The sequence below is a fragment of the Diadema antillarum genome, unplaced genomic scaffold (assembly GCF_040938485.1).
Source record: "Diadema antillarum isolate AM-2024a unplaced genomic scaffold, OU_Dant_1.0 seq00002133_RagTag, whole genome shotgun sequence".
In the NCBI taxonomy this organism is placed as follows: domain Eukaryota; kingdom Metazoa; phylum Echinodermata; class Echinoidea; order Diadematoida; family Diadematidae; genus Diadema; species Diadema antillarum.
Window position 1 is genome coordinate 97668 of NW_027272773.1, and position 62869 is coordinate 160536.

The following is a 62869-nucleotide window of genomic DNA, read 5'->3' on the forward strand; positions in this document are numbered from 1 at the left end:
AGCATTCCAACCTACGCAGTCACAATGATCTGCAATGAATATACCACCGCTCTTTACAACCCGTGGATGGTGTGGTACATCATTCAGTTTCTGTGATCAAATAAACAAACAAACAAAAAGAAAAGAAACCAAAACAACTGCTTGTCATTCATTGTCATACTTCTAGACTCTATTGTGAATCCTCCTGCGGCAGAATAAGAATAATGATTATGAAACATTGCTTTATTAATGGTCTATACACGTTTTATTGTTTCTAAGTGGATTATACAAATTCCAGCTCCAACTTTTTTCAAGTCATTGTATGATCTGCCAGCAAAAATGATTGAAAGCGTTTACTTTTTGAACTTTTTTTTTGTCAGAATAAAACTTAACCCTAGAAACAAAATAATACCTGTACCTCCTGTAACAAGAGTCTTCGTAAGGACTTTCAATCGTTTGTATCTACACACGACAAGAAACTCATGACGGAAGGGGCTGTTTTATAGGTTTTCCCGGTCAATTTCATACTTTTTTTGTCACTCAAATTCATGAATGTGCATTCAAATTCACGCAGCGCACGCGTGCGAAAATATTCGGGCATTCAAATTCAGAATCCGAGAGATCAATTTCATTTATGGGCGTTCTTTTTCATTTTCGTGATATCAAATTCACGATTGGGCATTCAATTTCAAAATGCGAGCACCGACTTTAATACTCATGCATTCAAATTCATGCGATAGTCACGTGATAGTCCCAATGAGCTTGTTTGGAGCGTTCAAATTCATTCTTAGGGGATCAAGTTCCTACTTCGTGCAATCGATTTAACGAGGAAAATGGAGTAGACTTTTAAAAAAGGAAAAAGGGCCAACACAACCTATGAAGGCTTGCATATAGTGTAATCATGATTGTTTACAGGTTCTACATTGTCCTCTGCTCATGTATTCTTTGTTTTTCATCTCAATAAATTTCAAATTGCAATGTCCAATCAGCAGTGCATCCAAACAACACAACGACTAGTAATCTTATTTCTTGATGATACTGTATGCTGACATTGCCCCAACACCAACCACATAATGACAATTCATCAATTTAAAGACAAACTGACACACAATGATCTCACATAGTCCCGCAAAAGTAAATCAATAAGAGAGCAATACACAACAAACAACACGTATAAAATGTTCATGTATCAGTTTCAATAAACATTATAGTCGAAATTGTTTTTATTTTTCCTCGAAAGTGTCAACCAACCCACCGTGTTATGCTCGTCTGTAGGCCTATACAGTACCTAATGTTTGTTTGTTTGTTTGTTTCATTTTCCATCAAAGAAGATGGCTGGATAACCCATATTCAGCTGCAAACGCTGGTCTTCCATATGGGGTCCAGCTGGATGTTCTGCTCTTTGCGATGAATAAATGAAATGGGATCTTTTACGTGCATGAGTTGTGACTCTCTAACACATGGGACCTCCATTTTATGTCCAGTCCGAGGGACATGTGCCTGTATATTCCTATTTGCTAAGCGCGAGTTCAAAATTGTCAATGAACAGGTGGACCTCTACTGCAAAGTAGATAATCATCATAAATCCTAATATATTCAAAGCCAAATGAGAAACATGCACACACGGCCCAAAACTAACTAAATTCAGGACTTCTTTTAAATTGAATGCAGTTATTTGGAACATATGGTTGCCTATTCACGAATTTGAATGACCGACGAGATTCCGTCGCCAGCTTGACATGAATTTGAATGCTCATTGATGAAATGCGTGCTCCTCTCTTAAATTTGAATGCTCCGATAGTGAATTTGAATGTGACGATAGTGAATTGCTCGGATAGTGAATTCGAATGACCGGATTTTGAATTTGATTTGAGTGCTGCGAGCGTGGAATGCGTGAAATCGAATGCTCGGAACAGGAACTTGAATGACAAAAGTATGAAATTGACCGGGAAAACCTATATTAATGCATGGAGAGTGTTGATGGGTAATGTATTTGCTTTACGCCATGCCAAGGTAAAAAAAAAAAGAACAAAAAAAAAACCACACACACACACGATACATTGTACAATGGAACTGGTACAGTCGCATAAATCGCGAACACTTGTAACCAGTTTTCACTTGTAACTGCAGTTTTCACTGAAGGTCAATGATTGTACAAGTACAATCGATATCAAACAATAAATGCCGCGGATGAAAAGAAAAGAGACTTTGCTGACGTAATGTCTTCCGGAAATAATGAGAGGTAAAAACTGAGTCGCCCATCCATCTGTTTCATTTAAACCAATCCACAGACACCGTGTGGATGCAACGCTACGAGTGATCTTCCAAAACATAATACAGTGGACCACAAGGTGAGTTGGAGACTATCCTGCAATTTTTGTCATATCATGTGCAAATTTAAATACACACAAAGACATACGCACACACGCACACAATAATATTGTAAAACCTTTAAAAAATAGAAATCGGTAGTAATCTCTCGCACTATGGAGGAACAAGATTTCAACAAAATGCTATTCATTGAACACCACCGATTAGCTGCTAATTATTTGAATAGTTACACACAAAATAGTTTTTTACATCGATTAGTGAAACGTGGGATAAATTTCTCACTTGTACCCTCTGACAGGATTTATAACATAACTCGTCTCGGAGTCGATCGCCCAGAGTCGATCGTGGTCTGTTGCATTTGAGTAGCTGTTGAATTAGCATTGCCAACAAAATATCCAACTAACGTCAAAAAGAGCCTGTGTTTTTGTTGTTTTTTTTTGTGTGTGCGTGCGTGTGTGTGTGTGTGTGTGTGTGTGTGTTTTGCGCAGCTGTAGGCCTATACGTAATCCGTTTTCCGTTGTGAGTGTTGTATTGATATTTTTAGCCGGGGTAAACGCCATACCAATGCAAAGTGAATATAACGCTTTTCCGTGTCATTTGAATGATCTACTTTTAAAAAAATCAACAGTAACGACAATCTTTCAAATAAAAGGTAAAATTCCAGCATGTCTCTCATGCACTTGCCGTCTCGAACACTGTGGCTTAAGCCATTGTCAGCATTCGCTTGGCCTTGCTACACTACTTGAGTCATGCATTCAGCCGCACGGCCTCGCCGGGTGGTTTGCTGTTCATTTACCATTATTAGGTGGGCGTTTCAAATTAAAAAGATCGATGGCCCTCGCCTTCTATAGTCTTGAATATGCCTTTCCATTGATGGTTTCTAAGTTGGACACTGGTATAGTAGCGTTCTGTGCCACGTTTTCTTTCGAAGATTATCACAACTAGCCTAAATCGAAGTAATTCAACCTCTTCTTCAGTAGCAATGAATGCACTTATATTTGTTTTACCTATAAGACACGCCGTCTGCTGCTATTAGATTGGTCCATTTATTAAGTCAAAACTTCGCCGAATCTTCCCGAATTCATCCGAAATGTTGTCATTACCGCAGACATCGTATGAATTTTCTCTTTGCTATTGAATGAGCCAAAGTCTTACATTTTGTCATTTCCATGATTGTAGCATGGATAGCATAATAAATTGTGGCAAGTTGTAATTGTCTTTGAATTTCTACCTTAAACCAGCTAGTGCACTAATCTTAGTTTTGCCGATTACGATTACTGCTGTATGAAATGTGATGAGTGATTATGATCATTTGAGTTATGATTGTTTGTTTGTTTGTTTATTTATTTACCGTATAAAATCACAAAAATAACAATGATACAATACAACTGAGATATATAACTGAAGGAAAACGGATGGATTGCCCTGCTCAGCTCGGCCTTCCTGGCCGTGCTGGTCTTCCGAGGGGTCCAACTTCACATGAAAAATTACAATAGTCGAAACTCCATACAATAAAACTAATTAGGCCTATACACACACTTACTTACACATAATAATATGATGCGAACAAAACACAAAAATTATACATCAGTGTAAAAAATCAACTAAGAAAACATTACAAAAAAACTTGTGAAAATGATACCCCCCCCCATACCGACTACCAATATACAATGTTCCCTCCCCCACCCGCAGCCCTCCCCATTATGATCATATACATAATACAGAGATACGTGATCATTATCATAAAATCCAGTGTAATACATAATTATTCATAGCTTTCTTAAAGAAATTACATGATGTTGAAGATATTATATCCAAGGGAACAGTATTGTATATTGATGCCCCACGGTACGCGAACATGCGCCTACAATATTCTGTTTTAGGCTTTGACAGCGTCAATCTTCCATAAGATCGTAAAGAATATTGATGAGATACAAAATTAAACCGGTCCAATAAATAAGGAGCGCTGAAATCATTAACAGTTTTAAATACCATTAACAAAATATGCTTTAAACGGCGTGTTTTTAAAGATTCCCAATTTAATGTCTGATGAATAACGTGATTCGAAATATGCATATACGGACTGACTCTCAGGATCATGCTCCCCGCTCTATTCTGTAATTTCTGTAATCGATCAGTATACTTCTTACGGGCAGAATCATAAAGAACATCTGCATAATCAAACAGAGGTTTAATTATATAGAATTATGAATTATCCTCATACTTTGTTCATTTAAATTGAAACGAAGACGACCCAAAAACCTTATCAAATTACCTATCTTCAAACACAATGTTTCTATATGAATATTCCATTTTAATTCTTGATCAATTATAACTCCGAGATATTTCACTGTTTGTTTGGACTAATGTTTTATACGCTTACCGTTTACCTGTACATTTATCGTATTGCATCTTTTTAACATTGCGGGTGATCCTATCAACAAACATTCAGTTTTATCAACATTCAAACCCAACTTATTTAAACACATCCATCTATTGATGCCATTCAAATCAATGTTGACAGCCTGTTCAATTTGATTAATATCAGAATGAGAAAAGTATAAAATAGTGTCATCTGCATAAAGATGAATACTGCACACTTCAATCTGTTTGACAATGTCATCGATGTAGATTGTAAAAAGGACAGGCCCCAAAATGGAACCTTGTAGTACTCCGTAACACACTTCCAGGGGATCTGACATTGCATTACAAAAGTATGTACGTATCTGTCGACCAGACAAGTAATTCTCAAACCAGCGAAGGCTTTCATCGGAAACTCCAATAGAGTGCAGCTTCTTTATCATTGTGCAGCTCCACGGTGTCAAATGCCTTTTTCATGTCAATGAAAACGCCCCAGTGAACTTGCCTCTATCAATGGCGTGTAACCAGTCATCCGTCACTTTTAACAGTGAAGTGGTAGTCGAATGCTTTTCTCTAAAGCCAGACTGGTTTGGTGAAAGTAAACCATTCAATTTTATAAAACTGGATAGTTGCTTATGGACGATTTTTTCAATAATTTTAGAAACAGAACAAAGAATAGAAATGGGACGGTAGTTTTCCGGGAGACGCTTGTCACCAGATTTGAATAGTGGTATAATCTTTGTCTGTTTCCATCGTAACGGAATAATGCCTTCGGACAATGACCTGTTTATCAGATGAGTAAGGGAGTTAACTATAACAGAAGCAGCCATTTTTAACATATACATAGAAATACCTTCAAGTCCTGATGATTTCTTATTTTTCATACCACGAATTACTTTAAACACTTCTTCATAAGTGACAAGTTGCAATGAGATTGATCGCATAACAAATTGTTAGGACAGCATCAAATGGGTATTTAGACTGCTAGTTAACAAAAAAGGACATTGTAAGAAGCCAACTTTGAAATGAATAAGGGCCTACTAGGCATTTTACAAAGCTTGTAAAAGTTTGTATCTGGTGAAGGAAAGTATCTCTGAGATTGTTTAAAAAAAATCAAAGGAGCTAGCAGCTGTGACAAAATGCGTATAGAGGAAGATCATCAGTCTGTATATATATATTTTTTTATTATGGTACATGTAAATGCATTTGTCATATGTCGCTGTCGGTTAATTATTATTGGCCTGCGGACTGCATGCCGGCCAACATCTTACGCTGATCCAAGATCGAACGCAATAGAGGAAGGCCTATCTGTTCTTATTCATCGTGAGGAGTAGTGAAATATCAGAGAATATAGATTCGGGCTTAAGGTTAGGGCTGGAATATATTTTCATTAAAGCCCATCGTCTCATTACACACCCCGGTTTAATGCCGATAATGTGTACTTCACACTAATCTTACCTAAAGTGGGTTCCTCTAAAAATGAACTCAAGCTGATAGACAATCATTGTTTTAGTATAAATATAAACAAATGCTCAAAAAAAAGACGTACATAATTATGAGAAAGGGATGAATGGAAACAATTGATCGGAACAACCTTCCCACGATACGACAATGAAACACTGATGTCACGACAGAAAATATGGTGTGATGTTGACGCTTCAAGTCCTTGGTAACCTATTTACAAGTAGGATGACACCAAATTCATGATTGTAAGAATAGATCGGTATTTCACATAACTCTGTTTGCAAACAGCTGTTTTAAAATATTAGTTGATATATCACTGTTTTCCTTCTAGCCAGTTTTTATTATCAAGTACCAGATGTCATTTAACTGTCCATTGAAACATGACCTTCATGGCTCCCTTTATATGTGAGGAGGTCGAAGTTTGTCGAATCAGTTCATGCAGATGCAAATTAATAATTCGTGTTGTAACGCAGATCTTACAGCTGAGGCAATCACGCAAGATGGAGCGGACCCGGTTTCTCGTTGGGTAAGTGTATTGTAAGACATACCTATATAGCCTCTCTCTTTGTATTGTCAGTTCATTGTCTTATTAAAGTATTTTATCCTTTCGTATGGAGATGAAAACGAGCCGTACAATACTGATGCCATAGTGTTCTTAATAGCCAAAACAGATGTATGTAGGTCGTTCTTCTTTTCGTACCCTTTCTCCCGCTTTCAACCTTGATTATGAAATCACTCACGTATTGTTTAGAACGCCTTTCGGTAAAATACCAATGCCAAGACGATTAAAAAGCAAATGTCTCGACATAAAGTTTCTTTTACCTGTGATACATAGTCATGTGGTTTGGTTCAACGTCTTTCACTCTCAGTCATAGAAAAAAAAAGTCTCTGATTTTCTTTGTGCCTGTATAGAGTTGCTCTAAGCTATTATCTATACATAAGCACCATCCTTCTTGGATTTGTGTTAGTAAAGATGTCAACCACCTCCTTCAGGTTGATCACTTGATTTCTGGTACAGTAATGAATGTGAAGGGGTGCGGGAGACTTAAGTCGCATTCATGGCCGTACGCAGAAATGTTTTCATGGGGATGCAAGATAGCATGGCAAGTATACATGTCCAATATTTGGAAGGACACAAAAGAGAGGGAGGGAGTGTTAGGGGATATCCGCCTCCACTCCTCAGGCGAGAGAGCTTTTGCATTTTCAGAATTGTACGTTGTTTTAACGATCTCGTGCACACTTGGTGGAATATTTGGAAACTGTCATTCAAAAAGAGTAAAAAGATACGGTGATTATTTGCAAGAAAAAGCGCCAAACTAAATTGTTTCATGATTTTTTTTTCTTACACCAATCAAATTATTTCTAAACATGATATATAATCGTAGCAACAGAGGCCAGGGCCAAATATGGGGTCAGTTTTCCCATTTTTATCTTTCTTTTGAAGACGGGACGTTAAATATTCTATAAACTTGAAGGTAGGACTACTGCCAGTGTGACAGAATAATATAGGCCCTACACGTAAACGTCATGCCCTCCTGGAGGTCCCCCGAAGCAAAACTGCGTTTCTATACTGTCACACTGTATTAGGCTGGCTAACTTAGCTATGTATATACCTAATGTGTCTGATTTTAATGGAATAATATTTTGAGCTTGATCGTGATCAATAGAATTAAGATGATCTGTCATTTGATATCTTGATGTCGCAGACAACAGGAAGACAACTAAGCTAGAAAATAAAAACAGAGGAAAAAACATAACAACAAAAGAAAAGGTTGACTTTGGAAATAGATCACACACAAAGGAAGAGGGACACGAGCTTGCTGGTGGACGAAATTATATTTATTTATTACGATCTCCTCATTGGTAGCCTGCTTATTTGTTACAATGAATCGCAGACCATTCTAGGAACAGTTTGGATAGGCATGGAATCCTGGCGGGGGCATCCCACGAGACCGACACCCACGAGTCATACGGTCCACGAGACCGACGTCAATAATAGGTCCATGAGTCATACAGCCCACGAGTTATACGGCTCAGGAGTCATACAGCCCATGAGTTCGACACTACGCACAAAAGGCTCATGAGACCGACACTAAGCAAACATAGCCCACGAGACCGACGCTAAGCAATAAAGGCTCATGAGACCGACACTAAGCAAAGAAAGCCCACGAGACCGACAGTAGGCAAAAAAGGCCCACGAGACCGACACTAAGCTAAAAAGGCTCACGAGACCGACACTAAGCAAAGAAAGCCCACGAGACCGACAGTAGGCAAAGAAGGCCCACGAGACCGACAGGATAAACAGCGCCATCTACATGTCAATCACCTGTACAGGGTGTTCCATGAACGGAAAAATGACATACTGGCGGTTGTAATTTCGTCACGCTATCAATTGAAAGATGGTGACCATCTACATAATTATGACCGACATCAAACATGCATTTCTACATACTTCTGGGGGGGGGGGGCAGTGTGTGAGGGAGCGACATTGTTATCAAGTAGAAAAATAGAATTGTATTCTTCATGCCCCCCGCTCCCCAGCCCCCCCCCCCCCCAAAAAAAAAATAGAAGAATTAGTATTCTTCACCCCCCCCCCAAAAAAAAAAGAGACAATAAAAAAAAAACACACAAATGAATTAAAAAGATGGCAAGAACGATGTATGGATTAATTTTAGAGCTTTGATAATCCCATCGTGCTATTTTAATAGGCTTTCCCAGTATTTAGCTAGAAGATGGACAGGATATAATTTTCATCTCGTCTCTTTCCCGATTCACTAGTTATTCTATTTTAGATATTCTACCCTCCTGCTTGGACGTTTTGCAGTAAGATCTATTAGTAATTTTCTCCGTAACTATAATGTAATGCTACTGATTAAAACGTTTCATATCGCAGGGATTCACCTCAATTTGTGGCTTGTGTTATTCTCCTCCAAACAGCACATTTTTTCGTGAAATACAATAGCTGTTTTCATGGATGCATCTAATTTCTTCCGAATCCCTTACGCTTCCTTAATAGACGATTACGTTTTTTTTTCTTCTAATTATTACTAATTCAACATTCTCGCAGGTTTATTGTGGAAAGATCTGTTACGCACTTTTACTGTACTTTGTTCATTTTTTTTCACAAACAAACACCCATGCAAACACAATTAAAGATCCTGATCATTTGGGGGGGGGGGGGGGGCAACTGATAGGGTTACACCCTGCCGGAGATGGCAACTCTTCTTTTCCATCTCTCATATCTTCCTATGCTATTATCAGGACACCCTATACACTTTATTGGTCTATAGGTGGCGCTGTTTATCCTGTCGATCTCGTGGGTCTTCTTTGCTTAGTGTCGGTCTCGTGAACCTCTTTTGCGTAATGTCGGTCTCGTGAGCCTTGTATGCGTAGCGTCGGTCTCGTGGACCTTTTAAGTGTAGTGTCGGTCTCGTGGGCTTTGTTTGCTTACTGTCGGTCTCATGAGCCTTTTGTGCGTAGTGTCGGTCTCGTGAACCGTATAACTCCTGGGCTTATTTTACTTGATGTCGAACTCGTGGGCTTTATTTACTCAGTGTCGAACTGGTGGGCTGTATAACTGGTGGGCTGTATGACTTGTGAGCTGTATGACTCGTGGGCTGTATGACTTGTGAGCTGTATAATTTGTGGGCTGTATGACTCGTGGGTGTCGGTCTCGTGACGTGCACCCATCCTGGCATGGGGAAACTGCTGTACAACAAGACTTAATTCTTTGTTATTGGTACAGAAAAGAGTCATACGGATAATTAACTTAGCAAAATTTCTGGAACACACTAATGCCTTATTTTTTCCACTAGAACACACAAGATCCAGGATTTGTATTATTTAAATATTGGAGCATTTATGTATCAGTTAAACTCAGGTGGTCTCCCCGACATGTTTTCTTCGATGAATAATGAAGTCCATTCTTACCCTACGAGATAAAAAGATTCCTTTCATCTTTCTTCTGTACGGACCGTATCTACTCTAAAAGCAATAAGTATTACAGGACCTTAATTCTGGAATGATTTGGATAGAGAAATAATCCAATCTCAGTCTCTTAATGTATTTCAGCACAAACTTAAACTAGTTATTCTGAATTCACGCTTCAAGTAGCTAGTTTTTTTTTTTTCAATCCTCCTGGACATTCCTTGTTCATACTTCGTAATTCTGTCATTGTAACTAACATGTGCCTCACTCGAGAGATTTTTTTTCTATCTCTTGGACTTTCTTTATGCATAATTTGTATTTCTGTCATTGTACACTGTATCTGACTTGTGCCTGGCTCGGGTAGTAACGCAACTCTTTGCAGTTTTGAGCCGCGGACATTGTTTTCTTTTTTTTTCTCTCTTTTTCTTCTTTATATTCTTCGACGTTTATATTTCCCTAATTCATGAATTGTCATTCCTTTCAATCGTAAATATCAAATAAGAATTTATCTTATATCAGTATCTGGGAATCTACACCATATACATGATATACAAGCAATGCTTTTATGTAGATTCCTCATATTTCACTTGTTCAATTGTCTTAAAGGCTGTATCTGACAATTCACCCATGCATTTCCTGTTATGTTTATGGTTTATTTGTTTAAACGTGGAATATGGAACAATAAAAACAAACAAAAAAAACCATGCTATTTTAAGGATAAAATTTCCTATTCTGAGTTGCATATCTATACAATGAAAACTAATGATTACAGAATGAGTTTTCAATCGATGCTATTCCGTGTTCTGATCACGTTATGATTATAAGCGATATTTCATCGCTTTTTTAAGAATGCCAGAAAGAAAATAACGGGCGTCTTTCTTCTCAGGTGTTGCCTTATGCTTACGTTATGGGCAGCATTTGCTGAGGGAGGTACAGTTGCTCCACCGTCGGAAGCTTCAAAATGCCCCCACAAGTGTCCCCACGACGAAGGCTTCACAGAAGCTCACCAAGGTTCCCACTACAGCGACCCCTAAGGAGAAAGAGGTATCAGATTCTACCATAACCGAGGCACCAGAGGGACAACAACAAGCAGTTGTGACGGTAGGAGCCACAGATCCTGACGCAAAAAGTGAGTGAACGATACCGGCATTAATATGATTATATATATATATATATATATATAATATATATATATATGTATGTATATATACATATGTAAGTCATCTCTTACGTAGCCACTTACGCCTACCCTGAGGAAGGGGTGAATTACTCCTTGATTTGCAAATTTTATTGAAGTTGGTGAAATATGACAAGATACAGTATCATTCAGTGGCAAGTTAGGAATAAGATAAAGTATGCCTACTGTATAGACGAAGTGTGCAGTTCTTGACGCAACCACCTTATCTCTTGCCCTGAGAAGGTTGCGCAGATTCAGCAAGCAGAGGAAAACATCGTTCACCATATAGGCGAATTTCACTAAGGGAGAGTGTCATATAGTATGAATTGAATTGTACTATTTATTTCTACTGTACCTATCTGTCATATCATCCACTTCATCTGTGTCTATGGAAAAGCATGGTTATTGCCTTATAAAATCCATAAAATCAGATGGACAATTAAAATATCAGCTATTAAATTTGTCATGATGACATTTTCTTCAGTGAAAACTTCCTGCTGCGGTTAGCAAGTATACCGATGAATAGATTACTCCCTTTCATCCCAGAAAATTGAGTTGTATTAATTTTCTTACGGACTATAATGTTTCAATGATGCTTGATTAAAGCAAGATCAGTACGCCTATGTAGGATATCCCTTATACAGGTAAGAATGTAAGATGAAGTAACGTTTGTTCATATCTAACATTTTCTTGTTAAGTTTTCATAATACAGAGAAAGAACATTACTAAAAGGTCATGAATATTAGACACTCAAACGGCTTAAAACGACGTAAGAATGATATATTGGTTTGGATCAGTGACTATATAGGGATATTTTCAACACTCATTATAACACCCAATTTTAACAAAAACTGGCACATTTATGTATGCTGAGATGTTGCTGGTCATGACAACAGCAGTTAAGGTAATGATGATATCCAACGATGCAAAAATGCTCGCTTTTTTAATTACAGGAGGCCCTACGGCCCGCAGAGACCTTCTTGCACGGTTTGGACATTCAACGAACGATGAAACAAAGGCTTTGCAAGCTTTTGAAATTACTCCTGGAACAAGAGAAAATTGCTGGTTTAAAGTAAGCTGTGCCATTTATCCTGCAGATGTTTTCCACGAGAAAACCATATCGTTGCGCAAAATTTTAGTCAGTGAAATAAGCGTGTATTAGCTTTTGCGTCGGAGCCATTTGAAAAGATAAATAAATACAAAGACACTATACATAGATATTCAAGAAAATTTCCCCATGCCTTTTACACAATATTCAAACGTTGATCATGTAAATTATGTGTGATATTTCCTGATCAAATAAAATTGTACCAAATCACCTGCGAATGAGCAATTTATTATAAGTCGAAGTTCATATGACTTTGATATTGAATTATACTTTTTTATTCTCCCTTTAAAAACACAAAATCAAGAAAATTCTGCTACTCATTTACTCTAGTGAAAATGAAATAAAAATCTCCTATTCTCTGCCAATTATTGTAACAAAATGTCCCGTTTATGTTCGAATGTATTAAACAGGGTGCCGCCAGAAGTGCAGCAAGATATCTTCGAGGAATTCCACGTCGCCGAAGGTGCCTGTGACACAGAAGATAACGAATTGTATCGCCGCATAGATGGTGCATGTAACAACAAGGCCAACCCGGAGTGGGGGAAAAGCAGTTGGCCCTTGAGACGGCTTGCCAATAACAGCTATGTAGACAGTACGAATCGCTTTAACTTTTATGACATTGAAATCACATTTTATTTCCAATATCACGCATTTTTGCAGACACAATTACAACAAATCATTGCAATACAAAATTAATGTCTAAACATAAACTATTGAAAGCCGAAAAAAGCGAAACTTAGCCAGTGCATTTGTTCAAGTCATTGTGTTATATTTGGAAAGACAAAAACATCTTTCAAAACATGTTTCAGAAACTAAACTTCTCACATTTAATACTAGTTTGAGTAAGTTTGTCTTTTGTTTGTTGTTTGGTATTTAATAGTTTGTTTGGTATTTAATAGTCTTTTTCTCACACATTAAAAACATTGCTTTAGTCCAATCAGGAAGTGATAACATCTCCCGGGTCAAGTCAAACCTTTTGATTTTGCTTTGGCGGGCGTGCGGCGCTACTGTTAGATCACGACATACATCCCTTGTTCAGAAGAAAGCCAGTTCACTCCAAAACTCGATCAAGAAACGACGTATTGAAAATCATCGTATAGCCGACAGACCGTTCAGACGCTAATCTCGGTCGTTCTTTAAAACGTCGTCTAAATGCGCAGTTTCCCACCGCGCATGTTGTTATGGTAAGATTTGTAGATTTATGGTCATGACGTCGCCTTGACCGAAAGATCGGTCTGTATCTGGTCGTCGGGGATATGTTCCGCGGAGACTGCGTCCGGAGGAGAGCGATAACGTCAAAAAAGAAAAGAAAAGAAAAGAATACTCCGGACAGACGGGTCTGTCTAGACATCGCCGCGAGTGAGAGGAATAGGATCACCCAGAGCCTTGTCGGGCTGGCTCACGTTAAGCCCCGCCCAGTCTACTGTTCTATGGTCGCCATACGTTCAGACGCATAATGAACATAATGGAATGCTGGTTCGTTATCGAGTTATACAGGGTGTTCAGACGCAATAAATAAATAGATAAATAGATGAATAAATAAATAAATAAATAAAAATAGAATAAAATAAAACGGTATATTGCAACTAATTGACAAATTGCTCTACATCGCCGTAAATAAGCACTAAATTGATCAGTGTTTTGAGTAGTAGCCATAATAAAAATCATGGGCGTATATACAGGTATGGTATTACCGGACAGCATGGTAATTCCGGACACGCACATTTTTGCGTATACTAATGACATTCTGTACGCGAGACTTCGTAGATTAGCCTCACAGAACTTTGTGTGGACCGAAATCACACACACACACAAACGCGACATAGAGATGTAAAAACACGAAGAAATTAACATTTTACCTCAAATTTATAGTTGAGTGACCAGCACCTCGTCATAGTAAATATTTATGCATGTCTGAATCACATTTCGTGACTGAAATTCTATGAAATCCCACCCACGTACAGGAAAAATGCTGAAGATTCCAATAGAACCACAAGTGCACTGATCAATATCGGAAATTTGCAGCTATCGTCCTCAAACGCGAACGATGCGGAATAGTTGTGCGCTAAGGAAGGGGCCCGGAACTCGCATGCAGCTCCCATAGACAAAGCACGTAAAATAGAAGTTGTCGATGTCTCACAAGGTTTTATTGCGTGAACTGTTCGAAATGTTCAAGACAGACATTTTACCGTGAAATACGAAATTTGAGCGTCATTTGCCGATTTTTTTCTTTATCGTCCGCTCGGTAAGAATGTGTACGGTGATTCGTGGGATGAATTGTGATTTTGGCACTAACAAAAGGTGCGAAAAACCTCGATTATTCAATTACGAAAATCATGTCCGGAATGACAATGCGATTTTACACCTCGCAAAAAGACAACTTTTTTTGAGAGGGTATATTTGAAGTTTATTTTCCGAAAATCGGAGTGAATAATTTTAATATTTTTGCCGAATTTGTAATTTTCTGGACTTTGTGAATAACTCGTGATATTTTAAGCCGAAATTTCGTCCTCTGAGCACGAAATTCAGAGTCACGAAAAAAAAAAAAAAGCGTCCGGTGATACGATCAACTCTCCTACATACTCGAGCAGGATTCGAACCTACGACCTCCTGATCTCCGGACAGGCGGACAGAATCAGTAGTGTAAATGAGCTGCTTGGCGGAGATCTGCGCTCTCAGAGTGCTTCTCTAGTTTTTTTTTGTTTTTTTTTTTGTTTTGTTTTTTTTTTTGTTGGGGGTATATTCTTTTAAACATGTTTATCAACTCTGAAAAGGTTTTTTCTTCTTCTTCTTCTTCTTCTTCTTCTTCTTCTTCTTCTTCCGAGGCTTTCTTTCTGCACTGCAGGTCAACCAATAACCAGAGATCCTTCCAGATTAGGTCCAGCTTGGAGGCCTGTAGAGCCCACTAATGTCAAAATCGACCAATAACGTCAAAACAACCACTAATGTCATAACACGTCGCCGACAAATGTCAAAATCAGATTAACCACAAATGTCAAAATTTCCATTTTTACTGCAAATGTCACAACACGTCGACGACAAATGTCAAAATCGGATTAACCACAAAATGTCATAACACGTCGACGACAAAAATGTCAAAATTTCCAAATTTACTGCAAATGTCATAACGCGTCACAGGGGCGGATCCAGGAATTCCGTAAAGGAGAGGCGCCTATACAAAATCAAGGGCTGGCGAGACCACCCCCCCCCCCCCATTTTCTTCTTTTTATTTCTGTTGTTTTAACAAAATATAGAGAGGGGGCACCAGAGGGGGATTGCAGCTGAGAGTCTTATAAGGAAGGAATTATTTTCTAGTAAAACATTGGAAATTTGACCCAAATTGGATGAAAATAAAGAAGTTAATTATGGCATTTTGTAGTTTCGTTAATCTTTCTGGAAACAGTTCCTGAATAGTCGATACGAATATGAAAATTTTTACGATTTGGCACATAGGTTGTACATAGATTTTAACATTTCTAGCTATCATGTAAATAAAATGCAATTTCGCCTGGGTCTCAATTCCCGATAAAATGTCTAACTGATCATTATTCAAGTTATTCAACGAGGAATGATATCATATTTTACACTTTGATAACAGACACATTTAATGTTTGTCAGTACTTTTGTACACAAGCATTGAAAACTTGAGAGGTTATAATATCATCACTATATGACTTGCATATAGATATCAACTGTACGAGAACTGGTCTGCAGAAATTAGTGAAACTTCACAATGTCACAATTTTCAAATTTTTTAGATTTTGGTCAAATTTTCACTGTTATACCTGTCAGATTTTAAACTTTCTTATCAAATTAACTTATAACTGGACTTCATATTGACTATCTTTAAAACTCGACTTTTCCACAAATTCTACGAGTTTTCTACCCTTTTGGAAGGACGAGCAGACCTGTAGGCCAGAATGCTTGCGAGCTTGCTCGGCTTGAAATCTAGGCCGAGCTGAGGTCGCTCACTGTCGCTCACGACTTGATTGGGAGCTGCTGCGATCTGATGCAAGCTTTGTTCGCCCACTGTGCGAGTCGCTCCACTCGCTCCAGCTCGCAGGGTCAGGTCGCACAGTAGGCATTTATTGGCTCTAACAATACACTGGTTTTGTAATATTTCATTCAGATTTTGCACATGCTTTGTTCATAAAAGTTGCCCTGCAGCCAAAAAGAATGCGGAGGCTTGGCCTACCTAGCAGCAACTGAGCAAATTCCTGCCTAATATCAAACTGAATGGGAGAGTAGCAGGTGAATAAAATACCTCACTACTAGGCTGTATGAAACAACTTAAATACTATTGCTGCCAAAATGTTGACGCTTGGTCATGCTGCTCGCTTGGCTTGTTGTGATTACGAGTGATGCCTATTTAAACAGAAATGCTGTCGTTTTTTCAAACCAGTTCATTAACACCCGCGATAAAATACATGCTCGAAAAATAACTGCTCGGCTGCACGGAACACGGGTACAGGCGCGCCGGAAGCAGTTTTGGATTGGGAGGGGGGGGGGGGGGGGGAGAGGGGGGCAAATATTGGAGGGGGCTCACGATAGACCATACATATGTGACACAATATACACATACACACACACACCACATACATTGTATACATATATATATATATAATCAGTGGCGTACCGTGGGTCGAGACATGGGGGGGGGGGGCACCTTGTGGAAAAGTGATTTTTGAGGGTGTGTTTATGCTTGTGCGTGTGTGCGTGCGCTGTCAGTCTGCAAACGTAATGGGACTACAATACATTACGGAATGTGATACATTCAACAACGCAGTCATTGAGCAACATTGGAAGTTTTCCTTACATGGATTATGGAATGACGGTGAGAAACGACAAATTACTGTCAGCAACATCAGGAGAATTGCATAACAATAAAATGCGAGCGAGCGGAGCGAGCGAGCTTGAAAATTTTGACATTTTACAGTCCCAAAGCTGCCGTTTGTAGCTTTATCTTTCGCTTTGGAAATTAAGGGGGGGTGGCGCACCGGGCGCAACTGCTGGCAATTACTGGCAGCAACATTAGGAGAACGGCATAACGATTCAATGCGAGCGAGCGAAGCGAGCGAGCTTGAAAATTTTGACATTCTACGCGAGGTCCCAAAACTGCCGTTTGTAGCTATGTTTTTCGCTTAGAAATTAAGGGGGAGGCGCATCGGGCTCAACTGTTAGCAATTACAGGCAGCAAAGTTAGGACAATGGCATAACGATTAAATGCGAGCGAGCAAAGCGAGTGATCTTGAAAATTTTGACATTTTACAGCCCCCAAACTGCCGTTTGTAGCTATATATATATTTTTTCGCTTTGGAAATTAAGGGGGGGGGCAGGCTCAACTGCTGGCAATTACTGGCAGTAACATTCTCTTTTACAATGGCATAACGATTAAATGCGAGCGAGCTTGAAAATTTTGACATTTTACAATATAAAAACTGCCGTTTATAGCTTTACTTTTTTCGCTTTGGATATCAAGGGGGGGGGGGGGGGACGCACCGTGCGCAACTGCTGGCAATTACTGGCAACAACATCAGGAGAATGGCATAGAGATTGAATGCCAGCGAGCGGAGCGAGCGAGCTTGAAAATTTGGACATTTTACAGTCCAAAAACTGCCGTTTGTAGCTATATTTTTTCGCTTTAAATCCGCCAGTGCTTAAAGCTAACATTTTGATATTTACACGATTTTGAATAACCAAAAGCCTCTAAAGCGATATCTGCAACGGTTACCGTTGAATGCGGTTGAGGTAATCTGCTCACACGCAACGAAAAACGAATGTCTAAACATTAAAATGAGAGTTAGAATTACTAGTCTTAGCTAATAAATTTCCCTATTTGTATTGTATATATATATATGTATATATATATATATATATGAGTATATGAATATAAGAACGACCCAAGTCCATGGAAGATCATTTCGAGTAAACTAAAAAAAACTTCATATCTTTTTTATTTGTCCAATAATATTCTATTTAACTGTGATGGGAAGGCAACATTGTATATACAAATTAGAACATATATTATTATGACAATCAACATTTACATTAATTGTGGAGAGGCCATTTTGTGTGGTGGACTTGGGTCGTTCTTTGATTCATATACATGATATTCTGCTATAGAGATGGGAGAAGGATGAGAGAGGGCGCTATTATATGAATGTAAGAATGACCCAAGTCCTTCATTCTTACATTAATATAAGATTTAACTCATTCATTTCAGGCACTTCCGGGGGTAATTAGGATTTATCATTTACACACAAGATGAGTCCATGCATAAGCTACAATTTCCCATGTCAAACTAAATTTGGCCAAAAATCGGACTTGGGTCGTTCTTATATTCATCTACTCATATATATTATTTTATTTATTTATTTATTTCTATTTATTTATTTATTATTATTATCATTTTTTCGGGGGGGCTTTTTGGGGGGCAAAAACGCGTTTTGCCCCCCCCCCCCCCCCCCCACTTCCGGCGCCTATGCATGGGTAGGTAACCCTACAAAGGAGAGACTCTTGTTTCTTCTTTTCTAAGGCTAGGTTCACATAGAAGTATGCGGTATACGGTATACGGTATTCGTTATTCGTTATTCGCTATTCGCTATACGCTATTCGGGCATGGCGGGTCACAAGGTAGCACGCGTGTTTGCGCCGTCAAGTCGACCCAGTACATCACCCGCACCATCAACTCCCTGTCCCATGCAGAGAGGATTTCTTCCTCCTACACAACCAGCCCAACAATCTTATTAACAGTTTCTAAACTGAGATTATATTGGAACGTACCATTTTTGTTACAAGAAAGGTATAAATTGAGTATATGATTAAAAAAAACTGACCCAACTCCACTGGGGGTCATTTTGCTAGGGTAAATCAATACTGATTATTTTTGATTTGTTTAATAACATTATATTTTACCATGGTACACAACACTGATCAGAATATCACTCTACATGCTTATTTTTGCTAAAGGGCAAATCCAGACCAAAAATTGTCATCATTTCATAAACGATAGATGGTATACGCTGCACGAAAATCGAACAAGCACGATTCCCACTATACTACACTATACGCAGTTATACGGCATTTTCGAATAGTGCCCTCTAATGTGACCCGGTATTAGGAAATCCTATCGTTCAATTCCAGCTATTCGCGTGCCCTCGAAAACGTGCACCGTATACCCGAATAGTATACTCCTATGTGAACCCTGCCTACACCGCAATGTTCTATATCTGAAGACCTTAGTTATGTCAGGGAGGTGGAAGAGTTCTTCCACCTCCCTGGTTATGTCATTTCTGCTTCAAACAATGTTTTCACATCCATTTCAGACGTGTATAAGCCGGTCGCGGGCCTCCCGAATCCACGCGAAGTCTCAGTGGAGTTCAGAGCTGTCGAGAACGATTTTCAAGGACCAGATCCGGATCCAAGTGGCACCATGCTACTCGCTATCATGGGCCAGTTCATTGATCATGATATTGCACTTGTGCCGCTCTTCAACGGTGAGTTAAGGGAAATCTTTGTTGCTAAATCGTCATATTACTATGCCTATACTTTCCTTCTTTTTTTTTTGAACCAGAAGTGACAGATCTTACGTATATACTGTAAGAAATCTCGTTTGTGAATGCATTCTTAAGTTTGTTCGTATCAGATCTAGTTCAAACCCCGTTTGGACCCGGGGACCAGAGTGGGAGTCAAGTTTTGGATTTTCATCTTTTTTTTTTTGAAATGCATGGTCAAATTTGCCCCAAAATTTCGCTATGTGATAAAACATAACACAAATAGACTCCACTGCAACTTATTGACAAATTCCTTACATTTACGTTTTTTGGTTTTGGTTTCTTTTCTTTTCTTTTTTTTTTGGGGGGGGGGGGGTTATTTGTTGTTGTTTTTTGACAGATCCAGAGGTGCCCCATTGAGACAGGAATTATAGTTGTGGGTCATTTTTCGCATTATCTTCTCCTTGAAAATGCATAGTCAAACTTTCGACAAATTTGGCATGCATAGATCACTCTAGTGTGATAAGATACTAATAGCAAATAGACACTATGCCGCCACCCCCTTCCCCACCCCCACCCCCGTTTCCATATCCGTAACGTGTGCTGATTTATGAATTATATATTATGTTGCCCTTCTGACGTTACAGTGCCATGAAAGAATAGCCCGGCAGCCCAAAGGGTTTTGATTAGACTATGGACAGACGAACGAGGTACAGTCAAACTTACCTTAGCGGCCACCTGTCTATAGCGGCCACTGAAAAATTCCCCCGAGAGAAAAACCCTGTTAAAGACCCTGCGTATAGCGGCCTCCTGTCTAACACGGCCAGCGGCCACAAATTTTGTTTCCCGCGGACGTAGATCTTAACCTGTCTATAGCGGCCAAAGAGCCGATAATTCAGCGTGTTTTTCTACTTTGTAGCCGTGCCAGTCATTCATGGGCAACGTTTAGTGATCGCCAGTATTATTCGCCATCGCTGCATTCATCACTCATTCAGTAATAATGTATTAGTTAAGCTTTCTTTAACATGCTGATGTGCAATAATTTCATAAACAACGGCATTGTTCAATGCGTGAAACACACGTGTGCATACGTACACACATACATGTACATGTAAGTACTTATAGATGTATACAACGATGATACATGTACACTATGATGTAGGCAATGCACACAAAGTTGGATGACTTGTCTATAGCGGCCACTTTTTTCGTCTCCCTTGGATGGCCGCTAATGACAGGTTTGACTGTATATTATGTACCAATATTTGAATAGTGGGGTTACAGAGGGGGATTTACCATCCGCAAGTATGGACGTCTGCCGTGTCGCTTCTGCTGCATGTAGGCCCTAGGGCCCTCTAAAGTGGCCCAAAAATGGCCTTAGATTAAACATTCTAGGTACCACATCTATCAACCAAGTGGAAACTTAAGAGACCACCCCACTGAGTAATACCGCATGGCCCCTGCCGGACAAAATCTCTGCTGCAAAGGGCCCGCCAGACGCTCCTAAAGGCAGAGCTACCAAGTCTCACGCATTGTGAGTGAGACTCAAGAATTTAGGGTCTGTCTCACGATCTCACGCATGACACCCATACCTCTACGCATTGGGAGCATAGCTTAAAGGATTAAAGTGAGAGTTGCAATCGAAGGCATATTTCCCTTTTGTCTTTCAAAATAAGTAAAAAATAGTCACTTAAGTATGCACCAGCTTGCACCATTAAGAGCTAAAAATTGAAAAAGCTCCCTACCGTGGGAGGGCGGACACCCCCCTCCCACACCCTCCCCTCGCTCCCTCGCTCATGCACATGCCAGTGCGCCGAGATGCTGAGTCGTGAAAATCTTACTCATAAAAATTTTTTGAACTTGGCATCTATGTAAAGGGACCCTACTTTGCAGGCTTTGATGGTAAAGAAGTCTGCGCCAAGACTACTATGCACCACTCGCACCGTAGCCGAAGGGACAGTACAGTGCCAGTTGTGCATGTAGTAGTCTTGGCACAAACTCCTTAACGACCAATAAGGGTTTGTGCCTGCAAACTATGGGGCTCCAAAATGCGCCTTAATCAAACATAGCACGCATACCATTTGAAACCGGTGCCAAATTATTAAATTCACTCTTGAGAGTACTGAATGGCCCCTGCCAGACAAAATTTCTGCTGCAAAAGGCCCGCCAGTCGGCCCAGAGGACCATTATTTTAGAATTAGGCTTAGGCCCTAATGCAATTCAGTTCAATTCAATTCAGTTCAATTGACATTAAATTGAAAATTGACCATATAATTCTACTGCATAGCGCCCGCCAGACGCTCTTAAAGGGCTTCCAGATTTGGCCTCAATCAATATATAGAAGGTACCACTTGTAACCACTCTTAGATTTATATGGTCATCCCACAGAGTAAGGAATAACCTACGCCAGACAAAATTTCTGTTGTAAAGGTCCCACCATACCTCTATAATGGTGGGCCTGGTAAGCCCCACTATTCAGATATTGGTACCTCATTCTTCTAATCAAAACCCTCTAGGCTGCCGGGCTATACGTGGACGGCAAACTTGCGATACTCGGAGGAGTAGACACCTGAGATTCTTGTTTATTGTCAAGTGGCAGAAGCATCGTGAAAGCCTCCACCATAACTTCTCTGTCATCCAGTGGTGGAATCAAGAATGCGTATCTGATGATTTTGACATTGATGTTGGCATTTAACAAAAAAGAAACTATACGATATACGAAACAAAGAATGCCATTAATTATCCATGACCTTCATTACTGCTCTCATGACACTTAGTTGCAATTTCGCCATATACAGTTAAGACCACAGGTTTTGAGCGTAAATTACAGATAAACTTTGTTTTTGATTTGTTTTGTTTTTTGTTGGGTGGATGTTGTTGTTGTCGTCGTCGTCGTTGTTGTTCATGCCTCCTTGTGCTCGTCCCTGTACGAAAAGTCATTTCAAGCTTTCAAATCAATTTCTGGACGACTTCCACAAAATTCGCCAAGATGGATATTATGCAAGAGTGGCATATTTATCCATCAGTAAAATTACAACGTACCTACACCTTGCTTCATCTCCAATCAGAATCCTGCGACAACTGTTCCTCCGACTCAGCTTCGTTTACGTGCTCCCCCATCAAAATCGCCCAGGATGATCCGTTCTACCAAGGCCACGATCTATGTATGGAAGTGCCTCGCTCCCTTGGAGTCCCCGGGTGGTTAGCTGACCGCGACTCTACAGAAGGTTCCCGTGAGCATGTCAATGACATTACCTCATACTTGGATGGGTCTCAGATCTACGGATCAACATACAAGCACGCAAGGGAACTTCGTACGAAGCTCAGTGAATGCACCTGTGAGTAGAAGGAATCACATTGCAATTTATTTGTATGAAATTTGCCTCTACTTTTCTTTTCCTTTTATAAATTCAACTTTCCCTCACTTTCGTTTGATGAGATACTGCAATGAAATAATGCTACTTTGACCACTTTGGCCCGAATTCACGAAGGTGGTACAAATGAAACCATGGTTTAAACTATGGACAAAAACCATGGACCGCCAAGTGTCGCACGGAATATTTCGTTACGAAATTGGTCATTTCGTCGACAAAATGACCGTTTCGTTAACGAAATGTTAATTTAGTTACAAAATGTTGTCATTTCGTTACAAAATGATAATTTTATTTCCTAATATTTTATCAAAGAATGTGCAACAGATCTTTCATTTATAAAAGTTCCCTCACATTATGCAGAGGCGTCGATGGGGGGGGGGGGGTTCTCCCGTAAAAATATTGGGGGCAAACATATATTTCACCAGAGGATGGCTGAATTTCAATTATACAAAATCCCCCTCGCTTGAGAGGGGGATAGACCTATCCCCTCCCATACCCTCCCGTTCGGTCCTTTCTCCTGAATACACTTTTAGATTGACAAATTTCCAAATGTTTCGTCTAAAGTGTACACCAGGTCTGTCACTTCGGTTAAAAGAAATCCAAAAGTTCCATCGGTCCATCCCCTCCCACACCCTTTCACTTCCTCATGTTGGAGGGAGTAACCCTCTCCATAGGGGCGTTGATCCTGGAGGCAGGGGGTAGTCCCCCCCCCCCCAAGATATTGGAGGGGCAAGCACATCGTTTTGCCTCGACTCCCCTCCCCCCCCCCCCGTTCCCCAGAAACGAAATTTTTCTTGCCTTTTTTATAGATAATTTGGCCTTAAAATTTACACTTTTACACTGACAGATCCTCCCCGATACTGGAGGACGGGAGGGGGAGGGGCGAACATATCAGCGTCCTTTATTTCCCAATAATTCCCGGAATGAAGAATTTAAGCTTTTTTGATAGAAAACTGTCCCAACATTTCCAAAGTGTGCACCAGATCGCTGAATTTAAATTCTGAAAATGCAAAATCTCTCTCGCAAGAGAGGGGGATAACCCCCTCCCACACCTTCCCCCATTCGGTCCTTTTCCTATAGACTTAGTACACTTTCAGATTGACAAGGAAATTTCCCTCATTTAGGAAACGTTACTCTAACTCTCCTGGCGTTTACGTCAATTCAAAGATGCATGAATTGCCCTCGTTCTAAGAACTGAACTGAACAAAATGTCTCTAGACTATTAACTCGCTTGTTTTAGGCCATGTTTAGTGGAGTAAGAATCCTTACTGATCCTCCAAAATCTTAGCTTCCTGAATTCCATCCAGGCAGGCCTAGCGCATGACGCTACTCCGCGCCGCGCCGTGCCGTCTACTAGTACTCTCTCACGTATCGTGTGTGTGTGTGTGTACGTGTGTGTGTGTGGTGGGGGGGGGGGGGGGAGGTGAGTGGGAACAGATTATATCGATCCAGACTGCAGTTATCGATAGTAACGTTTGCTCCTTCCATTTACCGACGTGGTCCCACACCCCTATATTGGTGTAATTGTTTGTTTTTCAACCGTAAGAGGGCGACACACATGGAAAAAATATATTCAGTTGACCAGTTGGTCAATATAACGTGCTGGGAAAATATAACATTTGCGATCCTCGCAAACAGCATCAGGTGATGAGCTCTCGACCAATCACATACCAGAAACTGTCTAAGCCATCTAATATAGACTATTATACAACACCTCAGAATGATGTCGAATTGTGATTGGCCAAGAACATGTCACATGACATTCAATAGAAAATACCTATCAAACCCATTGAGAGTGACAGCCATGCAATAGGCCCCTGGCATGGGCCTATTGCACGGCTCGAAGGTACTATAGCACGGCTTCGCGGGGGGCTACTATTGCACGGCCGCTCACTGTGGCTCACACTAGCAAAGCGCCAGCAAACTACGTGCTGGCCGGCTGCGCTGCGCTGCCGGTAAGTCTCACAGACCAGGCGCGGCGCGGCGGAGTACTGCAACGTTAACGTACGTGTACGCGCAGCTACTTTACCTAGCTAGTTGCATGTATTGCGGCCTTACCTACTGCTGTGTTTTTACTTTTGACTCTGATCTGCTACGTGGACCACAGTGATCCCAAAATCAAGACTTCATTTCAAGTTGAGAAACCGTAATTTGATTATTTTTCTGTGTTTTTATACAAAATCATATTCGGAAATAGACAAAGTCTAGACCTACTACTAGATCTACCGACATCGAAGATCGGCCTATAAGTCAGGCCTATTAAACTCGATCTAACGTTAGTGTAGAATGGGTATAGACCCTGCAGAGTTTGTGATTCCTGTGACTGTGTGGTCGAATCATGACGAGTGTTTGAAAGCAGTACACAGGGTGGTTTACAATTCTCAGCCTAATTGTTACATTTATTTTTGGGCCTTCCTGAGTTGGCGGTCACTAATTTAGTACTGTGATTGTGGACAAGGTGTTGTATAAAACGAATAATTTATGATTTTGTTCGTGCATTGGGGCACGTAATATCGCACTCGGCGCGAGATTCGCCACTGGTCTATTCAACGCGGCGCTACGCGCCTTGTTGAATAGACCAGTGGCTTATCTCGCGCCTCGTGCGATATTCGTGCCCTGATGCACTCACAACTCATTGATTATTCGTATACTATTAATCTGTTCATATCATGGCACCAACCATCTCCTCCTCCTCTGACCTTACTGCTACAATCCAAGGCCAATCTTTTCAAAGAGGAATAAGATTAGATTAGATTAGATTAGATTAGATTAGATTAGATTAACCTACCTTCGAGATAACAAAGAGTGGTTATACAAAGTTACACAATTTACCAAACATGAAGGGCACCTCAAGGTCAAAGGTCACAGGCATAGGTCAATGAACTTTAGGGCCCAATGTTAAGTTTTTAGGGCGCGTTTCGTTTATGGCTCGTAACTTTTGATGTATCTGTCTGTTTGTGACCAAACTTAGGGTGCGTTTATAAGATTTTGCGGGCCTAGAATCACTGTTTTGAAACACTGCTTTGAAACACTGTTTCAAATCACACTTTCGTCAGGAGAGCGTTTATAAGATTTTTTCTCCGAGCGTGTTGGGGCTTTCGCTCAGACTGTGGCATTGCGCAACTCACTCTGCGCAGTTTTTCCTCGGCAAAAGGTCAAACAGGGTGCGCGCAAGGCATTGTGACGTCACATAAACAGTGTTTGCGATCGCGGTTGCGTTTATAAGATTTTTGAAACACTGATTCTACAGAAACACTGTTTGTAAACGCACTGTTTGTGCGTTTACAAACAGTGTTTCAAAACACTGTTTCAAATCACGGCGAGCGTTTATAAGAATTTTTTTCGAGCTAGAATCACTGTTTGACCATAAACAGTGTTTCAAAACACTGTTTCTGGCCAGAAGAAAAATCTTATAAACGCACCCCTAGATGGTAGATGTCCCTTGGGAAGTTGAAGGTTGCCACAAGGTCAAAGGTCACAGACAGGGGTCAACGAACTTTTAGGGCCCAGTGTTAAGTTTTTACGGCGCGTTTTGATTATGGCTCATAACTTTTGATCCCTTTGTCCGTTTGTGACCAAACTTGGACGGTAGATGTCCCTTGGGGAGGTGAAGGTCATCACAAGGTCAAAGGTCACAGAAAGGGGTCAACAAACTTTTAGGGCCCAATGTTAAGTTTTTATGGCGCGTTTTGATTATGGCTCGTAACTTTTGATCCCTTTGTCCGTTTGTGACCAAACTTGGATGGTAGATGTCCCTTGGGGAGGTGAAGGTCATCACAAGGTCAAAGGTCACAGAAAGGGGTCAACAAACTTTTAGGGCCCAATGTTAAGTTTTTATGGCGCGTTTCGATTGTGGCTCACAACTTTTGATCCCTAAGTCCGTTTGTGACCAAACTTGGACGGTAGATGTCCCTTGGGGAATTAAAGGTGATCACAAGGTCAAAGGTCATAGGCGGGTCAATGAACTTCTGGGAGTTAGAAAAATATTAATTTCTTGTACGCGAATGGGCGGGACACAATTTGGCACTTGCCTTGTTAAATATGGTTCATGACTGGTAATGAGTGTTTGTGTTTAACACGTCAAGAGAATAATGTAGAAATAGACAAACAAAAATGATGAGGAAATTGCCTAAATTTGGCAAGATTTTTATGCACTATAGAAATGCACATTATCATTAACACACTCTTTCCCGTGTATAGGTCTTGTAACTACCTAGTCTTTTCAAAACGTGTCATTCGTAATAATCATTGGCCTAATATACTGAGTCGCCTCTTAGAATTCTCCGTGTCTTTTGAAAATGCAACCGCAATGATGTGATATCTATTTTATCTCAGATAGTTGATTTGACACCTTCACAGTCCATTAATACTTCCATATATATATATATATATACATATATATATATTTATATACATATATATATATATATATATATACATATATATCATGGGCGTAAATCCCGGGGGGATATATTCCCCCCCCCCCCCCCCCCCCTGAAATGGAGGAGGGGGGATGGCCTGTACAATCATCCCCCCCCTGAAATTTGAGGGAAAAAATGGAGGAAGCAGAAATGTGATTGTATCAATTTTGGCATATTGCATGACGTTCGTACGCCCGCCTCCAGACAGGTAACAGAGCTGAACAGTCTTGTAGGATAATGTATACATAATTTTCTCAAGCGCTCGCTCGCTTCGCTCGTTCGCAAAGACAGTAATATCGACATAAAGGTATGGCCAAGACGTTGACAACGTCAAATAGTATAGGCCTACATGTAAACATGTAAACATACCATTTTATTGAATATATTTGGGCATTATTCAGGGCTATATGCTACGTTTTTAAAGGGGGTGTCAAAATCACCTATCAGTCAAGAAGAAAGGAAATTCAAAAGATAAGAGAAACAACAAAAATTCTTCGTTCTTTCAAGGTCTGATTTTCCGCCAAAAGTCGGCTGACAAGCAAAAGAAAAACAAAAAACAAAATACAAAAAACTCAAACAAACAAAAACAAAAACAAAAAAAAGTCTTCATATTTTTGCTGCCACTTCCCTCATTACTTTATATTTCATGCAAAAGAGTGGTACATTCGATCCCTATTAAGTGTGTGTGTGGGGGGGGGGCGCCAAGCTTCCCCCCCCCCCCCATCCGCTGGTAGAAAAATAATAAAAAACTTTCCAAAATGGTAATTCAAGGGTTAATAAACTGCTTTTGAAATCGACATGAAAGGGGGATCAAGAAATAAGATATTTTTCTAAGATTTCTTTTAACCATAATTAAAGAGGTATATAGCGTGAAACATTGTTCAAAAAGTCCGGAGACGACAAAATATTGCGATTCAGCGTAATTCCTGGTTGGATTCTGAATATGAGCAGGATGTGCGCAATGTACTCATAACATCCGAACGGCAAAAAGAGTCGCTGCAATGTTGCGCAATGTGATGTATAGAATGTACACCTTTGTACCTTTATACGCTTCGTTATATCAAAGCTAGATCCTTAATGATTTTGCAGTGTTGCTTTACGTACTAGTCTATATCAAAATGCCATGCATTGCCAATAATAAGACTTGACCTGGGCTATTTCCTAACTTTTTCATGTATATAAAACACACACACACACACAAACACAAACAATAATGTTAGAGGATGTTCTGAAGTGCAGATTTTGGATATCCTTCCCCCATTTGGTCACTTCGACGCCCCCTCGCTGGTCACACCTCCCCAAATCATGAACATAAACCGACACCCTTGACTACCAGTGGCGGATCCGCCCCCCCCCCCTTAATTTCCAAAGCGAAAAATTATTGCTACAAAAGGCAGTTTTTGGACTGCAAAATGTCAAAATTTTCAAGCTCACTCGCTCCGGTCGATCGCATTTAATCGCTATGCCATTCTCCTGATGTTGCTGCCAGTAATTGCCACCAGTTGCGCCCGGTGCGCCCCCCCCCCCCCCCTTATTCCAAAGTATAGCTACAAACGGCAGTTTTGAGACTGGAAAATGTCAAAATTTTCAAGCTCGCTCACTCCGCTCGCTCGCATTTAATCGTTATGCTATTCTCCTGATGTCACTGCCAGTAGTTGACAGCAGTTGCGCCCGTTGCACCCCCCCCCCCTTAATTTCCAAAGCCAAAAAAGTATAGCTACAAACGGCAGTTTTGGGACTGTAAAATGTCAAAATTTTCAAGCTCACTCGCACTTAATCGCTATGCCATCCTCCTGATGTTGGAACCAGTAATTGCCAGCAGTTGCGCCCGGTGCGCCCCCCCCCCCCTTAATTTCCAAAGTGAAAAAAATACAGCTACACAAACGGCAATTTGGGGACTGTAAAATGTCAAAATTTTCAAGCTCACTCGCTGCGCTCGCTCGCATATGTCATTCTCCTAATGTTGCTGCCAGTAATTGCCAGCAGTTGCACTCGGTGCTCCCCCCCCCCTTAATTTTCAAAGCGAAAAAATATAGCTACAACCGGCAGTTTTGGGTCTGTAAAATGTCAAAATTTTCAAGCTCGCTCGCTTCGCTCGCTCGCATATAATCGTTATCCAACATCTCCTGATGTCGCTGCCAGTAATTGCCAGCAGTTGCGTCCGGTGCGCCTCCCCCCCCCCCCTAATTTCCAAAGCGAAAAAATATAGCTACACAAACGACAGTTTGGGGACAGTAAAATGTCAAAATGTTCATGCTCGCTCGCTTCGCTCGTTCGCATTAATCGTGATGCCATTCTCCTGATGTCGCTGCCAGTAATTGCCAGCAGTTGCGTCTGGTGCGCCTCCCCCCCCCCCCTTATTTCCAAAGCGAAAAAATATAGCTACACAAACGACAGTTTTGGGACAGTAAAATGTCAAAAAGTTCATGCTCGCTCGCTTCGCTCGTTCGCATTAATCGTGATGCCATTCTCCTGATTTTGCTTCCAGTAATTGCCAGCAGTTGCGCCCGGTGCGGCCCCCTTCATTTCCAAAGCGAAAAAATATATCTACAAAAGGCAGTTTTTGGACTGTAAAATGTCAAAATTTTGAAGCTCGCTCGCATTTAATCGTTATTCCATTCTCCTGATGTTACTGCCAGTAATTGTCAGCAGCAGTTGCGCCCGGTGCGTCCCCCCCCCCCCCTTCATTTCCAAAGCGTAAAAATATAGCTACAAACGACAGTTTTGGAATTGTAAAATGTCAAAATTTTCAAGCTCGCTCGATTCGCTCGCTCGCATTTAATCGTTATGCCATTGCTGCCAGTAATTGCCAGCAGTTGCACCCGGTGCGCCCCCTTAATTTCCAAAGCGAAAAAATATAGCTACTAACGGCAGTTTTGGGACTGTGTCTAATGTCAAAATTTTTAAGCTCGCTCGCATATAATCGTTATGTCATTCTCCTGATGTCGCTGGCAGTAATTGCCAGCAGTTGCGTCCGGCGCGCCCCCTTAATTTCCAAAGCGAAAAAATATAGCTACAAACGGCAGTTTGGGGACTGTAAAATGTCAAAATTTTCATTCTCGCTCGCTCCTCTCGCTCGCATTTACTTGTTATGCAATTCTCCTGATGTTGCTGACAGTAATTTGCCGTTTCACACCGTCATTCCATAAACCATAAGGAAAGAATTACTGCGCAGTGGAATGTATCACATTCCGTTATGTATTGCAGTCCCCATTACAGTTTCCAGACTAACAGCACACGCACATACCCGCACACACACATACACACGCACAAGCATGCATACACACCCGTGGCTGCACCCGTCCGGTTATGGGCTTGCAATCGTGGTGATGGTGACTATCGCCGATCATTCCCCCCCCCCCCCCCACTCCTCAACACGGATTTACGCCGTTGATATGTACACTGCAAAAAGTCCGGTGTTAAATAGTGAACACTGAGCTGGTGTTAAATTTTCGGTGCTCATTTATGGTGTTAAATTAACACCTCCGGGTGTCATTTCCAAATATACAATTGTTTTTTGAAGAGTTTCTTAGTAACTGCACTTCTTGTTGATTTTTAATTTAAACAAGACGATCAAGAATTTTACATTAAAATACTAGATTTTTGAAAAAATGTGAAAATAAATTTACACCACAGTAACACCAGCTGGTGTGGTCTCTTATTGAAGCTGGACGGGTGTTAAAGCATTGATATTAACACCAACAAATATCAAATCAACACCATGTGGTGTCATTTTTGAATTAACACCAGTACAGTGTCAAAATATCACCAGGTACAGTGTCAAATTAACACCACGAAGTGTCAGGTGAACACTTTTCAACACCATCACAGTGCATTTTCTACACCTGTGGGTGTGGTCCTCTATTAACACTTGATCGGTGTTAAATTTAACACCCGTGGTGTTAAATCTAACATCGATGTTTTTACAGTGTATATATATATATATATATATATATATATATGCAGTCTTAGAAAACCTGTACATTTGTCTTTGATTGACCGAAGTTATACAATATTTACAATACCTCAGTGCATCATCATTCTGTGATTTCTGTTATCAATGAGCTACAACCCTATAGCGCTTAATAGCGCTTAATTGTACTGGTGATTTCCCAGATTTTGTGTTGATTTAAACAGACATAGGGCGGGACGGGTAACGTCGAAAAGAAAGGGTAACTTTTTCCTGACCTCAAACCATATCTTTCTACCAAGGAAATAACTGCATAACTCACATAATTGCCCAATCTGGGCATTCTTACAAATATATTATTTTGATGTATTGTCAAAAAAAGTTCCATTTTCAAGGAGGAGCAGTCATAAGAGTGTGCTTTATTTGAGAAAGTATTTATTCTCGTATAGCTTATACCTACATCGTCTCTATTCGAAACCCTGCTGTTGCTGACTAAAACGATGTGATATCCTTTCGGGATCTGACAAGCTAATCTCCGACGAAACTCATGAATGGAATAACCACCGCATGCATCTTCGTGTAAGAAATGTCAATAAAACATGAATATTGCTGGACGATCGGTGAAAAAAAAAGGTGTAGTCACAACAGATATCCTGTCATTTAAATGTAGACATTGTAAGTTGTAACTGACTTGTGATGTGATATCTCACTCTAGATTCGGCGAAACTGCGTACGTTTGATCCGTCTACAAATGTCGCTTACAAGGGCCCTGATGGGTTGAAGCCCCAACTGCCACATGACACGCATAACACAATGTGCGCCGACAAGATAGACGGGTTGTGTGACTGCGGCTTGGGAGGCGACGAGCGCGCAGCTGAGCAGCCTGTGCTCACGGCCCTGCACACAATTTTTGTCCGTTTTCACAACGACATAGCCGACCAGTTGGAAAAACTCAATGGTCATGCTTGGACAGAAGAGAAGATTTACAATGAGTCGCGAAAGTATGTATTTCTTTCTATTTTTTTTTTTTTTTTTTTTTTTTGGGGGGGGGGGGGGGTTCCTGTTTCTCTATTTGCATGTTTGACCGTGTAGAGGCTGCAGGGTGGGAGGGTATACAGGAACTTTGTGCCGTTGTTAGACACAGAAGGCAATCGCGGATCCACGCCACTGATCTCCCCTCTAACTGGATGTGCGGAGCGGTCCGTTGATTGGAAGCCGCTGCGTTCTATTGTCCGCCATGTTTGTTCCCCCAAGAAGAGCGGAATCTCGTTGCTGACATACACTGGACTTGTTGTGACGGAGCTGCCTGCAAACTCTCGGAAATCTTCATGGAAAATAAAATATAACAAAGTTGGAAAACATTCAGTCTATCCCTCCCATCTCTTCTCAAATCCATATTTACATATTTACTCTACTTTTCCTTTTATTCTCTGTAGATCTTTTCTGTTTTCTCCCCATCATCGCATTATCTCTATCTCGTGCGGTCGATTGCTCTTTTTTCATGTAAATATACAGTTGGGTTTTTTTTTTTTGTCATCTTCTCACTCTCCATCCGTCTCCCTTTCTTCAGATTAATACATGTATATCCCTTTCAATATTTATCTCTCTCTTCTCTCCTTATTCCATATCACTCCCTCTTCTTCCCCAGCCTCATCGCTCTTTCTTCTCTCTCTCTCGCCTATCCCTCTCTCATCCACTTCAAACTCTTTCTTCCCCATTCAATCTCTACCTTTCTTCCCTCCCACCCAACCCCCACTCTCTTTCTTTCTCTACCTCTCTCTGTCCCTAACCCTCCCTTTCCCAAAACAAACTGTTTACAGTTTCGTTTTAGTCACTCTTTTTTGTAAAAGCATATTGAAACATTCATTTAATCATACAGTGAACACTTCTGGCAAAGACTGACTTTTTTTTTCTTTTTTAATTCAAATTTTGACTGAAACAAAACAATTTTCAATATAAAATTTTGAAACAGATTTTCATTTATGTCGCAATTTCTTATGAATTTTCGCCATCTTCCATAAAACAAACAGAATCTATTTCCAACCGCAACAATGATTTTCAATTAAGGACCTCAGAGAAATAAGTTTGTAAGTACTCAGAGCATTAAAATGTGAATAAGCTCCAAATTGAATTTCTGTGTAATACTATTCACATTTCCACTGAGGTCTTTAATTGAACAGAAGTTTAAAAATCACTTGAATTGCATGTATGTAAAATCAACATAATCATTACACCCCAAAATGGCAAATCCAAGATGATAACATTTCTAACTAACACCTCCCTACCACATGAACTTTCAAAATATGAATGTAAATCCTTAACTCCTCATTGGTACAGTGAATCTAAAGCACCCATGAATTAAGACAATGAAATGCATAAAGGTATAGTCACATTAATCATAGTACAGAACTTCCAAATTGTTCTATTCATTAATGACTAATATCCCTTACTTTTTGAAGGCCCATAGATGTATTATTGCAATTTTACAGGAACCAACCTGCAGGACAATGCATGACAAACATTTCATGCAAGGCAAGATATATGCAGAAGCAAAAAACAGGCATTATTGCGTAAAACTGATGTATTGCATATTTATGTAAAGGATTTACATTGGAAACTAGTGGTAATGACTTGCACTGGTCAAAACTTTGCCTTCTATTGCACCTGTACCCTTACACATATATAGAAATATAGACGGCTATGAGAGTCATGGCTGATTTTATAGGCTCAAGGGGATCTCAGAACCATGCTATGACCCGCGGCGCTTGCGCGCCTTGGGTCATAGCATGGTTCTGAGATCCCCTTGAGCCTATAAAATCAGCCACGACTCGAATATCAAAGCAGTCTATATTTCTTTTATATACCAACCAGCAATTACATTCTAAAACATGGATTTTGATTGAATATGCTATCTGATTGGTTGAAAAGAATGTAAAAGGTAAGATCGCGTTCAACATGTAATTACGCGTATTGAATACATGACTGTAATTAACATTATGGGAATCGCAGCGCACAAAAGAGCAATTAAATATTTAGCCTTCAATTCTTGTCATGCAGCACATTAACATTCTAGCATTATTTACATTAACTTCACATGCTTTTAATAATAATAATGATAATAAACTAGGACACATTAACGGGATATTTTCAATGACTAATTCAAGAACGCACACATATTTGAACATATGGGACTGAGAACAAAAATGGGGCTTTTGAAAAATGTTTATCTGTGAAAAGTAACACCTTTTTCTCTGTTCCTACGGTCATCCCGATTGGTACAACCAAATGCAGCGCATGACGGCATCTTCAACTTCTCATTACATGACACATTCACTTGAAAAATGGAGTAAATGAAGTAAAATTAGGAATTCACGGTACAGATCGGCGTGATTAGCGTGTACTTTTCGCCGTCTCCGGATTCGCTTTTGGGGGAACAGACATGGCGACTGTACAACTTCCGGTGACTTCCGCGCGGAATAGGCCAATCACTGCACGTCCGCACATCCAGTTAGAGGGGAGATCAGTGATTCACGCGGGGACGCACCGAGCGCGCGCCCTCTCTTTATTTTGTCTTAAAACAAAAGAAATACAGAAATGTGGGGGACATGCGCCCCCCTTTAATTATGTAAAGGAACCGCCCCTTTACGGAATTCCTGGATCCGCCCCTTGAAGGAAGTGCTAATAAAGAAAATTGTCTCACTGAATACACAGAGTTTTTTAATAAACTTAACAAATAAAAACTAAAAAAATGATTCTGAATCAAACAACACTTTTAAATTCGAACGTAAAACAGCTCGACTTTTATGATCCAGGTTCATGTTGGTGCAGATATTAGAATATAATTCTAAAAGTATTATGTTCATTAAAAACCTCAAAACAGAAGTTGATTACCAAACTACAATCGATGTTTTGACTGTCAGTATCAGTATCATCATTACTATCATCATTATCAGTAGTAGCACTATATAGGGATTGTAACATATTGTTACGCATGCTGTCCTCACCTGGGCAATTTGAGTAGATGGCAGATTATCATTAGGGGCATATTTTTTCAGTAGTAGTAGATTCGTGTATCAATTATCGTTTTGTCACACTTCGACTTCATAATTATTTCAGGGACTTCCTTATGTGCTTTAAGATGACACTTCGCCATGCCACATGTTAACATTTAATGCCTACTTGAGCGTGTCGAAATCTCTTTCGGAATAATGATTTCCCGGTCTGTTATATTATGCTCCAGTAACAAGGCAGGGATAAAACCTGTCTGTATAGCGGCCACCCAAGGGAAACGACAAAAGGGGCCACTATAGACAGGTCGGTTGCTATTTTGAATTCCAACATTTGCACGTAGTATAATGGCATAAAAGGCAGAATGTTGTTCTTAAAAAAACAGCAAATAAGTTTGCATGAGCAGCTTTTCACTCGAATTTAAAAATTTCGAGCCTGAGGAAACGATTCGTAAAGGTTTTGCATGAATGGGGTTCACGAGCTAGTTCGACGGGATCGAAAATGTGTGAAGCTGAGGTAACAAACAATACCCTTTCAAGTATCCCTATGTCCTCATAGGGATATTTAAAGGGATTTAAATCACTAATTAGTCGGCAAGTTAGTATAATCCTTATAATTATGTTATTAGGAGCTGTCTTTGCCTTTGTAGCATCTATTCAGGACGGCATTACTGAAGCCTAGATATTCAAGTAAGTGGTAGAACGGCGGGGCTTTTCACGGTGAAGAGTTGTCAGTCATGCATATGGTCGTGACTGAGATAGGACGCGGTATAGAAGCCAGCGTATTCAAAGTTGATTAATGGCTCCGCTAAATACAAAATGAGTGGCCACTGGCCGCGATAGGCATGTGAACGCTGGGGTCTACAGTATAATGCAGCAATTTTGTACGGGGTATTTTTCAGCGGCCGCTAAGAAAAGTTTGACTGTATATATTGTTTTTATTTTTCTAAGTGAATTTAAGTCACAGGTAGGCCTTTGAAGAGCAGTTTACAAATCAAAATTGTTAACTTAGGCTCCTGAGCATGTACGCCTAAGTGTCTGTCCACCTAAGTGTCTGTCCACGTCAAGGTGCACTGTGTGAATATAATGATTATGATGATTACCTCCTGCATTCGGCAAAAAAAAAGCAATTGAAAGAAAACAAGATATCTTTAAAATGTCAGAGACGTAAATTCATTTTGATCGTCTATATATTGATTATATTTCTCGTTGGATTAAAAGGTCATTGAAACTGTTTACCTACTCTACTAATATAATATTATTTAGGTGACTAGTTTTGGCTCGAGATTGAACCTTATTAATTGTCTATTCTTTGGCTGACAACTCAGATTACGGTCTTTATGCTTTTTCGATATTAATAGGTATCAAAGCATGTAGATTTTAAATGTGTAGAAATATATGGATAAGATGAAATATAACCCAATGTTTCTTCCACAATTCAAAATAATTGAGACATTTCATGCAATGAACTCTAAAATCCCGATTTCTACATGTTGCAGAATTGCAGTAGGGATCTGGCAGCATATTGTCTACAACGAGTATCTCCCTGCTCTCCTGGGACCCGCAGTGGCCCACTTGAAGCAGTTGGAGATAAAGCCCGCTGGCGTTCCAGTACCGGCATACGACCCAGAACTGGATGCCACTATCTCTAACGTGTTTGCTGCCGCCGCCTTCCGCTTGGGACATAGTCAGGTACTGGAGTAATCTGTCTATTACGGAAAAGTTGAACATGCGGCAGGACAAATCACTACGTGGGGATGCATCTGTTAAGTTCCAGCTCAGTTATTAGGCCAACCTTATACCATATGCAATGACATAATGTGATACTAGTTAAACATCTGAAACAAACCATATGCACCGATTAGCTGTGGGCATGGATGGAACTTCTTCAACTCCCTCACCTTACTTGTCGAATCGAGCTAAAAGAATCAAATCAGGAATATGCATAATAAACCACAATCAAAACCCCAAAGTTTGGACAGCGTATAAAGATCTCATTAATCACATTGACAAGACAACGCCAACTCTCACCACAATTACGGCTATATATCCTTTGCTATGTTCTCTCTCTCTCTCTCTCTCGCCAAATATGTGGCCAATATGTCCTGAAGTCGTTAGCTCATGCTGAAATCACACTCAATTCGTTTTATTCATTATGTGATGAAACGCCATTGTTTGTTGTGCTTAAAGGGACATTCCAGACGATTTTCATACTTTCACATACATAAATCGACAACTCCATGTATAGATTTGTGGAATTTATTGTGGTTCTTGAGCAGAGAAACAATACTTTGAAAAACCTTAAACAAATTACACTGAGCAAGGATAATGACATAGGAGATTCACATATTTCAGAAATGTAGCAGTGTAATTCCATTACAATACTGCTTTCTTGCAAGTTCACCTGTGTATAATCTATGCATGCCTTCTTCTTTTGTACTACTTCCTTGAGTCCCAACTCATGCATTCTTATGGTGACTCTGCCATGTCATCATCCTTGTTCATTGCAATTTGTTATAAATTTTGAAAATATTTTTATTCTTCATCCCAATTATCACAAATTCTGAAACTCTGTCCTCGGTATAACTAATTTATAGTTGTTCAAATGTAAAAATCTGAAAATCATCCGGAGGTCTCCTTTAAGGCTTCTATTCCCTGTTTATGTATTCACACTGACAATAAAGCTGTGAAAGAACTGTAGTCGAAAGCTGCTATTTTATACTCAGCTTACATCATGCAACATCTATTGTCTTCATTGTAACAATAATCCCCATTCATTTATTTGTCGTTATAAGGTAACATAAATGAACAAAAACACGCACTTGGATAACAGGAAAAATGACATGTTTGTAATTCAATGTCTCCCATCAATTTGGAAATGTGTATATTATTCCAGAAACCTTTCTTCTCCGTGATAGATAAAAATATGTTCTTCTCCGTAATATACGGTCTCGTTAACAATGTCGCTGTTTGCGTGAAAGCACATGAAGCCGTGAAGCTCAATTTTCTTGCCTCATTCTGATATCAATTAAAAATCTACTGTTATGTTTTATTTTGTCTGATTTATCAAAGATTTTAGCACAGAGTATCATTTCACATTAAGTATGATTGCCTAATACACTATCTCGAAGAAAAATGTTGTGTTATGGTATTCGATTCATATGCTCATGCAAGCTACTCACCTAACGGATGCCACTTATGCAACTTCTTCAACGTCGTTAGTACTTACACAGTTCCTACGCCTTTATATAAATGGTAGCAACTGAACAATGCTCAGCACAGTCGTTATTTCGCATTTTTAGTAGAAGTTGCTCTGATGCATGGTGTTTCTTTCGTTATCTACTCTTCATGATTTTTTTTTTATTTTCCGAACCAAAGATTCCATCATTGTTAGAGAGACGTGCCAATGACAACTCTCAGCTGGAACCCCTCCCGTTGCACCTTGCTTTCTTCAACGCTTTACCTGTGTATGACCACGCAAAGGTAAGCTGAATTAGCAATTGTCGTGAAAATGTAGATCAGATTATCTCATTGTTGTCCTTGAATTCCGTGTTGATATGAATACGCGATTTGAACAAAGTGCACGAAAAAAAGAATACAAACATGAAGAGCGTTTCGCTTGGAGAATCTATAAGTTTCTATAAGACTTTAATCAGGACATTCACTTGGAATCCTTAGAAGAGCAGATATTGATTATGTATAATAATCAAACTTTAAAAACAAATACTTTACAAAGCTTAACGAAAAGGGAAATCTAATGCACCTAATGAGCCGCAATTACTTTATAACAAATACTAATAACAGAGAGACTCTTGTAAAACGCTCTTTCTACCTAAAAGATACTCACCGCGCTATATTAAAAAAAGGTGGGTTTTGAGGTTCTTTTTAAAAGAATCAATGGAGGTGCTTGTCGTAGAGATATTTGATCAAGCATAAAAATCCGTTCATGGAGTCACTAACGACGAAGAAACTTCCAGCTCCTTATACTGTTCTTAGAAAGAACGAGTGCCGATGCGATTCAGTTCTCGAGTAGGCCCTATAAGGTATCTGATAGGAATGTGGTTGCGTGGCTCTCGTCAACTGAGTAACCTGTTTGATACAATAGTCCTGTGCCGAAAGATGAGTAAGATTTTTGTGTATTTTGTACATCATGATTCGCCTGTCATTTTCTCTGCGCTGTTCCAGAGTGGTCCAATCAAGTTCTTGCAGCATTTTGATGACACTTGAGGTCAAGGGCGTACCGAGGGGGGGTGTTTTGGGTGTTCAAACACCCCCCTTTGCCAAAAGGGGGGTGTTTAAGGTGTTCAAACACCTCCCTTGGGCAAAAGGGAGGTGTTTGTTGAGCTATTCAACACCCCTCTTCAGCAATGTTTAGATGTTGACAAATGAACAAAAACTGTCTTTACCGCTTTTATTTCCGTTTTGAATTCCGCCTTTCCTTTCTTTCGTTCATTTTTTTTCCTCTCTCTCTTCCTTTTTTTAATGTTTGTGTGGATGATGATACATTATGGAGTTACATATCATACGCACTAAAGAACTCGTGTACAGTACGTGTTAATACTACGTTACTGCACCGCGCGCGAAGCTGACGCGCAAACAGTAGACATTCCCGATCCCTGCTTTGCTTTCTGACCGAATCGCGAAGATACATTGCGCATAATGTTCACCGTTTACCGGTATTATACCGTACGCGGTACCGTAAATTGTGTATGATGCATAATATGTGTGTACAATGCATGCTGCGCTGCAGCCTATTATTGGCACATTGCATGCTAAGTTAGTAGTATCAACTACCAACAGTGGCGTATCGGGGGGGGGGGGGGCAAGGGGGCTCGTGATTAAAAAAAAAGCGAGAAAAAAAAAAGAAGAAGAAGAAAAAAAGAAAAAAAACCTCGCCCGGACGGGGGGAAGGAGAATGGGGGGGGGGGCAGAAAACCAAATCAAACAACATAAAAACAAAACATGAATTCCATGTTTTGTAACGCTGAAATATAAAAATTTTCGGCTCGCTCGCTGCGCCCGCTCGCCAAAATTTATCCAAAAAAAAAAAAATAAGAAGAACAAAACGTAATGATGACGTGGAAATATAAAAATTTCGCCTCACTCACTCGTAGTAATTTAGAGTATTTTTCCAAGTCCTTAGTTTGTTGGCATTAATCGTTATCTATGAAGCCGTCACCATATCTTGATTAGAATTGTAAGATTTAATAACCAAAAAATGACAAGAATTCCATGTTTTGTAAAGTGAAATACAAAAATTGTCGGCTCGCTCGCTGCGCTCGCTCGCCAAAATTTATCAAAATTTATCAGATTTTATATCACCCTCAAAAAACCCTTTTAAGTGCTCGAAAAAGCATATCAAGTGGACTTTTTTAAAGTCCCTACCGGGATGGGATTGGGGTTGAACACTGTTGGTATAATCGTTATCTATAAGACCGTCACTATTTTTTATTAGAATTGTCATTCGAAGATTTAATAACCAAAAATGACAAGAATTCCATGTTTTGTAAGCTGAAATACAAAAATTTTCGGCTCGCTCGCTGCACTCGCTCGCCAAAATGCTTCAATATCTATTACATTTAAATCACCCTCAAAAGACCCCTTCTAAGTGCTTGAAAAAGCATATCATGTGGACTTTTTAAAAGTCCCTACCGGGATGGGGTTGGACACTGTTGGTATAAATCGTTATCTATAAGGCCGTCACTATGATTAGAATTGTAATTCGAAGATTTAATAACCAAAAATGACAAAAATTCCATATTATGTATAAAGCTGAAATATAAAAATTTTCGGCTCGCTCGCTGCGCTCGCTCGCCAAAATATATCAACATTTAGGGTTGCCTATTACATTTAAATCACCCTCAAAAGACTCCTCTTAAGTGCTTCAAAAAGCATATCATGAGGACTTTTTTAAAGTCCCTACCGGGATGGGGTTGGGGTTGAACACTTTTTCAGAAATTAGGGGCGCAATTTTCGCGCTTGCCACGGGCGCCGTTTTCCCTAGATACGCCACTGACTACCAAGTACAGTCAGTATAGTAGCCTACTGGAAGCAGCAAGCTCTGGAAGCTCTGGGAGTAGCAAGTTACTTGCTACTCAATGTAATTAATAATAGGACATGGACTTGGTAATCTTTAGTAATAGTAGATATGCATTTTTTCAATGACTGAAAGTTAAAACTGTGTGAGTGTGAGTCTACAAATTGTGGTTGGATGACTTTATTGCGCCTAAAATTCACTAGATATCTAGGTCTAGGAACAGTGGCGTAACTACGGGGGCATGGGGGGGGGGGGGGGCACGTGCCCCACCCCCCAATCCGCTGGTAAAAAAAAAACAAAAGAAAAAAAAACCTACGAAAATGGAAATTCAAGGGTTAGTAAACTGCTTTTGAAATCGACATGAAAGGATGATCAAGAAAAAAAGATATTTTTCTAAGATTTCTTTTAACCATAATAATTAAAGAGGTATAACATTGTTCAAAAAGCCCGGAGACGACAAAAGATTCTGATTCAGCGTGATTCCTGGTTGGCATTTTGAATACAAGCAGGATGTGCGCAGTGTACTCAGAATATCGGAATGGCAAAAAGAGTCGCTGCAATGTTGCGCAATGTTTGATAGGTTGTACACATTTGCTATCAAAGCTTGATCATTGATTTTGCAGTGTTGCTTTACATACTAGTCTATATTAAAATGCCTTGCATTGCCAATATAAGACTTGACCTTGGCTATTTCCTAACTTTTCCATCTATATGAAACACACACACATACAAACACAAACAAATTAGGGGATGCTCTATATAAAGTGCAGATTTTGGACATCCTTCTCCCGCTTGGTCACTTCGACGCCCCCTCGCTGGTCATACCTCCCCCAATCATGAACATAAACCGACACCCTTGACTACCAGTGGCGGATCCAGGGGGCGCACCGGGTGCCCCCTCCTTCCAATGCGAAAAAAAATATACATGTAACTACAAACGACAGTTTTTGGACGGTAAAATGTCAAAATTTTCAGCAGTTGCGCCCGGTGCGCCCCCCCCCCCCCGAATTTCCAAAGCGAAAAAATATAGCTACAAACGGCAGTTTTGGGACTGTAAAATGTCAAAATTTTCAAGCTCGCTCGCTTCGCTCGCTCGCATTTAACCGTTTATGCCATTCTCCTGATGTTACTGCCAGTAATTGCCAGCAGTTGCGCCCGGTGCGCCCCCCCCCCGAATTTCCAAAGCGAAAAAATATAGCTATAAACGGCAGTTTTGGGACTGTAAAATGTCACAATTTTCAAGCTCGCTCGCTTCGCTCGCTCGCATTTAATCGTTATGCAATTCTCCTGATGTTGCTGTCAGTAATTGCCAGCAGTTGCGCCCGGTGCGCCCCCTCCCCTTAATTTCTAAAGCGAAAAAAAATATAGCTACAAACGGCAGTTTTGGGACTGTAAAATGTCAAAATTTTCAAGCTCGCTCGCTTCGCTCGCTCGCATTTAACCGTTTATGCCATTCTCCTGATGTTACTGCCAGTAATTGCCAGCAGTTGCGCCCGGTGCGCCCCCCCCCCCCCCCCCCGAATTTCCAAAGCGAAAAAATATAAACGGCAGTTTTGGGACTGTAAAATGTCACAATTTTCAAGCTCGCTCGCTTCGCTCGCTCGCATTTAATCGTTATGCAATTCTCCTGATGTTGCTGTCAGTAATTACCAGCAGTTGCGCCCGGTGCGCCCCCTCCCCTTAATTTCTAAAGCGAAAAAATATAGCTACAAACGGTAGTTTTGGGACTGTAAAATGTCAAAATTTTCAAGCTCGCTCGCTTCGCTCGCTCGCATTTAACCGTTTATGCCATTCTCCTGATGTTACTGCCAGTAATTGCCAGCAGTTGCGCCCGGTGCGCCCCCCCCCCCCGAATTTCCAAAGCGAAAAAATATAGCTATAAACGGCACTTTTGGGACTGTAAAATGTCACAATTTTCAAGCTCGCTCGCTCGCATTTAATCGTTATGCAATTCTCCCGATGTTGCTGTCAGTAATTGCCAGCAGTTGCGCCCGGTGCGCCCCCTCCCCTTAATTTCTAAAGCGAAAAAATATAGCTACAAACGGCAGTTTGGGGACTGCAAAATGTCAAAATTTTCAAGCTCGCTCGCTTCGCTCGCTCGCATTTAATCGTTATGAAATTCTCCTGATGTTGCTGTCAGTAATTACCAGCAGTTGCGCCCGGTGCGCCCCCTCCCCTTAATTTCTAAAGCGAAAAAATATAGCTACAAACGGTAGTTTTGGGACTGTAAAATGTCAAAATTTTCAAGCTCGCTCTCTTCGCTCGCTTGCATTTAATCGTTATGCAATTATCCTGATGTTGCTGTCAGTAATTACCAGCAGTTGCGCCCGGTGCGCCCCCTCCCCTTAATTTCTAAAGCGAAAAAATATAGCTGCAAACGGCAGTTTTGGGACTGTAAAATGTCAAAATTTTCAAGCTCGCTCGCTTCGCTCGCTCGCATTTAATCGTTATGCCATTCTCCTGATGTGACTGCCAGCAACTGCCAGCAGTAGCACCCGGTGCAATCCCCTTAATTTGCAAAGGAAATATATGTATATATATATATATATATATATATATATATATATACATATATACATATATTATTATATATAGCTTCAAACGGCAGTTTTGGGACTTAAAATGTCAAAATTTTCAAGCTCGCTCGCTCCGCTCGCTCGCATTTAATTGTACAGTTATACAATTCTGATGTTGCTTCCATGAGGTGCGCTTCCCCCCCCCCCCCCAATGTCTTGACCCACGGTACACCACTGAACACCCCCCTCTAAAAAATCCTGGGTACGCCTATGCTTGAGGTGTTACGGTAGCGATTCAAAGTGAATCTCACAGCTCTTCTCTGGACCATTTCCACTTTGTGGATGAGGGTCTTAGAAGATGGGTCCCAAAGATGGTATCTCTCTGAGCCTGAACTCCATCTTGTTGCAGGTAGGGTTCCTGCCGGGGCTCCGACTGCAGAGGCACAATCAGTACCATCACCGGCTATTTATATCGGGCCCCCGTTTCGATGTCCTAGTTTTCTGGGACGTTCTTCCTAATAAACGTCACCATTATGGCCATTTTTGCCGAAGTCATCGCCTTCTTCCACCCTTTAGGTCCACAATAGTTCAAGGCTATCTTAGTCCTTCTATTAAAGAAGATGAATCAATAAATAAATCACTTTAAGAACCCTCATTATGACTATTTACAGATTGTATGAAACATTTCATGTTGAAAATAATACCTGTTTAATTCAAAAGAAAATTGAATATCCTCGATGGCTTTCTCCTCTCCTCGAAGCAAAAAAGAAATAATAATGATAACGATAATAAATCAATAAATCAAATGGAAACAAAAATCATCAGACGGAAAATTTAGATGAAGAGAAAATACTAAGTTTTGTTTTGTTTTTATTCTTGGACTATAGAATGGCGTGAATGGACTGCTGCTTGGTAACATTGCTCAGAGATTGAATAAGATCGACCGCCATTTTGCAAACGCTATCACGGGAAATTTGTTCTTTGAAAGAGAATCCGGGTGAGTAGTTATATCTACATATATATATATATATATATATATATATATATATACATACATATACATATATATGTATATATACTGGAGTATAGGAATATAATAAGTACAGCAGTTGTAATGCGCCATCGATCTAGTGGCCTATTCTGAGGCGCAGAGGGACATATACAGAAGAGGATTACATCCATTGTATAGTTGTACACCTGAAAATTGAAGAACAGTAAGGAAGAGATAGAAATATATACCCTGTAAGCAATTCAGCAAAATCAATCAAAGCAAGATGCGAACATATAAAACTTAAGATGCTTTTTCAATGCTTCAATGGTTTCTGCTGATCGGAATGTGGGCAGGACGGCTGAATGCTAACTTTTTATACTATACTAACAGTCCTTTTTTTCAGTCCTTGGCTATTGATTACGTGAAGATTTGAAGGAAAACTGAAAAGATTTGTTCTGTAACATAACGGTAACCAATGATTTCTACACAAGATTTCATGAAATCAACATTTCATATAAAATACAACTTATTAAAATCAAGAACCTCTTATTTGGTCTTCATATCAAAACTCTATATGGAAGAGCGGCTTGAGCAGGAAACATCAAACCAGTGGAATACTAAGCATCTACTTGTCATGCTATAGAACCTACGCATAAATTTGCACAAATTGAATAGAGATTCCAATCCCTCTTTAACACTTCACTGGTATGATGGGTAAGTGAGGAGTTGTTTAAAGCAAACATAGCGAGTTTCATAAATTTAACTGATTACGCTCTTGCTCAGTAGGATGTTGGCCTACCTTTTTAAGTACTGGAAGGGTTCTTGTTCATTAATTGTGTGATTTGAGTACCAGAAAGCTCAGAAAGGGTTAACCTGGTAAGAGTATTGTACAAGAGCGTTTGTCGGCACTGGTACCATGACCATAGGCCACAAAACAGAACGCCGTAGGCCTATACATAGCCTATACGTAGGCTATGTATAGCCTAGGTATGTATAGGATTATACATAGCCTATACATTGAGGCCGTTGTCTAAGTCAAGCGATTTGCTTATTGATAACGGTCTCCCCCACCTGTACACGTAAAGGTCTGTAATGAAATTCATCTATTATTTCACATGATTATATACTTGTAATGTGAAATCTTGTTTGTATTATCATGACTTGTGAATAATATGTTTGATATTGTTATCCTTATTTTCTGTTGTGTACAAGTGGGGAAGTAAAACTTACTGAAATTGAAACTAAAACATACTCCTGATCATATTGTAACCAACTTATAACTCTCTCATCAACCAGGTCACTTCATGAAATTGGATTTAAATATATATGTTTTGCACGTTCACCCTTTTGAGTTTCTTTCTAATGTTGCTAACTGCTTACGATTACTCATAATAACTTGTTATCCATGTCATTGGATTATTAATGTATAAGGTGGATTCCAGGGGCCTGTTGAATAAGAGTTACAATTATGGTAACTATGCCATCCAATGGTAACTACCATGGCAACAATACTCAACAGCCAATCAAAATCAAGAATTCCATGGAAGTTACCATTGGATGGCAAAGTTACCATAATAGTAACTTTTATGCATCGGGCCCCAGGTGTGAAGAAATGTATCCTTTGTATAGTAACGTCTTCTTCTTTTGTCGCAGTTTTACACATTTCTTAATGAACTTCCGACAAATGCAAAAGTCATCACATATTACATTCTAGATTCGGGCTTGACCTCCTTGCGATCAACATCCAGCGAGCTCGTGAGCATGGTCTTCAGCCGTACGCTGTGTACCGCGAGCTTTGCTCACCGAACGAAACAATCACTTCTTGGGAAGACTTGGCGAAGCTATTTTCTGATAAAAGTGTTTTCGATAAACTCATCAAAATATACGGGCAAGTATATCACAATGCAGATCTGAATATCAGTACATGTATACATTATAGATAAATGAATAGATAGATAATCATGTATACATATGTTATATATAGGCCCTATGATACATAAAGAGAGAAAAAGAGAGAGAGACATAGGTATGTATTATATCCTTAATGCGTAAGAGCAGGACAGGAAAATGCTTCATGATATCCAGCTTGTAATATGTAAGTCCATACTTTGCATTGTCAAATTTTCCGAGTTATTTTCATGCATCCAAACATCCTGCGAAATGAGAAAAAAAAAACACATTTCAGCATGAATGGCCATTGATTGATATTCATATTTCTTTTTGTTTCCGTACGCAGTCCTTTACATCTTGTTGAATATCATTTGAATGATGAGATTGATACTTTCAAGTCAAAATCAACGGTGCTCACTACTTAGCTCGAAACCGCTCTTTTCCTAATGTGCTGTCCTTTTCTAGAACTACACCCTGTCCACTGATGTGCTGCAGATTCCTTTGCTCATCCTGTCCATACGGGCAACTACTATCAGTCTATGTCCAGCCTGCTGTTTGCGATCTCCAGTACTTGCATGTTCCATATGAACTGCTTAACATTTCTCTCTTTCCGCTATGGTCCTACCTCTTCAAAATACTACACTGTTCTGGAAATTTCCCTGGTCGGACATTCTATCGCGTTTGAACGCAACATGGAATCAAGGAAAGGCACAGAATCTCTCATGCGATTGTTTTTATAGTCTCAAACATAAGCAGTTAATGCGCAATACATGTACACATATTTTCAACGTTTACGATATCACCTGTGTCATGGGGAAACATTATGTAACTCCTCAACTACACTTTTGTTTACCAGGAGACTGTCAAATACCAAAAGAAAATGTGGAATCAAATCGAAAATATATATTTCCGTCTTTATAACCAACAGTGTGTCAATATATTTTGATCCTACAGGAAAGACGGATTCCGTGACGTAGATCCATTTGTCGGCTTTATGTCAGAGGAACATGTACCTGGTGGACGGGTTGGTCACACTCTGGCCTGTCTCATTGGCGAGCAGTTCAGAAGGTTTCGCCTCGGCGACCGTTTCTGGTATGAAACTGCCAGCCCAGCCGGATTCACAGAAGGTAAATGACCTTTACCTTTTTTTTTCCGAGATATCCAAAAGAATGTAATGTCTACCATTATTATATTCGTCCTCTTTAGCTTGCCTCAACGAGCCAAAGGCTCAAGTGAGCTAGTGCTATCATTCATCTTCCGGCGTCCGTCTTGTGTCGTGAGTGAAAGTTGGACATTTTCAGCTTATTCTTGAAAAGCCCATGATAGATTATAATCAAACTTGACAGTTGACAATACTAAGGCAGCAGGGTTTCAGTAGATTATTTGAATGGGTACCATGTTCCACTTGGGGGCTCAGGGCGGGAGACAACCCCCCCCCCCCCCCCCCCAATTAAGGAATATTAATATATGTGTATGTATGATATACCGGGTGTCCCCCCCCCCCCAAAAAAAAAAAAAAAAAAAAAAAAAAAGCGGAACGGTGGATTTTCAATACCTTGCGTTCTAAAAGTGATATATTTTTTTGACATCATTAGAAAGAACATCTCCCGCGAAAGACAATGATACCAGAATTATGAAATTTGGTTTAGAAATCTTTATTCTACGCCCAATTCTGTAAATGCGATTTTTGCGACGTATGAGCGAAGAATTTGGGTACGACACGCGTTCCATACGGTGTAATGTGTAAGCCCTATGATCCATGTCAACAAAAGATACAGCTTTCACATTGGGCGCGCGCACACACACACACACGCACACAGACACACACACACACACGCACACACACACACACACACCGTTTTTTCCTGGCCCGCGCCCAATGTATCTTTTGTAGATACAGATATGATAGATATAGGTATATCCGCCACCCATGGGAACCCCATAAACTCGGGAATAGAGAATCTTTGGGGGAAAATACATATAAAGCCAGAAGCGCTCTTAACAAAATACCTAGGTTTGTTTATGACAAATCTACTGATGGGGTCTTGACCTATGACTTTGGGGTCAGTTTTCACATTTTGAGCTTCTTTTGAAAATGCATGGTCAAATTATCTGCAAACTTGGCGGGTATTATCGCCAGTGTGATAGAAAATACAAGTGGACACCGTACCCCTTGGGCGCCCACAAAGCCCCCCCCCCCCCCCCCCACACACACACACACACCAACATTTGAGCCCGGAACCATTCTGGTAAATGATGTTAGGGTTGACGGTTGACAAACGAACAAAAAAGCATATTATGATATATTTGACCCCATAATTTCTACATATTTATTCACACATGAACGCAGAAAATGAAAATCATATCCCCAGAGTTAACTGAAATCAGGAGTATCTGTAGAATTCATAGAATGCCTCCAGACTTCATAAAATTCAAGGGGAATGAAACCCAAGCGGATGCATGTTACTTGACTGAATGCAGCAATATTAGTAGAACACATCCGTGAAGGTTTGAGGAAAATGGGACAATCCGTTCAAAAGTTATGAATTTTTGAAATTTGAGTGACGAGTCCGCTTGATGAGAAGAGTAATAGTTCATAACATTGCTGTGCTCTACGAAATAAAGAAGATATGAAGAAAATTCCACAAAATATGATTTCGTATGAAAATAACACATCCCTGGACTTGTTGCTGGTTACTGACATAATTATGTCAAGAGTAAAATACTAATGATAATATGCAAAATTTATATAGCTCCTAAGACGAAAATGTTTCTAAGCAATGTACAATTAACGAAAAAGAACAAGCATGAAAAAGAGTACACGAATAATTTACAATTACATAATCATGATCATCGGTTCTGCTCTTGAAAAAAAAATGGTAATTTTACCCCTGATTTCTTAAAGAGGTAAAGGTAGTGCTCTTTTCGTATGCTAGAAGAGTAAATGTATATTTTCTAAAAATCGCAGTGCACAGTGATGCTGTGATCTGTAGTAGTGGACTGATCTAGCGGTCTCGTCACCAAAACTTTAAAAACTCATAACTTTTGAACAGATTGTCCGATTTTCCTCAAATTTTCACTGATGTATTCTACTGATATTGCTGCATTTGCTCCATTAACATGTGTTTCGGTGTTTGCTTCTCCTTTAAATCAGGAGTATCGTGAGTTCATGTGTTCAAACAACCCGATCTTTCCATGGTAGGTGGCCGAGTGAGGACTGTAATAATCAGCCAAATAGTTTCTCAGGGTTTTCCCTTCCCTTGAGGCCCGTTGGCCGACCATCTGGTTGGACTCGGTCATCTGCACGTCCCTCCAGGCCCCGGGGACCACGTTGCCATCCTCATCCTCGCGGTCAACATTAAGGTCATGTAGTCCGGACCGGCGCTTTCGCAGCCAATGTGAAGGGTGATCGAGGCAGCCCAATATAACGCGAATCACCTTGCCAGGCTCCAACTGCAGGGTGGTGGGTAGGCACCACCACCGGTGAGCCAATATCCCAAAACCGTTCTCCACAACACGATGGGCTCAAGAGGTCCGGTAGTTCATCACCATCTCTTTGTGGGACTGTATGGCTTAATGAGCCACTTTCGCAGAGGAAGTGTAGAAAGTCTGGACGTGGATGCGGTGCTGGGAATCCAATACCGTTGAGCCCTAGTTCCCCGCGGAGAGTGGACTGGTTAAACACGGCTGGGTCTGAAGAGGAACCGTTGACCCCACCTTGCACCACAAAATCGAATAGTTAGCATCCAACACTGCCAGTTGTACCACAGAAAAGACTCCCTTATGCATGTACTTGTAATAGAGTGATCCACTATTCTTGGGCTTCTTGATGGCGATGTGTTTCCCGTCGATCGCCCCACACCAGTGGTAAAAGTTCAATCGCGGTCTGAACTGGCTGGCGACGGCTTTCCACTCGTCCGGTGTGGAGGGCCTGGTGAAACATCTCCTCCTTATATTCTTCGTAGATGGCTGTGCAGGCTTCCGGCACGAACAGGGATATGCTGTTGTGTGCCATCCGGAAGTCTTAGGCAAGGGACCTGTAGCTGTTCCAACGTCTCCAAGAAGCGACGCGCAATGGCCATCTTCAGGCCAGGCTCCAGGGGGCGGCGACTCCTGAACTCAGAACATAAGATGTATAAGTAGCATTAATATAATAATATTTTGCACGGTCATGGCTTTTATTACAATTTCAACATAACCAATACCTTCATTTTTCTTTATGGTAATGATAATAGTAATACATTACATTTGTGATGCTCTTAATACAACGTTTCTAAGCGTGAAGGGAAAAGATGAAATGAAAAATTAAAAAACGAGAGATAACAAACAAGTCAAAATACAAGTAAGAACAATGTATGACGTACATGCGTATGTACCAGTAAATAAGCACTTACAATAATTGGGTTACTCTCAGTACATTAACTAAAAAAAAAAGAATCAATATGGAAAAAGGTGAGTTTTAAGATGATGAGGCTTGTCGTATATGAATGGGTAGATCATTCCAAAGCTTGGGTGCATGCAACCGCGAATGAGCGTTCTCTAAAGCGTGTCTTGGTGCGAGGTCTGGGCAACAGTTGAAGATGGGCAGTAGCATGGAAGCGCAGACGTCGAGATGCAATAGAAGGTTGATGAGGATCGGAGGGAGATTAGGTTCTGTAGGTATGAAGCTATTCCCCAAAAAGCTGTCCTGCACTTTTTTGCGTATAGTCTGGGCAAGGGAGAGGTGCTTATAGAAGGTTATACCAAGATCTCGGGACACACTCTGACTTCTGCACACATACCCCAGATAGGTCCAGGGGAGGAACATCGTGCAACCGCTGCCTGAATCAAGAAGATATATGCAACATTTCAGTCTTCGCTTTATTGAGCTTTAGGTTGTAGGCTGAGGACCAAGTGTTACCATCACGTAAGCAATCTGTTAGTCTACTAATGGCATCACTTTTGTCGCTGACATCAGCTCTCATAAAGGGTTAGAGCTGGGTATCATCCGCGTATATGGCGTGCTGTACAACATGATGTGAACTGATTACGTAACAAAGAGGACCAGTGTAGAGGGTTAAGAGCAGGGGGCTCACAACTGACCCCTGTGCTACCTCCAACGGAGAGGGAGATTGTGACAGTTATCCTCTCACTGTAACTCTCTGAAGACGACCAGTTAGATAGGACTCTCAAGCGCGGATCCCTTTATGCAGGAGCAGGTTCCGAGGCGATTGAAGAGAGTCGTTGTGGTCCAGGCAATTAAAAAGCAGATGGAAGATATAACGGGACTAGACAGGCTTCAAGTCCATTGTCTACTGCAAGTAGGCCTATATTTATAGAAGGTCATTGGCAACCTTTACCAAGGCTGTCTCAGTTGAGTGATGGTGCCGATATGCTGACTGGTTTACTAGGAATAAGTCGTTGGATTCCGTATGGGACCTTCACTGTATAGAAACGAACCTCTCCAATACCTTGCCAAGAAAAGGAAGGTTGACAATGGATCTATAATTCTTAAAGTCGTACCTGTCAGAGATGACTTCTTCAGTAGGGGTGTGATAAAACAGGAACTTCACCAGACGTTAGGGAGAGGTTAATTGTTGATGTAGTGTTAGGCAGAAGGTCGTCAATGCAAGCCTTTACGAGCCATGATGGTACCGGATCCAGGCTACATAATTTAGGCTATGCGTAAAAAGTTTCATGTTTTGCATTGCCCTTCCAGAAATCGGAGATTATGCCTGTTTAACTTGTTTGTAGGGAAAGGTTATTATCGTCTTACCAACGGAGTCAGGCGATAGTTACAGACCCTATACGTCATTACACTAACACAATTCCGACTATACATGTAACTGAACTTCACCTTTTTGAGGATTTTCCTGACATCTTCCTCACTGCCACTTTGTTGCTATCACCAACTTTTAGATGAGATATTCCAAGCGGCCATTCGATCTACTCATCCTCTTTCTAAATATCGCGTACTTTAAATCTGTCATTAGAATATTCATTTTATTCCATTTCAATTCTTATTTCCATGTCCAAATAGTTCAAAAATATTGCAAAATAACAATGACAGAGACAGTATAGTTATGTTCACGTGCAGTTGCCAAACTTGAAGTTTAGGCCGAAAACTTAACTGTCGATGATTGCCTCCACTCGTGCATTCACAACGCGGGTTCACACGCGAGGTTCACGCTAACTCACAAGTTCGTTGGTTATTGTGTTCAGATGAAACGTGGCTCGGGGACAGAGCGTAAACCCTGTTAAGATCTCTTGTGGTTCTATTCATCGACTAAACTTTAAGATTGCTAACTTTCGAGTGCATCCACACGGCGCTAAACTACAAGCTAACCATAGAGAGTAACGTTTTTCGACCTGAACTTAAAGTTTAGGAACAGCGTGTGAACGTAACTGCTGTTTAATAGGATATGTGTATTATGGAACTTATGCATACCGCATACAACACGATATCGAGAATGTTGGTAAGTTTTTATGTTCAGCTACCGAGATTTCTCAATCAAACAGCGCACCTTTCACGGTCCTCTTTTTTGTTTGTTTGATTGTTTGATTGATTTTTATCTGAGATGGAACAAAAAATGTTGGACAATTTTCCCTGTGATTCGAACAGAATACTGCATGACACAGCGGCAGATTGAAAGCACGAAAGCTAACCGGGGGCTCATTATCGTACGAATGTATTACACACATATAGTACACACTTGCGTATCCACAGTACGAAAACAAATGTCAAATTTCCATCGCCTTTTCACCCATCCGGGGTTACTACATAGTGAGCGTATGTTACGGCACATTTTGGTAAATCGGCACATTTTGGTAAATTACCAAAATGCGCAAGTTACCAAAATGTGTCGTCACTATGTTACGGCCCATTTTGGTAACTGCACATTTTGGTAATTTACCAAAATGTGCCGATATCGCACCTGACGGGATCATCCTTAGGGGGTAAGGACCCACAGTTGTTCATGTATAGTATGTGGTCCCCAGGGGGGCCAAGGGGGAGGGCTCCCAAGGGAAAAGGGGAAAATTTGAAAAATCTTCCTCTCCAAACCCAAAAGCAGTACAGTCCAGATAATATTTTATGTTATATGTAGATACTTTTATATATGAAGAATGTAGTTTCTTTATGGCAAGACCCAAGATGGCCTCCTTGGGCCCTAGAGGGGGTGAAAGTTTGAGGGGGGGAGGCAAGGGGGAAACATACATTTTCATCTTCTCCTTCAGAACCAGTTGGCGAATTTCAGACAATCAAACTTGGTGAGGATCATTCGTCGGGGGTAGGGTGCCAAAGTTTTAAGTTGCACACACACAAACACGCCGTTTCATAGTCCCCTTAATGCCGTGTCACACCTTTCCGGGCAAGCCTAGCATGCGACTTGCGAAGAACAATTTTTGCTACCCGGAGGTCCCCGCAGATGACCCGCACCTGAAGGTACGTAGCACGTATCTCACCCGTAGTCGCCCGGAGGTGTGCATGCAAATCCTTTTTACCCGCAACCATGTATAGGCCCTATCACACCTTTCCGGGAAAGCTAAACGGGCTTCTCGCGTGTGGGGATTTTCCAGCATACCGGACAATTTCTGACGGCGAACAAGAATTTTGTCGAGTTTTGCATTTGTCTTACTTGCTGGACGCGTTCTATACTTAAGCTCTACTTGCAGGTATGCTGTGTGACCTGCGTTCCAAGTGCGTGGGGGCTGACAACTCAGTGAAGGTATTCCTCTTAAGGAATGGCAGAAGTCCCACAGAATGTCATAAATTTGGCCGTATACGGGGACTGCGAAGTACCTGCGTGGGAGTTGCCTACGAGGTGCTGTCTCTACGGGGCTCATTCTGGCGTTCTACGTGTACCTCTCCGGGCAATCCCCGTGACTCACCCGGAAAAAGTTTTGGTCATGCTCTTAACTTGGCTGCGGGTAAATCGGACTTGCGTGCACACCTCCGGGCAAATACGGGCGAGATACGCGCTAGGTACTGTCAGGTGTGGACCGACAGCGGAGAGTTCCGGGTAGCACATTTGCTACCCCGCAAGTCAACCCGCAAAACTTCCCCAGATACGGTATGACAAGGCCTTGAGTATGCTCAAAATATGTTCCGAGTGAGTCGCGGGGGTACACGTAGAACACCAGTAGGATACCCTTACCGGCAGCACCTTGCAGGCAACTCCAACGCAGGTACTTCGAAGTACCCGTAAGTCGCTCGAAACAGAAAACGGATCGGTTTTAAAGCTCTCACGCAGGTCACACGGAATACACGCAAGTTGAAGGTAAGTAACATGCGTCTAGCAGGTAAGACACAAGCGCGAAACTCGCAAACATTCTTGTCCGCCCGCAGAAAATTTTCCTGCGTGCTGGAAAATCCTTACTTGCAAAAGGTGTGACACGGCCTAACAGGCCTTGCATGCCACTTGAGAAGAAAAATTTTTACTACCCGGAGGTCCCCACAGATGACCTGCACATAACAGTACCTAGCACGTATCTCACTCGTAGTCGCCCGGAGGTGCGCACGCAAATCCTTTTTACCCGTAACCATGTTTAGGCCTTGTCACACCTTTCCGTGCAAGCTACGCGGGCTTGTTGCGTGTGAGGATTTTCCAGCATACCGCACAATTTCTGAGTGCGGACAAGGATTTGGGCGAGTTGTGCATTTGTCTTACTTGCTGGATGCGTTCTACTTATGTTTTTCTTGCGAGTATTCTGTGTGGCCTGAGTGCCAGGCGCGTGGGGGCTGACAACTCAGAAATTCATCTGAAGGAATGGCAGAAGTCCAACAGAATGACAAAATATCATTATCTTGGCCGCGCTGGCCGCATACGGGGACTGCGTGGGAGTTGCCTGCGAGGTGCTGCTCAAAACTTGGCTGCGGGTAAATCGGACTTGCGTTTACAGCTCCGGGCAACTATGGGCGAGATAAGTTTCCTGCGTGCTGGAAAAACTTGCAACAAGCCCGCATAGCTTGCCCGGAAAGGTGTGACACGACCTTTAGGCTACCGAACTCATTCGGTGGGGACAAAAACCAACTGAACTTACAATTTGTTTTTGTGATGATTGTGGAGGAGCAGAAAGTTACCAAAATGTGCCGTCAATGTCCTGCACATTTTAGTGCATGGAATCCACTTCGCGTGCATTGGACGTTGTTATGTCGGGCAGAAACATTTATTTTTCAGTCTATAGATAACTGACCCTTTATTAATGTACTCAAATATATGGACGTTTTTCCCGTCAGTAAATGATGAAAAGTAATTTTGTTTTATAAAATGAAAATTCAAACCTTAGATTCCGCCTTGCATGCATTAGTTATTGCTACATCGGGCGGACATAGGAGGGTTTTGGGGGGGATTACCGCCAGCAACCTTTGTTGGAATGGTATGCATGAAGTTATTAAGCGGGTCTATATATGCAACTGTAGTTTTTTTCTTTCATGGTGTAAGTAAATGTATGCATGCTTGTCGGGCAGGGTATATCCTTGGCGACCTGATGGCTTGCTGGAAGCCTGCCTGGGCGTGAGGTCGGCGGGTATATTTGGTTGGCTAATTAGGTGATACGCTATCAGCGTATCACCTATTGTGATTTTCAAAATTTCTCTTTTTTTAAAAATGTTTCTTCCTACGGGGCCTATTAGTATTGACGAATTTCCTTTTATCAGCCTGTACATTGCAATGGTCATGCGGTACTTATTTGGTGTGTTTGCACTCGTCGTTGCTCTGTCGGGTGGGCCTGGGCGGGCTTTCGGACTGCCAAGAGCTATTTCTGTCTTATTTTTCGAAATGGAATTGAGTGTATGAATGTGAAGGCGGACCGGGTCCAGGGTTGGTTATTTTGAGTAAAGTGGACAAAGTTTAATACTTTTGTCATTCATTCTTACACTAAAGCAAGATTTTACTTATTGAATAATTATGAATAATTATGTTAATGAAAACATATTTTTGTGTCCACTACGGAGTCGGGCTGGTCATAATCTGCTGCTTTCGTAGGTCCCTGGCAAACCACTTTTGGTTGGGTACACAGCCATTTGTCTGCAATACTGTGTACCCTTGCACGTATGATAGAAATAAAGATACTATAAATAGTTTTCGGCATGATATCCATCGGATAATAATATGGCATTTATAATGAGTTTATGTATTGTGCATTGATGGTAGAAAACATTATAATTACAGTATATCCCTTTATTGTATCTTTGGTAGTAAGGAGTTACTTGAATACAGATAAGTGTTGAAATTGTCTGTGCCAAAGAAATGGCTTTATATGATGTTGAAGTAATAATTATGTATTTCATCCATCCTTTGTATAATTATGTTGCTTCGAGAAATCAATAAATTCTATCATTTGAAAAAAAAAAAATGTCCTGCACATTTTGGTAAATTTACCAAAATGTGCAATTTACCAAAATGTACCGTAACAGCGTACGCGTAATGAGCAGAACACGGTGTTTTTACGGATGGGCCTCAGTGACGTCTGATCTTCCGCCAACACTCCCTCATGAGCATATTCACCACTACAGATACACAATTTTTCAATCGAAATATACGCGCTTGTTTCGTGATTTGAAAGTTTGTTTTTGGTCAAAGTAGTTCATTAGAATTACCAACAACAACAATTTTTTTTTTCAAATTCGTGAGGACTGCCTCACTATTTTTGAAATAGAAACTTCAGATGCTGAACTGATGTTATATTTCTGTAATTCATATGTAAAACCGTTTCCTTCACGAAGTACAATCAAGCATGCCAAATACCCATGCTGATGTTTAAGATGTTGATAATCATTCAAAAGTAGAACTGAACTAAGTTTCTCATTGTTTTGCACTTCTTTAAAAACAAAACAAAACTCCGATGCATTCGTTAAACAGTGTTTGTTGGAACTACCCCCTGGCTGTTTGTTTCTTTGTAAGTGTATTTGTCACCTCCACTCCAAATGTAAATAATGTTGCTTTCTAGATAAATATGAACCTATTACTTTTATTAATCATTTATTAAACCGTATATCAATTCATTTCATTTTCTGTTTCAGAACAACTGAAGGCAATCAAATCCATGACAATGTCACGAGTTCTATGCGACACCCTTGACAACCCTGAAGAGCTTAGTATTCAACCCTATGCTTTCATGATGGCAGATCCGCACGAGACGAAGTTTTAGTAATTGTTTTACTGTCTATACCTTATGATAACTGTGTTAATGTGTGGATGTACCTCATAAGGAATGCAAATATATATGTATAAATGTACACACATAAAGGGGAACCCAGGGCAACGAGGAACACTGGGTAAAGCAATACACTCCCATTAAAGTTCTAAAGTTCATGTACAAGAACCCACTAATAGGGAGGCTGCATCATTTGTCATTGAAATTGCGCAAGTAAGTCATTGTATTTGTGTTTTCATATAAAATGTCTGTTTTTCATACATCTAAACAAATCATTAATCAATCATGAATTAACTTGCGAGCGATAAAGCCCTATCTTTTTGTCTGTGTGTGTGTATGTGTGTGTGTGTATGTGTGTTTTCTTTTCACCACTAAAGTTTAAGGGTAATGATTATTGATATTTCACTTACGGGTTGTGATGTAATGTCATTTAATTCTAAAAAAGGCATTTCTAAGTTCTTTTCTTCTAAAGAGCATAAGAATATTACATATGGTATTGAGTACACGGTAGATGACTGTATATAAGATAAAATAACGATAGAATAAGAGAATATTCACGAATTGAAAGCATGTGTACATAATAGTTTCAGACCAAACACGTTACATACGGACTGACTATACTAAGATCTGATAGCCCTCATAACATGTCTCACGTATACCCAAATGATAACAACATAATGTTTGTATGTGTTTGTGTTAGTGTGCGTATGTGTGTGTGTGTCCTAGAATGTTCCTGATGGAGTTAAACATCAAAACCCGTTTTGATAATGAACGCTACTTTGTTTTAATGCTTCCCTGCAGCAACGAGAAGCCATGGGCACAGTATAGCATGGAAGTGGATTTTCCTACAGCTGATGGGTTGAAGTTGCCAAAATTCTCAAACCATCGCGTGAGTTGTTCCGACACCACCCAGATACCTGACCTAAATCTGGATGCTTGGAAGATCAACGTTATCGACCCATCGGGTACCCCGAGTGCTGACAAGGAATCTGGTAGCTCTAGCTCGGGATCAGACTAAGTAAGATTTAGTGTTGTCAACTTTCCTTCCTAGCGTTCGCTTTGATACTTGGCAGGTCCCTTCTATAAAGTGTTGAATAGAACCATACGTTTGAGTGTGTGTGTATGTGTGTGCCCGCGCGCTTGCGCATGCACCAGTTTTGTGTTTACAAATCTAAGAATTTTTACTTGTTTCATGATCATAAATAAGAAATAAGAGCTCCATTTCTTATTCTGAGAAAATAAATTGTTCATTTTAGTTGACAGATAGCAAAACAGGGAGTCATGCTCTACTGCTACCTTACCACAGACTCCGAGCACAGTCACACACACAATACACACACACTCACACACACAGAGAGACACACACAAACACAAAATAGATTTGTTAAGTTTGGACAGTCTTAAGCGTAACAAGAGCTACTTGCACAATCACAGGAAAACAGCGAAATACAATAAAAAAAGAAGAAAAAATTAATCTTGAATGTCACCTTTTTGAATATTTAACTTGAGGGATCACAGATTGTAAAACTTCCAAATGTGGAAGAACACAACACAACACAAAATATCCAAAATGTTATGTGAAATGGTGCGTTTTTAATTATGAAATTAATAAAAAGAATTCATGATAAACAGGTACTTAAACTTGTTACTACCCTGTAATAATCATCACAAATAAAAAGAGAAAAGAAATAGGAGAAAAGGTGGATTTCTCTTTCTGGGAGAGACAGGCAATGCTTTCGTATCTAGTCTCATTTCGTCGTACAGGGGCAAATCATGCATAGTAATGACCACCTTTGGTGAAATATCGAAGATTTTTTTACACTTCTCTTCACTCGCTCTAACTTGTAAAACTAGTTTGTTTTTTAAACACATAGATGGTTATATGCGAACATGCAAACCCCTGAACAGTGTGAAATAGAGCAAAAATAATCTTAGTCGACAGATTAGTCGTCATTACATTCCATTATATGTCTGCAATATGTGCATGCAAAGAGGAGGTGGGGGGATCTAGCACTTATAAATAAGATGCTATTTACCCTGCAACTCCACCTTGATATTATTACCGTGGTGCACGCAAGAGAAAATAATAATAATAATAATAATAATAAGGTCTTATTTACCCAGGGTAGCCTCTTCAGTGTTGCCACTGCTCTACCAGAGGGCCCTGCTATTATTATTACCCTAGCGTTGCCAGGTACCCATTTATACACCTGGGTTGAGAGGGACAAAGTGGGTAAAAACGTCTTGTCTAAGGATGTAAAGCACTGGGCGGGATTCGAACTCGCGGTCCTCCGTTCGGGAGTCGGGAGTCTTATCCACTATGCCACAGCGCCCCCACAATATAGTATGTCTCCCTGTAAATTTCGCTTTGCTCCTTCCCAACTGAATTATCCTAAAACGGAAATAAGCATATCTCACAACTATCATTATTCATGACACCAATTTCTTGTCATCCTCCAACATCTGTTAAAGCTCTTCACTCGCTCTAAATTGTAAAATTCATCCGGGTTTTTTTTAAACACATACAAGATTATATGCGAACATGCAAACCCCTGAACAGTGTGAAAAAGAGCAAAAGGAATCTTAGTCGACAGATTTGTCGTCATTACATTCCATTATACTAGTATGTCTACAATATGTGCATGCAAAAAGGAGGTGGGGGATCTAGCACTAAACTTATAAATGAGATACTATTTACCCTGCAACTCCACCTTGATATGATTACCGTGGTTCACGCAAGAGAAAATAGTATGTCTCCCTGTAAATTTCGCTTTGCTCCTTCCCAACTGAATTATCCTAAAACGGAAATAAGCATAAAAGTCTCACAACTATCATTATTTATGACACCAATTTCTTGTCATCCTCCAACATCTGTTAAGCTCTTCACTCGCTCTAAATTGTAAAATTCCTTCTTAAAAAAAAACACATGCAAGATTATTTGCGAACATGCAAGCCCCTGAACAGTGTGAAAAAGAGCAAAAACAGTCTTAGTCGACAGATTTGTCGTCATTACATTCCATTATATGTCTACAATATGTGCATGCAAAAAGGAGGTGGGGGGATCTAACACTAAACTTAAAAATAAGATACTGTTTACCCTGCAACTGCACCTTGATATTACCGTGGTGCACGCAAGAGAAAATAATATGTCTCCCTGTAAATTTCGCTTTGCTCCTTCCCAACTGAATTATCCTAAAACGGAAATAAGCATATCTCACAACTATCATTATTCATGACACCAATTTCTTGTCATCCTCCAACATCTGTTAAAGCTGTTCACTCGCTCTAAATTGTAAAATTCGTCCGTTTTTTAAAAACACATACAAGATTATATGCGAACATGCAAACCCCTGAACAGTGTGAAAAAGAGCAAAAGGAATCAAAAATTAGTTGAATCAAGAAACTGGAAATAAACTCACTGTTGCGACGTTTCGCCAATTATCAATTGGCTTCTTCGGGCTAATGAAGCTCCCGATGATGGAATGGCCCTTAGATAGTGCGAGATTGTGCAGAGCGCACTGGACCTTGTCCAGCGCGCGAAAGACGGCTTGGGATTTTGCGAACGGCCCGGTCCCACGCGTGCGATAAATTGAAACGGAGACCTCCTCTCTTGTTAAGAGTAGGTCTCTCCACACGTTCCCAGATGGCTTACTTGACGCCCCTCTCAAACTACTTGGATTCTCTATCCAGAATAATCACTTCATTGGTGTTAAAAGAGTGTTTGCTGGCATTGATGTGTGTGTATACTGCTGAATCCGGGATGCTTTCTGAGTTGCTGGGTCTTCTGTGTTGGTTCATGCAAGCTTTCAGTGATTGTTGGGTCTCCCATATGTAGAAATCATGGCAATCCTCCTGGGAACATCGGATGCCATAGACCACGTTTCTCTGCTTTTCTTTGGCGACTCGGTCCTTGACGTGAACTAATCTCTGCCTTAATGTGTTGTGGGGCTTGAAAGCAGTAGTGATGCCCTGTTTCTGAAACAGCCTTTTGATCTTGTCTGACAGATCCTACACGTACGGGATAGTGATGGTGACTTTCCGTCCCTGTACACCGTGGGTTCTCCGTGTGTTCTTGCGTGGTTGTTTCGGGGTGTCAGCTTTAGAGAATGTCGTCTCTCGCGCGCTGGACAACCAGTGCGCTCTGCACAATCTCGCACTATCTAAGGGCCATTCCATCATCGGGAGCTTCATTCGCCCGAAGAAGCCAAGTGATAATTAGCGAAACGTCGCAACAGTGAGTTTATTTCCAGTTTCTTGATTCAACTAATTTTTGATCTTGTACTTCGACTGGATGAATGAGAAGAATTTACATCAGTCTATCCGACACGAATTCGGTCAGGAATGTGTGAGATTGTGCAGAAACAGCGAAAAGAGGGCTAGGAAAATCGCGAATTTCCGTAATCACCTGCGGTTCAACCTACGTTGTCTACACGACAACATTATACACACCAGCGTTCAGCTAAAGAGTAATGTTCGAGGTCATAAAGCGCTGAACATCTTGAAGAACGCCGAGAGGAAATTACTCAACGAAAGGGTCAGACAAATCAATCACAAGTTGGATAATTGAAAGCACATCAAAATTATTTGGAAAAGAGGATAGGGGAGCAGTTTCCAGCCGAGGTTGTCCGACAAATCAAGGATTACACTACACATGCGCAGTTGGCACAACACGAGCTCACCAAACGGCGCCATATTGGAAAATTTACGAAGCTCCGCGATACATGTGAATCGCGAGCGGATTTGGATC

The 62869-nt window shown here is 40.5% G+C and overlaps 1 protein-coding gene across 1 annotated transcript; it reads left to right on the plus strand.

The window, feature by feature from the left end:
- The first annotated feature begins 6635 nt into the window (after window positions 1-6635).
- LOC139714018 (peroxidasin homolog pxn-1-like) lies at window positions 6636-59140 on the plus strand. The gene is made up of 12 exons (XM_071625743.1): window positions 6636-6661; window positions 12758-12939; window positions 19673-19843; window positions 22909-23178; window positions 32261-32546; window positions 37052-37244; window positions 38931-39035; window positions 44993-45102; window positions 46811-46984; window positions 47941-48113; window positions 57989-58115; window positions 58924-59140. Exons 1-12 carry the CDS (start codon window positions 6636-6638, stop codon window positions 59138-59140), a joined length of 2034 nt encoding a protein of 677 aa, XP_071481844.1.
- The last annotated feature ends 3729 nt before the right edge of the window (window positions 59141-62869 follow it).

What these genes read in the sequence shown, in the direction of transcription:
- LOC139714018 (XM_071625743.1), top strand. Translation starts at nt 6,636, where the DNA reads ATGGAGCGGACCCGGTTTCTCGTTGG. An exon ending in GAAGCTCAGTGAATGCACCT is followed by an intron (nt 23,179 to 32,260) that starts GTGAGTAGAAGG and finishes ATCTCACTCTAG; the next exon opens with ATTCGGCGAAACTGCGTACG. An exon ending in CCCAGCCGGATTCACAGAAG is followed by an intron (nt 48,114 to 57,988) that starts GTAAATGACCTT and finishes TTTCTGTTTCAG; the next exon opens with AACAACTGAAGGCAATCAAA.